This window comes from Watersipora subatra, chromosome 5 (assembly GCF_963576615.1).
Source record: "Watersipora subatra chromosome 5, tzWatSuba1.1, whole genome shotgun sequence".
Classification (NCBI taxonomy): Eukaryota; Metazoa; Bryozoa; class Gymnolaemata; order Cheilostomatida; family Watersiporidae; genus Watersipora; species Watersipora subatra.
Genome location: NC_088712.1, coordinates 40,466,183 through 40,538,271, shown reverse-complemented (window position 1 = coordinate 40,538,271; position 72,089 = coordinate 40,466,183). Strand labels below are relative to the sequence as shown.

Sequence of the window (72,089 nt, the reverse complement as noted above, 5' to 3'; positions counted from 1 at the left end):
GACCGAAATTCGTACGACGATAAAAGAAAAGACCGCTCTATAAGGCGGACAATCAATCAATCAATCTATCAGACAGACAACGATTGCCGTTTATATAGTAGATGTCAAGATTGCAATGCAGACCATGAAAACCTCCTTTACTACATAGAAGTGAGATGGCTTTCTAAAAGCAATGTCCTGAATCAATTTGTGGGACTGATTGATGAGATTGCAGCTTTCTTTGCTACACGGCTTCTGAGCACGCTGCTAGATTCAGTGAGAAGTTAAGGACTTCAGAATGGAAATGGAAAGCTGCATATCTGAGAGATATCTTCTTAAGATTAAACACTGTCAACACATCTCTTCAAGGGAACTCTACCACTATAATCGATTTTACAGACAAGCTTACAGCATTTATCATAAAGCTAGAGATGTGGAGAGAAAGTCAATGCTGGCTCATTTGATATGTTTGATAGCTTGTCAGAAGTATTGCCTTCACCAGATCCAACTTCATTCACGAATGATCTAGTTGCAGACCACCTCTCTCGACTGGCTTGCGAGTTTCAACAATATTTTCCTCACTTGAATGACACAGATTTGAAATTGATTAGAAACCCATTTAAGTTACCTGTAGCTGATATTGATAGTGCCATGCAAAAAGAGTTGATTGACCTTCTCAATGACTCTGGTGCAAGTGATAGATTTGAAGATTGCGTTCTTAGCAATTTCTGGTGCTCATTGATAACATCCTACCCAAAGCTTTCAGAGGTAGCTTTAAATTGTTGCTCATATTTTCTAGTAGTTATAAGTGTGAGCAAGGGTTTTCCTCACTTTTGTACATGAAAAGCAAATATCTCTCACTACTAAATGTTGATGACGACCTCAGAGTTTGATTATCTATTACTGAACTGAACACCAAACAGCTCACTGATGCAAAGCAGGTACAGCCTTCCCATTAGACTGGCCAAAATAAAGCCGAAAAGTAACAAAACACTGTGATGTATAAAAGTTGCACTGCATAGTTATCATTATTTTAATAAAAAGCAATATCATACCATACCACATTTCTTTACCTGTTTATGTGACACATTTTAATAATGCACACATTTCATATTAATGAAGTTAAACCAATAATACCCTTGATTGAACTGTGTTTTCGAAAGGGGTACATTTTTTGCCATATTACTCCCAAGGGATACCTAGGCCAAAAAGGGTTGGGAACCCCTGATGTATTTGAACCTTCATTAGTAACTCTCTAACTAATGTATACTCATGTTTCAATTGCAGTATGAAAATAAATACATACATCTGAGTTTAGCTTGATAAATTTTAATAAATTTGCTTTGCGGGATATTTATACAAATGTGTAAAGCTGATCTTTATCATAACTTTCATAAATACGTATATCAATAGTTTGCGGCATTAACTTTCTGTTTTTCTTGACAATGACTTGATTCTGATTGGTATCATGTAGATAAACACACCTAGCGATGGAACTTCTCTTTCTTATCTAGAATGACAAGATCAGATTCATAGTTATAAATTGGCAACAGAATACCACTTTCTACTATAATAAATAATACAATAATTTGAATTACAGGAGTATAAGTATACACAGTCACATGCGGGTACTTGAATGCACTTGCAATCATACACCAAAATAATAGCAAGAAATTCCCTACTCCATTCTTTAATAAAGCTGTCACTCAAGTTCAAGCCGATGGCTGTACATGTAATATCTTCCATTCTTTTATGAAATCTGCCTTTTGTCAAGCAGTTGTGTATAAAAAAGCTTCATAGAGCGTGTTAAAATGCAAAATATAATTTATAATGTGGCAAATGGCAGCATTACACCTACAGCTACATATGAGTATATATGACAAAGGTCTTCGAGGAGTTGATCACTCCTCATTGTCAGTTGTGTGTACCATCGGGATCTGAGACAAGAGTGATTTGGTTAAATATCTCGAGTGACTTTAAGGGTAACATGGCATCAGGACCAGTTGAGTTCCATTATTTGGAATAGATCATTTCTCCATAAGCTTTCTGTGTTGCTGTTTAGTCTTCTTGCGACAAACTGCAGAAGTTAGTAACATATAGATATATCCTAAACGATTATGTCAGAAAAGGCCTTCATTCTTCATACTCAAATAAAATCTGCATATTGAGTCTGCATTATAATGACATTGGATTATTATCATAATTGTAAAGAAAAAAGATAAGGAAATCATCCTTGCCATAAGCAAATGAGAAACCCTGATAATAGGGAATTGTCTTTTCATCTCACGCAAAGAGCAAACTTCTCTCGCAGGGTACTGTGAATTTCGATGATCGAAATCATAACATTATTTCTTCTCGAGGTGAGATAACTCTAAAATTTCAACAATCACAGACAAGGTTATCGACAATTCAGCAGAGAACGTGACTTCTGGAAAGTTTTGAACAAACATGCTAGTACAAAAACAAGTTCTTGTATTTTAACTCTTTTACTACCGCATCAAATTTTGACCGGATGATTATTCCGCCCAAATTATTCAAACAGATTTTTCGAAAAACCAATATACTGCTAATATTTAAGCAATATCTCGAGAATCAAAACAGATATCAATTTACTGTAAAATGCATCTTATTCAGACCAAAATTTTCTACAAGATAAGTATAAAATTAATTAGTGAATCTATCTCTTGCCAAATTTCTGACGCTTTCTTTGGGCTGAACAGATGAGGTGTGTTTCTTATTCTTATCTGGGTATCTGGTTTTCCCGTCTTGAAAAGTAGCTAGAAATGAAACTGCTAACAAAAATTTTTTATTGGTTGCACGTGACTGCCAACAAGGTTGTTTCATTTGAGACTTAATTTGATTGGTCTAGCTAATGTGTCAGCTTCGTAATTGTAAGGTTGTGCTGTCTCTGTTAAATTTCCTAAATTATTAGCGCACTTCACAATCGAGACACCCTGTATGATTCACTGCTCCTGCCCAGAATGAATGTCAGCTGATCTGTTGATCTTGGGTGGTCTATGGGTCTTGTGTGGTCTGTCTGACTTGCCATAGCGTTATACATTTGATTAAGTTTGCTTAAAGCCATTGTTCTGCCAGCCTTTGAGCCAACAACATGCAGCTTTTCAGCTCTGTTTCAAATGCTGACACTTTCTTTTATTTGTATTAAGTTTCATCATTACGCCAATATCTATCACATACATATATGATCAAAAATTAACCAGAAGGAGAATAACATGCTATTTAGCAATCTCCGGGATGTGCTATGAAGGTAAATATTATATCTTTTACTTTATGTGTTTTATTTTATGTTACCAAATAGAATACCAAATGTTACCCATAGAATATACACTATGCCTCCTCACCCGTATGTTAAAATATAACTATAAACCAGGGGATCCGCTACAGTAATGAAAAGAAAAATGAAACCTTATTAATAAGCCGATACTTTGGCTTACGATCTGTACTTCTAATACCGCGGAAGCCGATACATCGGCTTACGGCAGCGAAAGAGTCAAAACTTAGCTTTAAGTGTGTGTGTGTGTTTAGTAAACTAAACTTATTTGAAAATCTTATTCTAAACTTTGAATTCACCTCAAATAACACCTGCAAATACTCACCTCAAGTCTTGAAGAAAAGAACTCCTTGCGGTACATTATAAAGTTGCATTCTATTGCAGATTGTAACCACTAAGTACAATAATGTTACTGTAGGTAACTATAGTTAATAAGGTTAACATACTATTTTGGAACTAATTTTTAATATGTACATCATTTAACGCATTCGAAATTTTGACGATTTTTACCAAGAGATGTTTGCGTTATATAATTACTATCGTTTCTATACCCCTACATACGATTTTTTTCAGCATACAATGCCAACCCTGGAATGAATCAAAATCATATCCTGAGGGTACACTGTATGTTTTAGCCATGCCTCTAGCTTTTAAATATTTGAATTATGAATCCCCCAGACACAGGGCTGGGGCCACTAGCAAATATTAGACGCACTGCACTAACATGTACTGCCAGCCATGGTTTTGCACTCCGCGCTTGCACTATGCACTTTTAGGTGGAGATTTATGCACTTTGCACTATCCACTATTAGGACAGAATCATGCACTTGCATTTTACACTTTGCACTTTCTCCAAGCATGAAATCTACTTGCATTATATGCTTTGCACTTTATGTTGAAGTTACTCCACTTGTGTCATAATATGATGTCAGCTAACATTGTTTAGCTATGGTCATTTGGTGGGTTAACTATGGTCATTAGTTGTGGTGTATCACATCCTATTTCATCATGTTGTTTTTATCATCCTGTGTGAAATGTGTCCCCAGTTAATATCCGAGTGTTGTCAAGAACAGTCTACTTGTATTCATTCAATATAAACCGTACTCAAGCATATTACATTTGGTTTCTACATACACATCGATTTGACATGGTGTCGTAGGCAGGATACAGATACCACAGAAAAAATTGTTCAGAGAATAGTAAAATATCACAAAGGATATATTCAAGTCAAATATCTAGTATGACGACTGGAGTGAGACATCCTGACCCGCTGGATTTCACCAATGCTCAGGTAAGCGAGTGTTCCTATCTGGTCAGAAAGGGGATATGAGCATGTGGGACAGAGTATGCTACAGGAGAAATCGAAAAGATATTCGTAAAGCTAGTAAGGTAAGTGAGAGTGATGTGTCTAGTGATGCAAATATGGATGGTGAGGAGGTAAGTGCTAAGGAGATGCCAGCAGTTGTGCCACCAGAAGATGTAGCTGCCGAGATCTGCCTCGTTCTCCGCGACCAAAGCGTGAACATAGGCTGCCATCCAAATATAAAGATACAATTGTTTACTTTAAATTAGAGTTGCCCCGATTTTGGTATCGGAATCGGTATCGGTGCCGATATGAATGTCAAGTATCTGAATCGGTATCGGCTGATCTTTTCTTAAAAAATCTGATCCTGCCGATATTTTTTACAGATCAACCATTTAGCAGAAAACTGTATTTTAACCTGCTATACTAATAAAAATTCATCAGCTGTAAGCTTCTTACTTTTACTTAATGAATTTCAGGCCTGCCACACAATTTATTCCATGTCTGTAGCCTGATCAACACAGCGAAGGAAACTTTTTAGCCAGAACGTAAACAAAAAGTGTGGTATTTCCCAATTACAGCGATAGGTTTTATTGCAAGCAATCACGAACAAGATAACAGAAATGGGAAACAAGAACACAGTGTAATATATCTATTTACTAGCATTACGAAAGTAATTTAAACAGTCGACGCATAAAGTTATCTATCACTCTCTTGATCCTGACGATACAATGGATCGTTTGTATTGTACAAAGAACGGTAACCCCAGTGGCGTATCGGTATGTAGCCTGTCCTCCAACATCTGTTGCAAGGAAATCCCCCTTCAGGACGCTTGGCTACATTGATAATGATGGAAGAAAAGAGACGTCTTACTGAGATAATTGAATCACTAACGGTTTTTAAAGGAAACATTGATTTGCTATAAACTTGTACAGGCACAGCAGTTCATCTAACAATAGAAGAGGGACTTCGTTATCACAGATAGAACTGTACCACTAACAGTAATTACCTTTATTTACAAATTACAAGAAACATGGACTGTTTTGTTACTACATGCACGGTATGTCAGTATGTGAATATGTATATATTTTTTTCCATAAATGCAAACAAATAAATACAATAATATTCATGTTTTCTTTGCATTATGTTTGTATTTGCATAATAAAATGAGCTACTATCTATGCAACACAAAATATCTGAATCGGTATCCGAATCGGATTATTTTTCAATTAGGATCGGTATATCGGATCGGTATCTGAATCGGCTGGTGAATTTAGAATCGGGGCATCTCTGCTTTAAATAGCTGATAATTGCTCTGAAAAATGCTGTGAATTATGAAAAATCCTGCAGAATTTCATGTGACATTTTTGAATTATGATATTACTTGTCTAGCTACATATGCATGAAGTTTTCTGTCATATATATTATACTGTAGTATGCATGCAGCGTGAACCATTTTATGTTTTAGCTTAGCATATTTTATGGCTAATATGGCTTATTGCATCTATGCATGGAGTTTGCTATCATATATTATATCTGTAGTAGATCACAAGCAGCATGAATAGGTTTATGCTTTATTTTAGCTTCATTTTATCTTTAGCTTACAGACACCGTTGCTTAGATATTGTTTGGATTAGGTGAATATTGCTTTTGCATTTCCTCACAACGCAACCAACCACAAGTCTTATTTTGGAAAAAAAGGAGATGTCATATGTCAGCTAAGATTGTTTAGCTCTAGACCTTTGGTGGGTTAACTATGGTCATTAGTTGTGGTGTATCACATCTTACTTCATCATGTTGTTTTTATCATCCTGTGGGAAATGTGTCCTCAGCGAATATCCGAATGTTGTCAAGAACAGTCTACTTGTATTCATTCAATATAAACCGTACCCAAGCATAATACATTGGGTTTCTATATACGCATTGATTTAACAACTTGAACTGCACTTTGCACTATTTGTCAGTATTGAATCCACTTGCACTTTACACTTCCCCCTTTCAGTTAACACTAATTCCACTTGCACTAGACACTTTGTACATTATGATAGTGATGTTTATCCACTTGCATTAGCCACTTTGTACATTATGATAGAGGTGTTTATCCACTTGCACTAGACACTTTGTACATTATGATAGTGATGTTTATCCACGTACAGTAAACACTTTGTACATTATGATAGTGATGTTTATCCACTTACACTAGACACTTTGTACATTATGATAGTGATGTTTATCCACTTGCGCTAGACACTTTGTACATTATGAAAGTGATGTTTATCCACTTGCACTAGACACTTTGTACATTATGGTAGTGATGTTTATCCACTTACACTAGACACTTTGTACATTACGATAGTGATGTTTATCCACTTGCACTAGACACTTTGTACAGTATGGTAGTGATGTTTATCCACTTGCACTAGACACTTTGTACATTATGATAGTGATGTTTATCCACTTGCTATAAACACTTTATACATTATCATAGTGATGTTTATCCACTTGCACTAGACACTTTGTACATTATGATAGTGATGTTTATTCACTTGCACTAGACACTTTGTACATTATGATAGTGATGTTTATCCACTTGCACTAGACACTTTTTACATTATGATAGTGATGTTTATCCACTTGCACTAGACACTGCAATTTCAATAATAATAAATTCCACTTGCACTAACACTTTCATCTTTTTCGTTGACTTCATCCACTTGCACTGCACTTTGCACTTTATTAGTTTACATCAGACCCACTATACACTTAAAAGTGAAGCTGATACAAATATTCTGTGCGGATATCAAACCATTTGACACTTTTTTAAAAAGATATGGCTGCACAATTTGCCATTTTTGCACTATCTGTGTATTTTTGCACATCACTATTTGGCACTACGCACTTTTCATATAATTTTGCACTTCACTATTTTGCACTATGCACTAGCCAAACATACATGCATTCCACTTTGCATTACACTAGTGGAAGTGGAAATGCAGTGCGAAATCCACTTGCATTACAAGTGGCCCCAGCCCTGCCCAGACACACAGAAATAAACACACCTTTCATACAAAAATAAACTTTCTATGCAAAAACTTTTTTTAATACCCATGCAACAGCAAGTATTCAGTCAACTAATAATGAAAAGTACATACTTAGTTCCTATCCTGTAATTAAAGCTAGAATATATTTTTTAAAAGGAAATGATTTTTGCTTTACAAGAAGTGGTAATCTAAGACTGATACGCCGAACCAATATTTTAACAACCAAAGATTTATCGCAGTTATCCCATTTTAACGAACCGCTATTTCAATGGACATACGCACAAAAATAAAAATGCTTGACTTCATATATGAATAAGATGTCTGGTGTACCACTGGTAGAAAAATATTTTTTTAAAGAAAATTTATTTTTAACAACGTTTACCATTCCAAAGGAAGGTGTATGCTCATTTCTGTGTACTGTGATTATTTTTAAGTAATGTGTATATTTCTGTGCAATTTATCCTGTACCGGCTGCAGAACTTATTATAGCTCTACTCTTTACAATCGTCTTTTTGGCCATGCGAGTTTAAGCATTTTTGGGCACATATTTCTTTTGGCATGGTTTCACACTTAACAGTAGAAAAAGCTCGAAGCCATGAAAGATCGGCACGTATAATAAGTATGTGGGCGATTGATTCGACAATATGCCAAGGATGGCGTAGCGTATAGGATAGTACGTCTATCTACAGAACTGATGCTTCCTAGATTGTAATTGCTATAACTGAACACATGATCGGAAAACAGACCAACAGACAGATGCTGAGAGTTATATGAAGTTATATAAATATAGACTAGTTGTAAACCAAAATATAAGAATCATTCGCGCACCGTAAGCTATAAGCGAAAGGTAACCTCAGATCTTAGTATTGAGAAAACACACAGACATGATTTTAAGCTGTAACCTTGTCCTCCATTTTCAGGTTTCCAACACAACAAAATCATGGTGATCAAAAATCTATAACATGAGTCTGGCGCTTTCTTATATTATAAGTTGATTTCCAAATATAAAGACATCCTAAGATCACAGAGTGTAATTCTCTACCTCTGGGGATAATAATGAACTCCTAAATTATGGGGATTCGGAGAAGAGTTCATTGTGGTATAAAATTTAAAGCGGTGCTATAGTCTTCGAATATATAACTAAAATTTTGAGGTGCGGAAAGTTTTAAACTACCCTGTGTACTTTATATAGCATTCTATACCTCAGCTGTTGATAGAAGCTGGTAAGCTATGTTAGAATTAAAGCTAAAAAACCTTCCACGCTTTATAACGACATAGAACTGGATACTGAATAGTATCCTCGCTGAATACCCAAGTTCTATAGCTGAATTTTTATTTAACATGTACAAACTTTTACAAAAATTTGAAGGAAGATGTTTGTTTATTTCTGTGTTTGTCCTATAAAGATTTTACTGTTTCAATCCTCTCTCATTCATATTCCAGTCTTTGCTAACATTGCTGATCAGTTTATAGGGATATGCTTGCTGTAATCCTCTCTCGCTCAAGTGTCAGTCTTTGCTCACATTGTTCATCAGTCATTAAGGATCTTTTTGCTGATATTCTCTCTCGGTCACGTGTCAGTCTTTGCTCACGTTGCTCTTCAGTCTCTAGGAATTGTTTGCTGCTATCCTCTCTGGTTCACGTGCCAGCCTTTGCTCATGTAGCTTTTAATTCTCTAGGGTATTTTTGCTGCAATCCTTTCTCCCTCACTAGCCAGTCTTTGCTCACATTGCTCCTCAGTCTCTTGAGATCTTTTTGCTGCAATCCTCTCTGGTTCAAGTGTCAATCTTTGCTCATGTTGTTTTCAATTCTCTAGGGTCCTTTTGCTGTAATCCTCTCTCAGTCACAAGCAAGTCTTTGCTCACGTTGCTCCTCAGTTTCTAGGGACTTTTTTGCTGCCTTCCTCTCTCGGTCTTTTGCTCGTCTTAGTTGAAGTTCTTGATCAGTCAATGATGCTCTACCTCGTGCGGTGCGTTCTCTATTTTTTGCTAAGCGATCATTTCTTTGCTGCTCAGTCTCTAGGGATCTTTTTGCTGTAATTCTCTCTCGGTTACGTGCCAATCTTTGCTCACGTTGCTCCTCAGTCTCTTGGGATCTTTTTGCTGCTATTCTCTCTCGGTCACGTGCCAATCTTTGCTCACGTTGCTCATCAGTCTCTTGGGATCTTTTTGCTGTAATCCTCTCTCGGTCTTTTGCTCGTCTTAGTTGAAGTTTCTGATCAGTCAATGATGCTCTACCTCGTGCGGTGCTTTCCCTATTTTTTGCTAAGCGATCATTTCTTTGCTGCTCAGTCTCTAGGGATTTTTTTGCTGTAATTCTCTCTCGGTTACGTGCCAATCTTTGCTCACGTTGCTCATCAGTCTCTTGGGATCTCGTTGCTGTAATCCTTTCTCGGTCTTTTGCTCGTCTTAGTTGAAGTTTCTGATCAGTCAATGATGCTCTACCTCGTGCGGTGCTTTCCCTATTTTTTGCTAAGCGATCATTTCTTTGCTGTTCAGTTTCCAAAGCTCTAGCAGCGGATTTCCTCTCCCTGTCTTTTTTAAGTTTTATTTCTCTCTTCTGCAAAAAATCATTGCAAGTTCTTTATTTGGAAGTATTGAATCATGTCTAACTTTTCAGACTTTATATATTTAACAGATGAATTTGAAATAAAAACTTTAATTGAAAAGAGAACTCTTTTGTAATTAAAATTTTATTAGAACAAGTCTGAAACGATTGGTTATAAATTATGTTAATATCAATAAAAACTTTAAACTAGACTCTATCAAAAAAATGTAACTATTTATTTAATGAATAAAGAAAGCATAATATTTTTATGCTTTATTATTTATCTTGAGGTGTTGACTGATGTTCTAAAAAAAGAATCAAGGAGATTGACCAACCAGAAGCTGAGATATAGCCAGCCAAACACAAGTCTCCCAAAATACATAAGTGTTTTGGTAATCATCAATATATGACGTATGAAATCGACTTGTGTGCCATTGGTCAATTAAGCCAACTAATGCGCTCTCCTATAACAATCACAGCGTTTTAATTGGTTTAATTCCTGGAAGTATAGAACAATCAAATTGGGCCTAACAATCATTGCTCTGAGAATTCCGAACTAGTCCCTCTGACGTGTAGATTAGTTTTAGAATAAAATAATTACACGCATCTATTATTTTGCAACATTCTGCTATCACTTTCTACAAATTATATCAGTTACACCATTTATTCTATACGCAGTTATATTATTATTTTGTATCATATGCATCATGATTATTATATTAATCATAAAAAATAATCATAGATAAGATAATAGATCAATTGAAAAGTCAAATCAAAAGTTATCGTTTTCTTTTCTTACAGCAAGAGCAGCACGGTCAAGTTATTCTTTTTAAGATTATGGCTGTAGTGAACTTACAGTCTGTTAATAGTGACGATAATCATGAAAATCAACTAAATGCTGCAGTAGATACACAATAGAAAAATGATGAATGAATAAAAATTCACATTCTCATTTCTTATTCTAAACGAACTGCAATCGCGGATGTCGCATATAGACTATACATGCGCCGTTCATTGAACAGAGGATCTTCGGAGCATATCCGTGGAGATCGAGTTAAAATTTGAAGCACAATAGTCAAAATCTGCTCTTCTGTTTTGAAAAATCACGGCGAGAGGTTGTGGGCAAATGCCTTTACCACACAATGTTTGCTTGATTTTCCTGAGAAACCAGAGCTAGTCAGAAAATTATTTACTATCGCGAGAAGCGTTTCCCATCTCGTAGCCAAAACAATCAATATACGTAACGGCGGTAAGGGTGCACAACTCCGGCACATGAACATTAAGTTCAATTTTATAAGTCACAGTGTTCGGAATTTTCGAAGGGTTTTCCTCTGATTCTTTATTAGGTAGACCTGTGTTTGGCTGGCTATATCTCAGCTTCTAGCGGGTCAATCTTCTTGATTCTTTTTTTAGAGCATCAGTCAACACCTCAAGATAACTAATAAAGCATAATAATATTATGCTTTCTCTATTCTCTAACAGTGACAAATCAATGACTAATTATAATATCTACTTAACAATAAAGGGAGATTGAAAGTTTTCGGGATTTTCGAAGGGTTTTCCTTTGATTCTTTATTAGGTAGACCTGTGTTTGGCTGGCTATATCTCAGCTTCTAGCGGGTCAATCTTCTTGATTCTTTTTTTAGAGCATCAGTCAACACCTCAAGATAACTAATAAAGCATAATAATATTATGCTTTCTCTATTCTCTAACAGTGACAAATCAATGACTAATGATAATATCTACTTAACAATAAAGGGAGATTGAAAATTGACTAAAGGATAAAAAAAATGATTAAAAAATTAGCAATGTTTGAACTCGAAACGCTACATATAAATTTTGTTTACGAAAATTCAACTCTGTAAACAAAGTAGCAACTTTGTTTACAGTCGTAAACAGATTGTAAACTTTATTGACAACTTCGCAAAATGAACTAAAACTTGTAGAAATAGATGTAAGATATATTCATAATAAATATTTTATATTTCTAATAGATACCAGACGTATAGTGAATATAAAAGATTTATATAAGAGATGTATATCTTAAATATATTATAGATGAAAGATATATATCTTATATCTACATAAAAGTATTTGGGTAAAGTTTATTCAATTTATTACTACAACCATTGGTTTCATACAGCCAGCGATCTAGCTGCAATTGTCAGGTAGTGCGAATGTGTACAGAGCAGTTGTTTTCATCACTATATGTTAGGAGGATTAAAAGGATTAAAAAGCTAAAAGCTTGAAACTCAAAGTTGGAATTGCTCTCCACAGAGATATAATTGGCCATTATGTGTTCTTAAAGAATAGAGAAAGCATAATATTATTATGCTTTATTAGTTGTCTTGAGGTGTTGACTGATGTTCTAAAAAAAGAATCAAGGAGATTGACCAGCTAGAAGCTGAGATATAGCCAGCCAAACACAGGTCTACCTAATAAAGAATCAGAGGAGAACCCTTCGAAAATCACGAAAACTATGACGTTTGAAATCGACTTAATGTTCATGTGCCGGAGTTACGCACCCTTACCGCCGTTACGTATAATGATTGTTTTGGCTATGAGATGTGAAACGCTTCTCGCGATAGTAAATAATTTACAGACTAGCTCTGGTTTCTCAGGAAAATCAAGCAAACATTGTGTGGTAAAGGCATTTGCCCACAACCCCTCGCCATGATTTTTCAAAACAGAAGAGCAGATTTGGACTATTGTGCTTCAAATTTTAACTCGATCTCCACGGATATGCTCCGAAGATCCTCTGTTCAACGAACGGCGCGTGTATAGTCTATACGCGACATCCGTAATTGCAGTTCGTTTAGAATAAGAAATGGGAATGTGAATTTTTGTTCATTCATCATTTTTCTATTGTGTATCTACTGCAGCATTCAGTTGATTTTCACGATTATCGTCACTATTAACAGACTGTAAGTTCACTACAGCCATAATCTTAAAAAGAATAACTTGACCGTGCTGCTCTTGCTGTAAGAAAAGAAAACGATAACTTTTGATTTGATTTTTCTATTGATCTAATATCTTATCTATGATTATTTTTTATGATTAATATAATAATCATAATGCATATTATACAAAATAATAATATAACTGCGTATAGAATAAATAATGTAACTAACATAATTTGTAGAAAGTGATAGCAGAATGTTGCGAAATAATAGATGCGTGTAATTATTTTATTATAAAACTAGTCTACACCTCAAAGGGACTGGTTCGGAATTCTCAGAGCAATGATTGTTAGGCCCAATTTGATTGTTCTATACTTCCAGGGATTAAACCAATTAAAACGCCTTGATTGTTATAGGAGAGCGCATTAGTTGGCTTAATTGACCAATGGCACACAAGTCGATTTCATACGTCATATATTGATGATTACCAAAACACTTATGTTTTTTTGGTAGACCTGTGTTTGGCTGGCTATAGCTCAGCTTCTGGTTGGTCAATCTCCTTGATTCTTTTTTCGAACATCAGTCAACACCTCAAGATAAATAATAAAGCATAATAATATTACGCTTTCTCTATTCTTTAAGTAAATATTTGTTTTTGTGTCTACATGATGACATGAGTTCTGATCGTTTATTTAAAGTTGCCTGCTCGGGTCTAAATATAATGTACAGTTTCTCTGTCCGGCATAAGTTCTTATATCGAAAATATATACAAGATATATATCTTATAATTGTATATAGTTGTTCTCAAAGTATGTGTGTAATTCTGTGTGTCCAGCTATAGCTATTAAAATATTGGAATGAATAATTTAATACATCTAACTTGTCATAGATCAAGTTATATAAAATCTAATAACCATGCACGAGGAAGCTCATACCTATTTCTATCAGTTGATATCCATTGCTCCTAATTAGCCTTGGATGATATTATAGCCTGCATTGGAGTTTGTCGAAGCTTGTAAGTTTTTTATTTTATTTAAAATTTGAAGATGTATCCTATCCTAAAAGCGATCTATTAAAACTTTGAACCTCTCGATACTGGTACAGAAATAAAAAGGAAATATCGTACTGTCTTTGTCTGACCGAGCGGAGAGAAAATCTTGAGGCTCTTTCTACGGAGATAATACAACTGTACATATGGCCTTGACCGCGGATATGGCAATAGAACTTTATGACATACCGAAAATAGAAGCTCAAAAAATACGAAAAAAGAAGCGTGTTTCATAGAGTCAATGGAATTCATAAGCATATCAAATACAGTATATGATAACGTCTCTGATCGATACACCTTATATAGCTCAGTGGTAGAGCGGGTGGATTTATAACTTGCAGTTGCCATCTCCGTGAGTTCAAATAATCAAAATGCGAAATTTTAATAGCTATAGCTAGACATACACAGACAAACACATGAACTTTGAAAACTATATAGATATACTAGCTGTACTATCCGGCATTGCCGGGTAATAAAAGAGTCTTTGAACAGAAAATTGATTCGTATTTAACTAATAACAACATTTGCCATTCTAACTTTCGAATTACATATCATGAGTAAAGTGTTTTGTGTAGTTGAAATAAATTAACAGAGAACATAAAAACAACTGTAAAGGTTTTCAAACTTTATCAAAAAACTGTAACCTTTTAACTTCATATCACGAGAAAAAAGGTTTTGTGAAGTAACTCTGAATTAAAAATAAATATAACAACTGTGAAGGTTTTCAAAAACTATAACGTTAAAATTTCATAACGTGAAATAAGTGTTTTGTTGAAATAAATTAGAAAAAAAAATTTGTGAAGGTGTTTGAATGTAAATATAAAATCATTAGCAAGTAATGGCTAAATATAGTCTAATTCGCTATGATTACAATCAAAAATTATTTGGTATTCGATTATATGATTTCAGTTCGTTTCATTGTTGGCATGCAAAATTTGACATGTCAATTTTCGCATGCTAACGCTGGCATGGGAGAATATCGTAGGCTATAGATGTACATAGCCTACGATATTCTCCCATTTAACAATTCAGCATCACATGCACTGGACTACAGGATGTAATGCAATCACATCCTGTAGTCCAGTGCATGTGATGCTGAATTGTTAAATTTTTTTTAGTTTAGGAAACCAAAAGCAGAGCAGGATTTGACTGTTCCAAAAGATAGCTGTAATGTATGTCTTTAGAAATTCATTTTGTCGGAATGGCCAACCTTGCCAATACTCAATCAGCGTCAAATTTATTGGCAGCGGCATTTGCCATTTACACATGTACTGTGTGCGTGGCAGTCTAAGGTGACCTAAAAGCTTTTAAACAACTATTTAACTTTGTTTTATATATAAGGTGATTTTATCAATGTATTTCATACCTAGTCGCTGAACTATTACACAAGTGAATAGATGCATTATGCTATTAAATGTATCTTCTACAGACACAAGGGAGACAACTTCAACAAATAATTGTGGTTTTTATTGAGATTTGATAAATAACAATACATATATATTGATAACTTAATAATAGAATTTAGCTTTCATCTTCCTCATCATCATCCTCTTCCACACCTCAGTTAGTGCATTCTGTATTGGTGCAGCCACAAAGGTCGCAGCATGGTTCTTCAGAACTTGTGGTGGTATGACAGGTTTCTGATACCAAGTTATTTCTAGTGTGTCTTCTTTAGTCATGTGCCAGCCATTACCTTGAGGTGGAGGAATGTTGGGCTTAAAAGAAATAAAGTCTATATATGTGCGATGTTAATTCATACCATAAACAGCAATGGCATTATATCAAATTGTTAGTCAAGCTTGTGAAAGCTCTTTATTAGCAGTCATAGGGTGTGTAGATGTTAGCAGGATAATAATGAAGCCATGTTGAAGAAGAATTATTTAACACAAATCAACTGTTTTTTCTACTAAGATTACATTGCACGTATAGGTTTATGTTTGAGTTGAGTTATTTCCCCCTGCCGAAAAATTATGATCCTTAACCATATTAAAGAGTCTCAAGTTGAGATTTATTAATAATCTAGTTCAGCGCCACTATGTTTGGGGTTGTTGTTTCGCCTCAAACTACAACTGAAATAGATTGTCAATCTCTATAGCGGAAGGCCACACAAATCACAACATATACCATACACCTTTTATACCTATTATTCTACACACTCTATACATGCCACATCATCTTTCCTGCGTAATCTGTTAAATAAAATCATGCTTTGCAGTGTTGAGGTTTCACATGACAAACAAATATCAAAGATAGCACTAACAACAATAATATTCTTAAAAAGAAATAGAATAGGAAATTTACCTCTCGGCGTCATATACATATTATTTATCATAGCAGGATTTATGGTATTTCAGCTCTCGAGCGACAGCACCACTCCAGCTAAACTCCCGCAAAATACGTTCATCTCCAAGAATCTCTGCACAGTCCTGGAGTTTACTTTTGAAAAATAGCACAACCAATAGCACAACTCAAACATATACCATAAATCACATGTTACCTTTAGTAGGTCAAAATCGGATGATATCGCCATAATAATACTATGCTATCAAACCAACTAGATCAAATCAGCAATCACAGGTTATTTAAACATTCTTCACTGACTTACCTGCAGTTTTGGACTAGGTTTTTTTCGAAGTTTATCAATAGTAGTGGTTACACATCCAGTCTTGCTCTTGCGTTCCTTCTGACACAGAATACATATTGGAGGTAAGATTGGTCGGTGGTTTGCCACTCGTTTTCTCTTAGCAGGCCTAGGTGTCTCCCCTATACTCTCATTTTCCAATTGAGATTCATTAATATTGACAGCTGGGCCTGTCTCTGGCTGTGGTGATATTACGCAAAATGTGCAAGCTTACTTTCATTTTTGCAAAGAATATGTTTATATTATGATGGAATGAAAGGCTAATCTGGGGTGGCGGGTTCTTAACCAGGTAACTTAATAACACACAGTCAGTGTGTTATTAAGTTATTAAGTACACAGAGTGTGTACTCTGCGTAAAATAGTTGCATCTCATATCTACATAAGCCTTAACCCTTTTGCGATACTGACGCTGGTTGGCAGAGCGACTATTATGTCACCACGCGAACGTTTTTTATAAACTGATTTCTGGTTAGCGTATTGTCATTTTTTTATTTAATTTTTTTACCAATAGTAAACTACGATAGATTGGTTTCTGCTAGCAACAAAAATAAGCCGTTTTGAGAAACAAAAACGATCGTTTTTGTAATAGTGAATGAACGAAAAATCCGAAATAAAAATGTATTTAAATAAAATTGGGAATTCTGTTTGTAGCTTGTTTGTGCTTTTGCTTCTGCTTTCTGAATGTTTTCCCAGAGTGACACAACTTTATTTACTCTCATGGCGTCTTCCAAAGGCTATAAGCAAAGGAGATTGTTGTTTGAGATAGTATTACTCAACTCACTTCAGTTCTCCTTTGAGCTGATTGTAATGTTTTCTTGTGAGTGAAATGGCTGTAGCATTTCTCATGGCAGCTGATGGTGATATCTTGAGAGGTGTTGGTTGTGGTAGAAGATGATGATGCTCCTAGTCCCTTAGAAGATCGTTTCAAATATAGAGTCTGGATAAACTCCTTTGTGGCTCAAGATAATAGTTAATATATTGCTGAGCATATGAGTCAGCAGTGCCGAGCCGCTTTGATGATAAAACAATCACGTTACAGTTGTAATTTTCTGATTTCAGACAGTGAAAAGCACATGAGGTAGCAGCCTTTTTCTCTATTTCAACTTGCAAACATGCATGCGGCTTACGCACTACTTTCTTTAATAATAACAAACCGGATTACTCATAGTAAAGCGCATTGTTTAGCATGGCGTAGTAATTATAAAATCATGACTGTGCGTTGTGAAATAGTGCAACTGTATTTTGTAACATTTTTACTAGAAATGGCAAGTTTTCAAATTCCAAGAACTTTATTTTAGTTAATTTATGTTACATTAATTATTTTAAAATAATCAAAAAAACTTCTGCCGAGTGTTTTCTGATATTTTACAATTCAGCATCACATGCAGTGGACTACTGGTAAAAATCATCATCACTAAAAATTGTATCAAAATACTATGTTAACCTTCGTAACTATAGAAACCTATAATGACTTTAGTGCATTTTGTTGTTATGATCTGCAAGATTATATAACATTGCAATGTACTATGTGGACAGTTCTTACCTTCGAGACAGACATGTAACATAAATACTGAATCGAACTCGAATGAATTTAGTTTACTAAACACATACTTGGTGGAAGTTTTAACAAATTTCAAACTTTTGATACAAATTTTATCATTTATTCATTTGCGAATAATTTTTATTATAAAGGATACCGGATATACTGGAAACGGATAACTCGCCATGGCGATTTCAGCAACGTATATATTTTAATAATGTATGTAATCAGTACACAAATCGCCAAACTTTAAGTTCAAAATAAATTATTGTCGATATCGGTCCGGAACAAATTAGTCCTAACGAAAAAAAGACGAAGAAGCATCGTATTGCAAATACTTACGTCCCAAAATAATTATTAACAGAGGCACAATAACGTGTGGGCGCAATGCTAAAATATTAGCTATAGCTGGACAATCACAATCACAGATACACGAATACACACACAAAATTTGAGAAATATACATAGATGGAGTGGCGGTCAAATAGAAATGGTGCTCAATTAGAAGCTTCATGGCATGCATGCATATATACATGTATATATATGTATATATATATATGTATATATACATACATGTATATATATATGTGTATATATACATACATGTATATATACAGGACAGATAGCGCAGTTGGTAAGGTATCGGGACAGTGATCATTAGGTCCTCGGTTCAAAACCCCAACAACTGCACTTTTCCTTAGACAAGACCCTTGCTTGTATAATGTCTACAACCTCTATGATGAGAGCAATAACCAAAGCCATACCGGCTCGGACGTCGCCCAGTCAAACAAGGTGAAATAAGTGTGTCTGTAGCCCCACTTTTGAGTAAACCTCAAAAGTGGGGCTACATGGGAAGGATGCGTCAACTATGGATAAACATGCGCCCTGAATTGCCACTAACCGCTAAGCAACTTGTAGCTCAGAGGAGTAGCATAATCAAGCGGCACCTCATATCAGAACTTGAGGTAGATGAAATTAGGGAACACTTCACCCAGGTAACCTCGACCAACGAGGAGTGCATATCAACACACACCGTCACACATACACAATCTTGTGTTGACTCACAAGTTGAAGACATGCACTTTGACCATGACACAAGGGTGAAAGAGCTTGCTGAAAATATCATCAACAAGATGCCAGCTGCTAATGATTATGGAAGCAGGGTACCACCACGAAGAGTTAGCAAGACCATACCCAATAAGCTGTTAGAGGACATTAACATGGCACTGGAGTCGATCTCAACTAGATCGATCAGTGAGACTAATGCCTTAATCTGCAATACGGCAGCCGTCAGCTTGGAGGAGATGGGTATTAAGGCACTGTCAACAAGGCTTCAAGCCATTCCATCTTGGCAGCTGAGGCAGCAAAATAAGATCAAGGACTTGCGCAAGAGAGTTAGTAGGCTCAGTGAGAGATCTAACCACAATTTGGAGCGTTCAAAAAGGGAAGCCACAATAGAAGCTCTAGAATCTGCCAAACAGCAGCTAGTATCACTCTTGGCACGACTGAAGCGGTACACCAAAGAGCGGAATAACAAAAGAATGAACAAACTGTCATCAATAATCCATCTAGAGTGTATTCTCAGTTCAAAGGTGAACTGCAAAGGCCAATGTCAGAACCTCCCCGATCTAGCACTTAAAAGTTCTGGAAGGACATCTGGGAGAAAGAGACTACTCATAACACCACTGCAAATTGGCTGAAGAGGCTTAAAGAGAGCCATCAACACGCTGTGGCTCAGTAAGGACTCACCATCAGCGAAGTGGACATCAAGTGAAGAGTGCAGCGTATGAAGAACTGGGCAGTACCTGGTCATGACATGATTCAAGCCTTCTGGTTAAAGAAATTGACATCACTTCACACTAGAATGGCTAAGCAGATGGAATGCCTAATAGAACAAGGTGACCATCCGGAATGGCTGACCAAAGGACGAACTGTACTTCTGATAAAAGATCCAAAGCAGGGGCCGATTCCCAAAAACTATCAACCAATAACATGCTTGCCCACCACCTGGAAACTGCTCTCAGGAATAGTTGCAGACAAACTGGAAGAGCACATGAGTCACTATATGACCAGTGCTCAGAAAGGAATTGGGCGCAACACCCGAGGAGCCAAACAACAGTTTCTGGTGGATCGGACGGTCTGTCAAGACAGCAGGAGAAAGCAAACCAATCTTGCCATGGCTTGGATTGACTACAAAAAGGCCTATGACTCAATTCCCCATAGTTGGATACTTGAGTGCCTCAGTATGTACAATGTTCACCTTGCTCTTATGGCATTCATCAAGATGTCAATGACCAAATGGAAGACGGAACTGGAGGCTGATGGCAAAAAGCTGGCGAGTGTAAAAATTAAGCGAGGCATCTATCAAGGTAACTCCTTATCACCGCTGCTCTTCTACATATGTCTAAACCCTCTAAGCAATATGCTGGAGGAGACTCAATATGGGTTTCAGTTTAGGAGTGGCACCAAGATAAACCACCTCTTCTACATGGATGACGTCAAGCTGTACGCTAACAAAGAAAGGGACATTGATTCGCTAATACACCTCACTCAGGTATACAACAAGAACATCGGAATGACCTTTGGTATTGAGAAATGTGGAAGGCTAATTCTTAAGAAAAACCATTCTATGCTCACAGATGGCCTAAGAATGCCAACTGGTAGCATCAAAGATATTGAAGAAGGGTACAAGTACTTGAGGATTATGCAAAGCAACATCAACCATGATGTCGAAGTACGTCACAAAGCCATTACCGAACACAAGAAACGCCTTCGGCAGGTCCTACGGAGCCAGCTCAATGCCAAGAACTAAGTCATGGCAATAAATACCTACGCACTGCCAGTAATAAGATATCCATCAGGCATAATAAAGTGGACTGAGGAAGCCATCAAGGAAACAGATATAGCAACTCGTAAACTGCTGACCATGCATGGAGCGCTCCACCCAAAATCTGATACTACTAGATTGTATCTCGATAGGAAAGATGGCGGTAGGGGACTCAAGTGTACAGCAGACAGTGAAAGAGGAGGAGCAAAGCATCAAAGCATATGCAGCCTCCATGGCCACTTCAGATAAGTTGCTAGCTGAATTTCAATCGGCTGCTCTTACAATGGACCTGCGCCCTCATGATGAGGAAATTGACTGGCCCACGTAACCTCTTCATGGTGCTTACCACCGACAAATATCTAAGGTTGGCGATCTTCACCAGACATATATGTGGCTGAACAAAGGAAACTTAACGGCCAATACAGCGTCGCTAATCATGGCAGCCCAGGAGCAAGTGCTCCCAACAAGGCAACTCCAAACAAAAATCCAACAACCTAGAGACGATCCTAGATGCAGACTGTGCAAAAAAGCACATGAGACCATCCAACACATCATCAGTGGATGCAAGCAGCTAGCAGGAAACGCATACACTGAGTGGCATAATCATGTCCGCGGGTGTTGTGTATAGAAGTCTATGTGACGAGTATGGCCTTAACAAATCACAACACTGGTGGGAAGCTCCTACTAAGGTGAATGAAAATGACAGCGCTAAAATCCTCTGGGACTTCTACATCCGGACTGACAAGCATATCCTAGCAAACCAACCAGATATAGTGGTGGTGGACAAAGAGAACAAGAGGGCTACTATAATAGACATAGCAGTACCCAATGACTACAACATAGCCAGCAAAGAAAAAGAACAGGTAGAGAAATATCTCCCTCTTGGAGAAGAGATTGAAAAATGCTGGAATGTAAGAACAACTGTAATCCCACTAGTCATTGGAGCACTGGGAGCAATAACACCGGCGCATAAAATGTGGCTTGCCCAAATACCAACAGCAATCAACTCAGGTGAGTTGCAGAAAAGTGCGCTATTGGGAACGGCTAAGATCTTGAGACGAGTGCTCAAACTCCCAGGTCTCTGGTAGGAGACCCGAGTTAGAGCAGAAATTACCACCCATACGGGGTATCCGGGGTGAGGAAACAATTTTTATATATATATTGAAATTTATCTTACTTAGAACTAAAGCCAGAGTGCTCAACATAAGATGGAGGAGTATAAATTCGAAAATTAATTAGTTCACTTATCTTTTCAGCTACTGACAGTTTCCTGCTAGTGCATTCTTCAGGCTGTAAACTTCAACGAAGTTTACAGCCTGCGTTCTTCAGGCTGTAAACTTCAACGAAGTTTACAGCCTGAAGAACGCAGGCTGTAAACTTCGTTGAAGTTTACAGCCTGAAGAACGGGTGTCAAAAAGAGTAGAATATCCTTCATTTTTCCTGACGTCATTATATCGTTGTCCGCCATCTTTATGGAGAACTTTTATCGTTAAAACACGAAGCTTTTGCAATTAATTATTGCAAACAATGCTTTTGTTTGCAAAATGTTTTATTTTAGTATCAAAACAACATCGAAAAATACTATTAATCATGTAAACATCAACGATACTTACACAGTTAGATCGTACAGACCATATTATACTCATCAAATTATTAATAACAATCAATCTTGCTCCAATCAATACTCATAGAAGATCTATTGTTCAGACCTGAACTCTTGTATATAGTATCAATCAATTTATTTTGGTAAAAGTTATTCTGCATTACTTATTTGAATTCATCATCTTATGTAAATCTTCTTTTAATTTTCACACCAATAATCTCAAACTAAACAAGAATTGCTCACTACTATCTTGCATTCAGGATACTTTCACAGTTCCCATTTTATTTGATGATATGCCTGCAAATAGAGGCTTTTTGTTATTTTGTTATCAGCACAATTAAATATTACTAACTAACATACTATTAATCAAGATAATGACGATAGTTTTCTACAGATGGCGGCTTTTTCGTAGACGAGCGAAAATTCAAACAGGGCGATGACGTCAAAAAACGGATGGATCTATATTATCGTCGATATCGTCAAATATCGACGATATCCGATATTTCGGTATGGGCAGAAAGCACTCGGTACGGTCGGTATCAGAAAGTAATATCGACGATATACTGAAATATCGTAATATCGTCCCAGCACTAGTCTCAACTAAACAGCCAACCCAAATTCCACTTCACCAAGTAATTACAAAAGGAAAGACAACTACTAATAGCATATTACTAAATGACTAAGAAACATTAAGGCCAGTAACTGTTGGTAGTAAAACTTTTATGAGTTTTTATGCACAGATCTGAGTAAATGAATTGTCTACCAGCCAACTCTATAACATCTCTCAGATCCAGGTATAAAATCAAGGATCTATAAAGCTACTCACCTCAGACATAGAGTCTGCTTGATGTGCATGGGTAGGTCGTGGAACCGTTGGCTCATTTATAGCGTTCCATTTCGTTGTGAGAAAGTTCTCATGAAGCTGATTGGTTGTGAGATCGCCCTCATGACGCTGATTGGTTGTAAGAAATTCCTCATGAAGCTGATTGGTTGACACTTGAACTAACTGAGATCCTTCTCTCTTTTCTTTTTTTAAAGCTGTCAAAATTAATTCATTTAAAGCATTACGGTTGATCTTCTTAGTAAACTATTATTTTTAATTTGCATGCAGAACATGACACGTACATGTAACTATGGCTTTAGACAGACTAGGATCCTAGACATTCCACAACCCTGGATACTAGACTGTCAGGTGTACTGATAAGGCGCAGAGAACAAGTATCTTCAGAACATTTCTCTAACACAATAAAGGTGGTCAGTTGGTGCAGGGGTTAGAGTGTTGGTCTACCAGTCTGAATATTATGAGTTCAATCCCTGTATAATGTATATCTTTTATTCCATATATTTTGCCTCAACCTACAATTCTGGAGTAACCAGACAAAATTATTATAGTAAAAGCTATTAGCATTACTCATTACGATGTTGTCAAAGGTTTTATGGAATGAATAAACCAGAGGCAACTGAGATACATCCTCAAATGGCAACTTTCTGGAACATGCGATACCCTAGGACACTTATGTATTCGCGTCATCTAACTTTCGCATTTTCGTGGTGTCATCCTCTCGCGAAAATTTCATGAGCGAAACTAAACTATCATAACGAACGAGCAAAAACGCGAAATTAAATAGCTTTGTTCATTGATATCCACAATAAAATCGTCATATTAGAAATGCAGGCAATTTTCGTCTGTGGTTGGGCTCAATGGAAAATTTCTGGTAAACTCATTATAGCTAATACACTGACTGAGCAGCATAGCAAAGCAAATTAAGACGATATCAGCTTAGTCACAGAATTTGTAACTGATGAGGATGAAAGTCTGGTAGGTGAAGTAATAAAATTGAAGAATAATTATTGTAGTGATGAATTTTATTACCAGCCAAAAACAATATCAACCCTCATCAGGTCCAACCATATTATCTCTTTCACTGCCAACCATGTACAAATTCACTACCGGCCTAGTGCCAGCCATTTTACCGAAATTGCCGATATTGCTTCATGATTATGTATACAGTATTTTTTCAAGTTCAATCTTCATCTAGAACATTTTTGTTACATATTTCATTTTGCCAACATTTTAACCAATATTGCTATGCAAAAATTCAATGTAACTCTACTTGTGCGCGATGATAAAGCTATGTGAAGCTACGATCGATCCGAAGCTAAAACGATCCTCCACAATGTTCCTTACTTTTACAAAACTATTACTCTCACCACTGTCAGAGACAGTGCTGCTACTTTAATTATCTGTATAATCACGAAAATCTAAATCTTAATTGGCTATAATGTCATCAACAACTAATTACCTGTTTTATGACTCGCGCGGGGTAGTTAATGAACTCACAGAACAATGTTCGTTTTTAGATTAGAAACTCTCAAACAAAAGTTTAAAATTGCTTCGTTGTTTTAGGCTGATTTGATAGAGAAATCTTCGGACAACACAGTCAATTTCATAAAACTCTTAAAGACCGTGGGTTATGTGGTCAACGAATAATAAAATCGGGTTACCACGCAATTGCTGAGAACGTCCAAAAATGCGTTTTATGGCATTGGCCCCTAGAAAATGCATAAATGGCAGCGAAAGGGTTATACAGTTTTGGTTGTGAAGTTGGTTGCTACCTATCTATTTTCTTCTTCTTGGAATACGGGTCTGAAATTCACGGCGGAAGGACCTAGATGTCATTGATAGTCCAAGAAACAAATGGCAACAAGTGATCAAATTGAATTGTCGATTTCACCCACACATTTCAACCTGCGGTTTACAAATACGAACTAGTCCCAAATTGAATTTTTTTTCTTATTAGCGAACTGGACCTGAGGAATGTAATCTGTTTTACCACTGCATTTATTTTCATATCCCTATATTTTCGCACTCATCAGAACCGCGAAATTATGTTGCAGCGAAATTTTACTCTATGGGCTACTCACGAAACTAAATACTAGCGAAATATAAGTGTCCTAGGGAAGTTTTAGGATGCAAAGCAGATCTTCAAGCAATTAACTATATGTATAGAGATTTGACAGTAAAATGTATCATTGCTTTTATCAAATCCGTTAAGTCAATATGTTGGTACATGCTAATATATAAAAAGCTGTTATGTACAAAACATTCTAGAAGAATCTGCAATGCCCTTCTGGAATAAACCAGACACAAAAATAAAATGATAAAAAACTTCCATTCTCTCATGAGGAAGCAGAGTAAAATGGCAATCAAATAGAATTGCTAAAGTATTAAAAACATACCGAGACCATATGACTGCTCATCATCGATATAACATGTGATTGCTTCAAGCATGGAATCTATCAAGTCAGCTATGATATGTCTTTTATCTTCACCAGCCATGCATTTAGCATTCTGTAAATAGATAATTCTTACACAACATCGGATGGAACACCGCTATCACTCAGCATATACATGAACCTGAGGACGAGCCATTCAAGCCAGCCTATGTTACTTTACTGCAACTAAAATTTTATTTTTGAATGCCTGTGACTGATTACAGAAAGTGATTTTGAGAATGTGTGGCGACAGCAGACAGGCGGGCTTCGAGCCGAGAAAAGCCAACATAAAAGGACCACCGAGCCAAAAATAAGAGACCAGCGCGGACCCTTCAAGATGGAAGAGACGTTGCACCAAGGAGAGACTGAGCCGGACCATGTCTCAACCGGAAGTACGACCCTCGGTTGAGCCACCAGATCGGCCACAGAAGAGCGACCTGTCAATGAGTCAGGAAAATAAACTGAGTGAAAATGATAAAAAAGAAGAAAAGTTGTTGACGTAAATCAGTAATACTGCAGTTAGGGTGCAGTCAACATATTAAATAGTTATGTCTAGTTTTTGTATGCCTAAAAGTATGAGTTTGGAAAGATCTTGGAACAGCTTACGCAATTTACATGTATTTTACTGTTCGTATAGCGTAAATCCCTATAGCGTAGATGTTCTTGGAAGGGAATATTTATGTTATAGTAGTGTTTATTGTATACAATAAGGTAACATTTTATTACAAATGATAAAAACAAGATCTGTGTAGGCACTGTTCCCTCTAAGCATGGTTTGTGAGAAAATGCGCACTGCTCCCTGCGTGTCTGCGCACAAAATATCTGAGCTGCGCACCAACTAAAAATCCATCCAGTATTGCAAATACAGTAAAAGAAAGGCATAGTTTATTCGGCATTATGCAACATGTGATTGGCTGTTCCGGGTTGTTATCTGACGCAATTCGCTCACGCATTTATGTCACGACGTTGTTTCCTGGCCACTGCGCCTGTGGGTTCTGGACCATTAATGCTGCAAGCAAAAGTGCGGTTTCCTTGTGGACGTTGCGCGACCTGAAGCAAGGTATTCTTTATCCATCGTAATAATGGCACAACGAACAGGCAGTAGCACATCCAGCCACCAAGTATAGGAGAAATGTGGTTAATTTAACCCTTTCACTGTTGTAGACGCATTTATGCGTTTTCTATAGTCGACTGCCGTAGACGCACTTTGCGACTTTCCCAGCAATGACCTATTAACTTAATTTATTTTTCTTTGACAACATGACCAACGATCTTTAGGACTTTTATGGTATTGACACTGTTGTCTGAAGATTTATCTATAAAATTAGCAAAAAATAACGAAGCAATTTTAGTTTTTTGTTTGGGAATTTCCAACTTGAAAACGAACATTTTTTGTTTAAGTTTTGTAAATACCTCCCGAGTTAGAAAACAGATTACTTATGCTGATGCCATGATAGCCTGTTCGGATTTAGGTTTTTTGTGATTACACAGATCCTTAAAGTATCAGCACTGACTATGATGGGGATGAAAGTTATAGTTTAGTAAGAGAAGGAACATTGTTGACTTTACAATGTAGAGGATCGTTTTAGCTTCGTAACGATCGTAGCTTCACATGGCTTTAGCAATGCACAAAGTATGGATACTTTGAATTTTTGTCATAACACTATTTGTTAAGGCGTTAGCAAAATAAAATATATAACAAAAGTGTTCTAGATAGTTGTTCTTTTAGTTTGAAGTTATAAAAATTGTATACATAACATGAAACAGAATCGGCAATTATCGGTAAAATGGCTAGCAGTAGGCCGACAGCTAAATTTGTACATGAATGGCATTAAAAAGGGTTAAGATGGAATGGCTGTCGGAGTATGTGCAAGCAGAAGACAAATCAGTGAAACTTGGTAAAATTTGGCAAACCAGTGAAGCTTGGTAAAACTTTTTCCTTTTCAAGTGAGAAAGATCTGTAAAATGTGGTGCAAAGCTAAAGTAGCCAGTGAGTTTTCAGAGGGCAAGGTGAGGAGTGAATGGAAACTGGACTACCTCGAGCGTCACATTCAGCACAAAAGCCATTTGAATGCAGTAGAAATAGTACAATGATGCAAGGGATGGAATGGGGAATCAGCGTGTTACTGGTAGAGAAAACAAGGAAAAATTTAAGTTCTCAATCAGTTTCGAGCACAATTTTAATTTATTAAGAATAATAATTGTTAAAAACATCATTCGTGTAGATGCTAATAAAACAGTGTAGTTCAATATTTTGCAGATATAGTCCATAGATATATACATACACGTAGCTTTATGAATTACAACACGTGTCATTGTGCAGCATGTTAATGTTTCAACTTTTTTCTGAAATACTTACAGGTCTAAATCCTTCCAGAGCAAGAGCTACTCAGAATGAGGATCCTTATACTGCTGATAAGCAAACAGATGCATCTACTTAGACAAAGTGTCAACCTATTGGAGAGGTCACAAAGACACACAAGAAGAATAAGGTGAAATTTCAGCATTCAGTCACAGCTGTGATTATCTGGTGTTGTTTACCAAAACATTTGTATGTATTGATCAGTAACTTCTGTATTATCAGTTAATGTAATAGAGCAAATAGTAATTAAAATTGTGCATGTATTTCTTCTACAGGCAGCATTACAAGAGGAGACTTCCAGACTACAGTTAGTCCATCAAACCCAGTGAACAGCAGCACTCTCTCCAAGATGTCAGTAGGACACTGTCACATTGTAGTTCATGCTTTGCCATAATTTATACAAACCATTGTTAAAACAGCTATGTTAATATAGCTGTCGGTTAACACTTTTGGTTACATGGCTTTTGAGCTTTGAGTAATTTGATAGAAATTATGGTTGTAATGTTATTATTTTGTTTAAAACATGCAACTTAATGTATATGACGAATATGATACTGCGTGACCACAATTTGCATGGCCCATGTTGCTCACAGTGGTCCATGGGACTGCTCGGGGTGTTTGTGTACTTGCTCAAACAGAAAATAATTAGAGGGAACAATGTGTGTAGGTATTTGTTACTCTGTCAGTGTAAGTGGTGAATCAGATCGATTTAAAAGATGTTTCTCTACTATAATGTCCTGTTTTAAGATTTTTACAGGAGGTTCGGAACGCATTAATTTATACTTATCAAATTGTTTTAGGAAAATTGATTTGAAATACGAAGGAATTGACATGAGCGCTCAGTCCAGAAAAACAAAGCTCGTATGTCAAGGTATTACTGTATCGAGTGACTGTAGCATGAAAACTTCAACTTCCTGTTTGCTTACCATTTTAATCTGTTGGGACAAGGATCCATCAGATGTAATTTCATTGGTCTCTGTACTGGCATTCATATTGGCTGGATCAAAAGTCTCCCCGACAGCGTTGAGATCGGATAATGATTGCACACCGGTGATGCATGTCCTAGCATCATCACTAGTAGGAGCAATGACTGTCGTTTTAACAGCTTGCCTTCCACGCGGATGCGAGTTATCCAGGTCAGAGAAACGAGGTTCAGGAATGTTTTCATTTGGCTTTGGGCTTGACACTTGATTGTAGCAGTCAAGTGCAGAACTGTATTTCTTCTAAAGACAACAAAAACTGAGTGATATAAGAGTTGGTCATCTAGTTGAAAGATAAAAAAAGGATGAGGTAAAATAACATTCTGACAAGAATAACCCATTAAAAACCTTATAAGGTGAAAATCCACAATGCTACAGTAATGCCAAACACATCACAGCCATGAATCACAACTTTCATACTAGTTTCAAAACCCTTTTATAAATTTGCAACGCAGATTGGGACTCAGTAAATTGTAGGAGATGTGGGGGGAACTCGCACGATGAAGTTGAGATATCAAGTGATGACTAAATTGATCTTATTTCCAGGTGAACATGTACTGTCTTAAAGATAATATAAATAAGGAATAGACATTCTAACTTCATGTATATTGACTCATTAAATTTTACTTTCACACTTTGCCTATTGGTTTCAGCTTTTTGCAAACGAACTGAAACATTTTTCTCAATTTTTAACAAATCAAGAAAATCAGGACCACTACAAATGCTAGAAATATTCTATCTACCATATAAATGTATTTCGTAGTATAAGTCGACCATCATATAAGACGAGATATGCAAATGGAGCAAAGTTTTATAAATTTATTATATATCATATGTTGGCCTTAAAACAACAGACAACGGTAAAGTCTTCCACTGATTCTTCACTTCACTGGTCGCGATTATTGGATTATCAACTACTTAAAAAGAGAAAATTTGAGAGAATAAATGTGAACATTACCGACCTGAACAGACGGAGTAGGAGGGTGATGTTTGACTGGTACCTCTGAGGGCTGTAACACTTGATCATTCTTTATAAATATCTTGACTCCTGCAATAATATTTAATTTCAGCTTCAACAATGCCTGTCTCTACTAGCCATGACTAACTACAACGGATGTGGTTTCCTACCAATAATTATAATGAGCTGACACACCTGACAATCACTACCAATCTGCTGTCAGGATACTGAGTACACTCACTATGTTTCCATGACACGATTAATCTGCAAGTTTGCATCAACTGCAAGATGGAAACGACAAAAGCCCACAAGTCAAGTGAGTTTTATTAATCGCAAACTTCCATCGAGTGTTTGATGCTTGTGAATGATGGGATGATGTCAATTGTGAATGATGAGTAAGAAAATACTGAGCAAGCTATTCAATTTAATTATGCTGTAGTTGTCTGCCCGGTGTCGCTTAGCCGTGTCGCTCGGTGTCTTTTGTCAAATCAAGTTGAAAAAGGTTTTAATACGGTCGGCTAAAGGTTATATTGTGAAAACGAGGCAAAGAAATGATAAAAAATCAAAAAACCAAAATTCAAGTAATTTTAGCCCATTATAAAACTTACCGTAAATGTGTATTAAGTAAGCTAAATTCTTTTAAGCTAAATTTAATGTTTCTTTACGTAGCGTCACACAAGTTTAGTATACCGAGTTCATTGTTGTCAAGTCACTGTCACTCCCTACAATACTGTACATAGTAATGCTACATTATATTGCAGACCATGGGAACCAGATATCAGAACCAGATACCAGAACCAGATATCAGAACCAGATATCAGAACCAGATATCAGAACCAGATATCAGAACCAGATATCAGAACCAGATATCAGAACCAGATATCCACACTTAATAAGCTACTAGAGTTACTAGAGAGAAAATATCCGGTTATTGCAAAAACAATTGAAAAGCCATCGATCTAAGCACACATGGCTCAAAATACTACAACTTTTCTTTTATTCTAGTCTGAATTCCTGTAGTCTTTTGTTGTCTCACAAAAGCCAATAGTGTAGGTTGACAAACTAACAGCTGATTGTTCCATAGACATATCAGTGCATGTTAAGAGTTTCCCTTACATTGGTGTAATATTCTAAAGCCACACTCATACATAGACTTTCGACGATTATATGCCTGATCAATCACCTACCAGTCTTTGTATAGATGAGACAGGATGGATCAACCATGAATGTCTCCCTGTTGATCTTGAGAGCAAAGGGAGTTGAAAAGCCAATCTTCTCAAGAACATGATAAGGAATGGTAACAGGACGGCCCATACTCTCTTTAAATACAGCTGGTGCTGCCGTCTGCCGTCTCACATAATAAAACTTACCGCTAAGTGTGTGTTTAGTAAGCTAAATTCATTTAGGTTAAATTTAATGTTTCTTTACGTAGTGCCACAAAGGTTTAGTATACCGAGTTCATTGTTGTCAAGTCACTGTCACTCCTACAGCAGTGTACATAGTAATGCTACATTATATTGCAGACCATGGGAACCAGATATCAGAACCAGATATCAGAACCAGATATCAGAACCAGATATCAGAACCAGATATCCACACTTAATAAGCTACTAGAGTTACTAGAGAGAAAATATCCGGTTATTGCAAAAACAATTTAAAAGCCATCGATCTAAGCACACATGGCTCAAAATACTACAACTTTTCTTTTATTCTAGTCTGAATTCCTGTAGTCTTTTGTTGTCTCACAAAAGCCAATAGTGTAGGTTGACAAACTACATTGTAACAGCTGATTGTTCCATAGAAATATCAGTGCATGTTAAGAGTATCTCTTACATTGGTGTGATATTCTAAAGCCACACTCATACATAGACTTTCGACGATTATATGCCTGATCAATCACCTACCAGCCTTTGTATAGATGAGACAGGATGGATCAACCATGAATGTCTCATTGTTGATCTTGAGAGCAAAGGGAGTTGAAAAGCCAATCTTCTCAAGAACATGATAAGGAATGGTAACAGGACGGCCCATACTCTCTTTAAGTAGAGCTGGTGCTGCTGTCTGACTCAATGTTTGATTTATCAAGGATGCAGTGATCTCGCTGGTTGAAGGCAGTTTCTAGAAAAAGACCCAACTGTGCCATTATTAAATCAGTTAAGCACTTTACTGAGTCGTTTGGACAAAAAAGATAATTTAAGACAAATAATATGAAGTTTTCAAAAAAGAGGCCGTAATATTTCCGACTTTTACAGTTTCAGTTTCTTTTAACAAAACCTGATAACTAGGAAGATGCTATTCATGAGTGTTTGGATTTGTAATGTTATATTGTAGTGTTACATTTTAATGCGGTTCATAAAATAACCAATAAATACATTAAATAAACTAACATTACTGTAGGTAACTATAGTTACTAAGGTTGGCATATTATTTCGTTACTAATTTCAAGTATGTAACGCACAAAATATAAACAATTTTGATGAATTTTACCAAGGGGTGTTTACATTAGATAACTATTATGGGCTTCCAAACCCCTCTATACGACATTTTCAACTTACGATGCTAACATGAAAATGAATTAAAACTGTATGGCATATAACTGTGTAGCATAAAAACCTCAACTACCTGTTTGCTTACCTTTTCTTTCTGTTTGGGTAAGGACCCATCAGAGGTAATTTCATTGGTCTTTGTACTGGCATCCATATTGGCTGCATCAAAAGTCTCTTCGACAGCGTTGGGATCATCACTAGTAGGAGCAATGACTTCCGTTTTAACAGCTTGGCTTCTATCCAGATGCGAGTTATCCAGATCAGAGGAACGAGGTTTAGGAATGTTTTCGTCGGGCTTTGGGCTTGACACTTGATTGCAGCAGTCAAGTGCAGAACTGTATTTCTTCTGAAGACAACAAAAACTGAGTGATGAAAGAGTTGGTCATCTAGTTGAAAGATAAAAAAAGGATGAGTTAAAGTGACATACTAATAAAAATAACACATTAAAAACTTTATAAAGTGAAAGTCCTCAATGCAACATTATAGCTAAACATATTACAATTCTGAGTCACAACTTTAATACTATTTTCAAAACCATTTACCAATTTGTAATGCAGATTGGGATTCAGAAAGTTGTAGGAGTTGGGAGGACAACTCTCATGACGAAGTTAATATATGAAGTGATAACTAAATTGATTTTATTTCCGGGTGAACATGAAGCACTATTGTACTGTCTTAAAGATAATAATATTACTGTAGGATCTGTAAGCTTGCCGTATTAATTCGTTACTAATTTTAAATATGTAGCGCACAAAATATACCCAATTTTGATGAATTTTACCAAGGGGTGCTTCTATTAGATAAATATTATGGGTTTCTAAACCCCTCTATACGACATTTTCAACTTACGATGCAAACAGTGAAACGAATTAAAACCGTATGGCGAGAGTCCACTGTATATATACACTAGTTGTAAAAAAATCTAAAACCATTTACATACTGTAAGCTATCGTAAAACATGTACTTGAATGCCACCTTTAGTTCAACGCCACATTTATTTGAACGCTACCACTATTTGAGCGCCATGCAAAGAGTAAGGGTTGAAAAATAGAGTGCCACCCTTGAATTGAACGTCACTTTTATTTGAATGCCCCTTCTACTTACCACCACTATTTGAAACTCTTTATCTGTACGAACCAATGATAGCAAGTGATCAGTAGAAAAGTGTTCATAAAATGAGGTAACAATGACTTGATAACATCAATAACGATTAATTCGTTCGTTGTTTCTGTTAACATCGAAGTACGCTTTTCAACTCCAACTGTTAAAGGTTGACTTGCAAGAAAATTCACATTACAGTTATTTGATATCAAAAGATTCACCATGTTTTACTCTGTTGTGTTGTAGGTACAAAATATGTGGAAATGTGATTACAAGCTCTTAAAAGCTCAAAAATGAACAGTTAATCACAGCCATCACGAAACTGTCGTAGATTAGAATCTTTTTCCAAAATGGCTCAAATGGGACGTACTTGAACAAGATGGCTTCTGTTTACACTTTTATGCAACCTCATTTGTCGAAATATTTTCACAAATATACTTCACGCATTCAATAAAACCATGTCTATTGTTCTTACGCATCTATTTCATCATCATTGTAATGTTGTCATTTTGAGCACTAATATCTCAAAACCTACCAAATAAAAATTTGGTTTAACTTTTTAACCTTAGCTCGAAGGAGTGCGTATCATCCTCTGATAAGCATGAAGAGCCTGTTGGTCACCTGTGATAGTAGAACAATGCTGCAAAAATTATTCGCACTGTTGGGCAGAAAGTATGGGTCACATGATCAAACTCCAACTAGATGTCTAGACCAAGCCGAAACAAAACTGTAAACTAGCGAGCATCTATATTTAGTGAGGGCTCTTCGGTAAAACCCGAAGTGTTTGTCATAAACTAGTGCTACGAAAAGTTTTATATTGAGCCTTTTATTGGCCTTTCAATTCGCGTGAAAACATCACGTGTCAAAACAATAACCAAATGGATTGACTACGTCAGAGAAATAAATGGATTTCGATCTACGGCAGTTTCGTGATGGCGGCGATTAACTGTTCTTTTTTGAGCTTTTAAGAGCTTGTAATCACATTTCCACTTATTTTGCACCCAAAATACAGCAAAGTAAGACATGGTAAATCTTTTGATACCAAATAACTGTAATGTGAGTTTTGTTGTAAATCAAACTTTAAGCTTTTTTCGTTAAAAACTTTGATGGCAACACCATTGAAATAATTAGTAACTGTATCAGGCTCCAAGTAGTTTCTTGTTGAATGCGAACTTGATATGTCGACATATGTGAAAAACATTTTAGCAGTTACGATGTTTTGGACGATTTGTGCTACGCGCGCATCCGGCTTATCATTATGTTATCAAAATTTTTAGATAATTTTGTTCTTCTAAAAAATTGTTTGGATGCTGATATCAACTAGTTCAGCAGTGCAAAGAAAGAGCTCAGGTCAGCATACACTGTGGAAAATATTGAACAGCTGGAAGATGAGGAAATGGTTTCGTACAAAAGCAACAATCACAACGAAACCTGCGGAACAAATGATGCAAAGATTGTTTCAAAAAATGTTAATTTTTGTTTCGGCATGTATTATCAATATGGCTTGTTATGTCACTTGTTTTTAAATATATATTTGTAGCACTTGATAGATTATTATTATAATAAAACTTATACATTTGCAGATTTATAGCATATTATTTGATAGCATGATTGCAGTAATCTGAACTCAACTTACAAAGAAACATTCGTAATTCCTATTCTATTGCACATAAAAAGCCAGTTTTGGCTGCAAACCGTTCAAGCATGTTGATTAGTGAAAATATATTTTATGCAATCTGGTTAAATATAGCTATGATATGAAAATTTGTCAGCAAATTTAAACCATAACTGTCGCGTATAACTGTTATCGTATTTTCTAGGTAAATCAGACACGCTGATTCCAATTTAGTACTCAACATAAAGATTGGTCCACTAACCTTCAAAGTCTTAAAGGCTTTTTTAAAGCGTTTCAATATCCGTCTCGAAAACAACACAATTGGCTTAACAAGCTCCGCCCATAAATATGTGACGAAACCTAGCTTTTTCAGGAACGGAAGTTAAGGATGTTTAGTCCGATTTAAAATAATAGAGATAGGTGCCTTAAAACCCATGATTATCTGAATCCAGCCTGAAAAATAATTTCAGTCTTTTATGAAAGGTATATAAACTATTTAAAATTGCATATAGTTTGTTACATGATGTTTAAATAGGCTGAATGCCGAGAGAAATGAGCTCAAAAAGTGAAGTTTTATCATAAGCTAGCGTAGTTATCGATCTATTTTTTAGCTCAATTTTAAATATGCAATGGTAAATAACTTATCTACCTTTCATAAAGGACCGAGATTATTTTCAAGGCTGAATTTAGATAATGATGGATTTTAACACACTCATCTCTATTATTCAAAATCGGTCTAAACATCCTTAACTTCCTTTCCTAAAAGGCTAGGTTGCGTCATGTATTTATGGGCGGAGCTTGTTGTGCCGAACGCGTTCTTTTCGAGACAGATATTAAACCGCTGTAAAAAAGCCTTCATTACTATGAAAGTTAGTGGACCAATCTTTATTTTGAGTACAAAATTGAAATCAGCGTGTCTGATTTACCTAGAAAATACGATACAAGTTATACGCGACAGTTATGGTTTAACCCTTTCACTGCTGAGCATGTACAAATTTGGGTATCTGCTAAGTGCCAGCCATTTTACTGAAAATTGTCGATATAGCTTCATGATATGTAAACAGTATTTTTTCCAATTTCAATCTCTATTTAGAACAATTTGGTTACATATTTTAATTTGCTAACATTTTAGCCATCATTGCTATGCAAAAATTCAATGGATCTATACTTTGTGCGATGATAAAGCTGTGTGATATTATGATCGATGCGAAGCTAAAATGATCTTCCATGTTTCTGACTCTTACAAAATTATTACTTTTACCACTCTCAGAGACAGTGCTGCTGCTTTAATTATCTGTATAATCACGAAAATCTGAATCTGAAATGGCTATAATGTCATCAACATTACTAATTACCTGTTTTCTGACTCGCGCGCGGTAATCAATGAACTCACACAAAAAAAATGTTCGTTATTAAATTAGGAATTCTCTAACAAAAGTTTAAAATTGCTTCGTTATTTTAGGCTAATTTTATAGACAAACATTCGGACAACACTGTCAATTTCATAAAAGTCCTAAAGACCGTGGGTTATGATGTCAACAAATAATAAAATGAGGTAACTACGCAATTGCAGGGAAAGTCGCAATAATGCGTCCACGGCAGTCGTCCCACAAAAACACATTTATGCGTCTACGACAGTGAAAGGGTTAAGATCATGTAAAGATAAAAGTTGTCGGAGCCTAATGCTGACATACAACTCGATACTGAAAAATAGCCTTGCTGAATACCCGGTGTTGCAGGGCTAATAAGAAGTTGCCGTATAAAAAATTTATTTTATACAACGTATAAAACATTTACCATTCTATATTTTAAAAGAAGATGTATATTTCTGTGTGCCTCCTGTAAAGATCTTACTGTTTTAAACCAAAGTATCTCGGGTATATGCCAGTGTTTGCTCACGTTGCTCCTAAGTATCTAGGGATCTTTTTGCTGCTACCCTCTCTCACTCATATGCCAGTATTTATTTATGTTGCTGATCGGTCTGTAAGAATACCTTCGCAACCATCCTTTTTCAGTCAATCGCTAGTCTTTTTTGATGTTCCTGATCAGTCTATGATGCTCGAAGTCATGCTGTACTTGCTCTCATTCTTGCTAAGCATTCTTTTCTTTGCTGTTCAGTTTACAAAGCTGGCCAACTCAGAGTAGATTTTAACCGCTTTGTGCGGGACAAAATTGAGATGCGAAGATACGAGACAGTTCTTGATGCAGCCTTTAGGAAGGAGAGTATGCGAGAGTCTTCTATCATAAGTAAAGCCGAGTTCGCTTTATCTCTTTCCTCAAACCATTTTGAAAAAGTTTTAAAAAAGGCTAGCCAAAGTTGAGAGTGAGTCAAAAAATGATTCGAAAAATGTCAAGTCGGAAAAGCAAAGTATGAAAACTAGAATTAAACTCATCGTAATGCGATATTGAAACTTATTTTTAGGTGTGTATATATATAGTAGTGTTGGACCGGTATATAATTTAGTGCCGGAAAGGATATCTGTGCACTTTTTTATCGGTTTTCCAAGTGTCGGTATCCTCGGTACTTACCGTTTTCGGTATCCTTTGCCAATTAAGAAAGTTCGGTATTGTAGTTCGGTAAATGGTTTTCAGTGTGTGTTTAACTTCAGCTTACTTACTGCCCATTTTTATATAATGCGGGTGGGGGATAAATCAAATATTAAACGTATAAATATATCAAATGTATCAAATATCAAACGGGGGTTTTATATAAAATATAAAACGTAATATACGTTTTATATTTGGTAAAAGATACAACGCATATTACGTTTTACATTTTATCAATGTAAGACGTAATATAATACTAGATACCTATAGGTAAGCGTGGTAATGTTCGTTGAAGAAAGAATTATAAAACGAGGTCTGATTCAAAAGTTCCCGGAGTGGAGTTATATACTCGTGCATATTCGCACGATGAAAAAACCCATTGCAGCGTTGGCTGGGAAACACCTCTGGAGTGTTGTCACAAAATTTCAAGCTGCTATGGCAATGCGTTCTCATGTGAGCCGACAATATGTCAAGGTTTGTCATATGCTTCCATCGATTTAAAATTTTTTTTTTATCGTCATGTCTAATAAACCAGAAGAGCGCATTTGCATTAAATTTTGGGTGAAATTAGGGAAACAAGAATATTACGACCTTTAAAATAAAGTTTTGATCATTCCTGAAAGCTTCCTTAAAATCGTTGCAAGCGTGCATCCTGAGCTTGTTTAGGTCATCAGTTAGCAAGCTTGGCACGAACTTTGCTGCGGCTCGTCTAAACTGTTAAAAAATCGTTCAAAATGTTTAAATTGTCAGTTAAATTTTTTTGAACTGTTCCAAAACTAAGTCCAGTCTCTCCAGATATCTCTAACGGTTAAATATTGATCTGGCATGACTAGTGACCTCACACTGTCAATTTACGAGCAGGTTCTTGCCGACGCTGGTCTGCCAGACCTGACATCTTCAGTGCTATCTCTACCTTCACAAAAACGTTTGTACCACTCAAAAATTTGTGTTTTCTTTAGACCAGCATCTCCAAAAGCAATAGATAAGATTTCAACTGTCTGAGTACTTGTTTTCCTAAAATTTGCACAAAACCTAATGCAAATATGCTGTTCCGATGATTAGCCATGACGATAAATTTGTTAAAAAAATGACGGAAGCACCGGACAAACCTTGACATATTGTCGGCTCGCATTGTCATAGCAACCTGAAATTTTGTGACAACACTCCAAGGTGTTTCCCAGCCAACCCTGCAATGGGTTTTTTCATCGTGCAAATATGCACGAGTATACAACTCCATTCCGGAAACTTTTGGATCAGACCTCGTATAATTTGCATGTGTTGTGTTTTCAGCATGTCTGAGAAAAAAGTTGTGATTGCCAATGTGAGCTGAGCGATTCTTTTTGATTAGCGTGTTCTTCAAAGATGCGTTTTTTGCATATTTGAACATCAATTGACGCGCGATTTTTCTTTTTCATTTTTCTCATTTCTTTCTCATTCCGTTACATAGCAATTGTGGGCGAGACATCAAATGAGCTCTTTCATAGGCAGCTCATTGTGCAGGAGATTCTCCCGCGAACACGTCGCTGGTAATGGTGTAGCCTGTCAAATACAAAAATCTTTCCAGATCACCAATCACCGATAGGCTTTCACGGATAAATACCGATCATATCAAACCGGCTGTGGATAAGCAGCTGTCATCGAAAATGATTGGTTTTCCGGATACCGATAATCATTCGGTGTCGGTAAAAGTGGATAACTCCTTACATGCCCAACACTAGTGTATAGCATGCTAAGTTCATTTAAAGATGTGGTTGCGTCAACAAGGCCGATTTAATGAAATTAAGACCAATGGAAGGCTAAAACATCAGCTAAAATTTGATGTCATTTTTGTCTTTGTAGACCAATCCTGTCCAGAGAAATATGCGTTTGAATGAGGCCATCTTTTAAAAAGCTCACATTCCCGCGGGTGCTTCATTCGTGACGTAACTAGTGATACATCTGAAAAAAGTCAACGAGCGATAAATATAAGGGCGCTTCATTAGCCAATCATAACCACGAAATTTTAATATAGGTCATAATAAATGTTATCACTCGTAAAACGTGCTGTCTGTGATCTCAAATTTAGGGATTTTACTCTATTATTAAATCGCACGGACATCGATATTTACTAAATTAATTAACATTGTTACTTCAATGAATTACTCGATCAAAACGTTTTATTGATGAACAGAATTGTAAAAATTGCTGTTAAGTTACAGCGAAGGTGACTCCGAGTTTTTTGGGCATCAGGTGGTTAATGTGCTACAAAGGAAGATAGGAGAATGGAGCTAACTTTATCTTTTACTTTGAGTCTCCTATAGATATTCTGTTGAGTTTACATTAAGATTATATTTCCCTGTTTGAGGCTATAATGTAATTTCCTGCGTGTGCGACATACGTATGTACAGTGAGTTCTTGACGGCTTCTTTTTAATCCATAGCATCTAGCAATACAATGGCTTAGATTGATTAATGGCCATGAATATACTAAAGGTAATATTTTTAGCATTCATTAATACATGTACTAATTAATAAAATTACAACTTTTTGCTATCACTAATCATCGTTTTATAATTTTGCTATCGGTTCACCTAGCTATATTTGCTTCAAATTTTCTGTGGCAGTTTAGTAAATTAGACTTATGATTTGACTTTAGATGTTCACTTCTCATTTGTAGAAAGTGAAGAAAATCGATTGATCAATGCAAATCTTTAACTTCCAGAACCAAAGCTTAGAATCGTTGGCTGGGCGTACTTATTCTTTTGTTAAACATTTATTCATTTTTAAAATTACGCTCGCAATCTATCTAACTCCCAATTTGAAGGCTTTCAGTAGATACGCGTTAGAATGACATATCTATGAATGACATATATTTATTGCATTTGTTTTACTGATTACAGGATGTTTATGTAGTCCCACCAGCCGAAGAAGCTTTGTCAGTGTGGAAACTGCCATAAATGGGAAAGAGAGACTTGAATGTGTGCTGCATAAACCATGATGTTTTGTTTGAGTTTGCTGCAGTAGATGAATTTGTCTAATTGTATGAGCTAAAACTATGTGAGTGGCCATGACTTGATGAATATTTTTAATAAAAGCTTCATGCCGAATAGAAAAAATTTTTGCTGGTAAAAATTATATAATTAAATAATATATTTGAAGATAATGCACACATGATTTGCATAACATTGTAGTGAATTGGATACGGTATAAGGATGTCCGCAAAACTGGAGAATGTGAGTTCAAATCCAGTTTGCACCATATTTCTCATCCTTAAAACTCTATCCCTATATATATTCTTTCCAAAGACGCAGCGTGCTTATTTTACTTACGATAGTAAGAAACTAGTTTTCGGTGTGGGCAATGATATACAGCCCCACCCTAGGATAGGCAACAGGCATAATGTGGGTGGGGCTTTTGGGAGGCTGTATATCGTTAGTGTGGGTAGCGACGGAACTGTGCCGATACAAAGACCTTATTCTACATAGTTTGCTTGACAGAATTACCGTAGAGCGGTAGAATCGGTAGTTGGTACTAGGATGTTTACAAAGCATTTACAAGCTAAGATGACAAGTTTTTAATTTTCCTTGTTTGAGACCTTTGACACATTGGTACTAATGTATCTGGATTAAAAATTCTATTCTAGCCAACACGAGCAAATACAAGATAAAATATATGCCAATAGAGCCACATAGGACTAGACCTTTATCGCAATAGCCGATGTGAATACGAGAGATGGAGACAGGTTGTATCACGCGTTACATCATTCTGGGAAAGTCTTGGCATGTTTTTTGGCCTGAGCGTTTTCACCGCGATCGAATTTTTTCGATTTTAATTTTCAAATACTGTATCTTCGTAATGAGACCGCCTAGCGCAACAAACAACATATCAACTGATGGACAAAAAAAAATACTTTCTTTAAAAATCAACTCAAATTTGACGCAACCACATCTTTAAGTCTATTTAAAGTTCATCTTATGTTACGTAGTGTCACAAAAGTGTAACGCAACGAACGTATTGCCATTGAGTCTCTCTCACACTGTTGTTTGCCGCTACCGTCCGTCTCAAAGGTAAGAATTCTATACAGTATTACACACCATAATATTACTTTTTATTGCAGATGGTAAACACGAGATTCATGTAGGTATTTGTTATTCTGTGTGTGCTGGGTGAATCATATCAATTACAAGGATGTTTTACCATGGTAATATCCTGTTTTAGTTGCTCTTTCTGAAGGTGGGAACAGATCAATTTTGTTAATTCATATAAGAAAGATTGATTTGAGATACGAAGGAATTGACATAAAATCTCATTCCAGAAAAACAAAGCTTGTATGTCAAAGTATTACTGTATAGAGTGACTGTAGCATGAACACCTCAACTTCCTGTTTGCTTACCATGTTTTTCTGTTGGGGAAAGGATCCATCAGATGCAATTTCGTTGGTCTCCGTACCGGCATCTATAGTGGCTGCATCACAAGTCTCTCCGTCAGCATTGAGATTGGCTAATGATTGCACACTAGTGATGCATGGCCCCGCATCATCACGAGTAGGAGTAATGACTTTTGTTTTAACAGCTTGCCTTTCACCCAGATGCGAGTTATCCAGATCAGAGACACCAGGTTCAGGAATGTTTTCATTTGGCTTTGGGCTTGACACTCGGTTGCAGCAGTCAAGTGCAGAACTGTATTTCTTCTGAAGACAACAAAAACTGACTGATGTAAGAGTTGGTCATCTAGTTGAAAGATAAAAAAGGAATAAGTGAAAGTTAGATTCTAACAAGAATAACACATTAAAAACCTTGTAGGGTAAAAATCTTCGATGCTACATTAATGCCAAACATATCACAGCGATGAATCACAACATTCATACTATTTTCAAAACCCTTTTATTAATTTGCAATGCAGATTGGGCTCAGCAAATTGTAAGAGATGTGGGGACAACTCTCATGATGAAGTTGAGGATAACAAATGATAACTAAATCGATCTTATTTCCGGGTGAACATGAAGCACAACAGGACTGTCTTGAAGAAAATGTAAATAAGACATAGGCATTCTAACTTCGTGTAAATGACTCATTAAACTGTACTTTCACACTTTGGCCATTGGTTTCAGCTTTTTGCAAAATAACTAAAACATTTTTCTCCAATTTCAACAACGCAAGAAAATCAGGAATACTACAAATGTTAGAAATACTCTACTCTACCAAATATTTTGTAGAATAAGTCGACCATCAGATAAGACGAGATATTCAACTGGAGCAAAGTTTCATAAATTTATCATATATCAGGTTGGCTTTAAAAAGCAGAAAACGATGCAACCTATAACTGATTCTTCACTTCACAGGCTGTGACTATTCAATTATCAACTACTTGACAAGAGATGACTTGAGAGTCATCAACTCTGAGTCACAACTTTAATACTATTTTCAAAACCATTTACCAATTTGCAATGCAGATTGAGATTGAGAAAGTTGTAGGAGTTGAGAGGACAACTCTTTAATGATGAAGTTAAGATATCAAGTAATGACTAAATTGATTTAACCTCCAGGTGAACATGAAGCACTGGACTGTCTTGAAGATAATATAAATAAGGCATAAGCATTCTAGCTTTGATAAATTTATTATATATCATATGTTCACAGTAAAAAAGCAGAAAACGATGCAACCTCTAACTGATTCTTCACTTCACAGACTGTGATTATTCAATTATCAACTACTTGACAAGAGATAATTTGAGAGAATAAATGTGAACATTACTGACCTGAACAGATGGAGCAGAAGAGTGATGTTTGACTGGTACCTCTGAGGCCTGTAACACTTGATCATTCTTTATAAACATCGTAACTCCTGCAATAATATTTAACTTCAGCCTTAAAGGTTGACTTGCAACAAAATTCACATTACATTCTCTAGCGCATATAGGCAGTTGCATCGTATATATCAAGTCATATCGCGGTGATACTTTTATTGTGTGTCGTCGTACGTGTCTTGGACTATATCACTTGTCAAAGCTAATAGAATCGTGCTCGCTAAAAAAATTGGTTAGCCAATTAAACGCGTTTCGGTAACGAATTCGGTGTGCATGCACAGCTCAGACGAATCTATGATATTCGGCAGAATAGATCTGTGAATTCTGTGAAATTCGTGGATTCGGTCAGATTGAACGAATAATTGAAGAGCCTAGCGCTAAAAGTGCCTAAGTCACATAATGTCCAATTCCATCAGCAGCTCATTAAAGATTTAAAGTTTATGGTAAATCATACTAATAGCTTTTTTGAAACATCTTTCACACCTTTCTTGACTACTGTGTTAACTTGACATTTGACATGAGTTACAAGGTTTTTTTAAAAACGGTAGGCGGGTAAGCAAAAAAATTAATTATGGACTTAGGTACTTTTGACTCAAATTCCGGACTTGAGTACTTCTTGCACCGCGACATATCGCTGTGGCCTAATACAATCCGCTAAAATGCTAGTATCCAACATAATATGAGACTTTGCAATATAATGTATGATCAGAATATATATATATATAATGTATGATCAGAATATATAATGAGGTTATATTATGATAATATGATACATGACTGGACTATGAGACTAAAATATTGAGATAAATTAATACTAAAAGGGGCGACCTGGAGAGTATAATGTGACTAAAATAATACAATGAAACTATGTAATAAAGTAAAAGTTCTGCGCTGTACTCCCTATCATCATCATCTAGATCTGCAATGGCAGCACTGTATGGTTTAAGTTTGTCTTGAAAAGTGACTCTCGCATCTAGATGTACGTGGGAGAGAAGCGCCTTCACATCGTTGTATTTAGCCTCTTTGATCGCGAGGAAGTTTCCTGGTGGATAGGCCTGGCAAAGATTGGTAGGGTTGGTAAGATTCACCATCTTCATTCCTCTTTTCAAGATAATAACTGGAGTGGTACAGTCAGCTGTCATGGCAGTTCGGCTTGTCACCGTCTTTCCAAGTTGGAATCGAACCCCCCGAAATGCCACAATACCAGTTACTGCTTTTACAACGGGCTCGTAAGCATTTTTATAGTTCATGACAGTTATAACTGGTGTGTCATCTGGTAGCATATCATCTGTCAACGGGTGTTCAACAAAGGCTATCCGGAATGGTTTCTGTTGGTCTGTCGTCTTTATTAGGTTGACCCACTCCGACGGTAAAGTCACACGGTCCTTTTTTTTTCTTCTTTTCTCGATGCGTCCAAAGTCTCTGTATAATAAACACCTCACGTTGGTGAACGTGTAAGATTACAAGATTGCAATATACTTTTTCTCGTAATAACGTGAACTTAGAATCACATAACCAGTAATAACATCTACTCACCAGTCACAAGGCATACGACTATGTCCTGGTAGAGGGTACTTTACTTCGATTTCCTTGAGTGTGCATCCAGTGTAACTAGTGCGCTTCTTGGCGTCATTTTTGCGTGGTCCTCTTCTAATCTGGGCATCAGGTGTCACTGATATGCAGCCACGTAGATATATATTTTGTCCATTGTGATCTGGTAAAGCATTGAAGTCTTCAAGGATTTTAGACAGTTCAGCTGGCGAAAACTTAGTGTTACACTTGCAGCGACACTGCACCAGCACCTAGACTCTTTCAGCCACCGCTCTGCCTCCATAAGATACATGCTGCTTCCCTAGAACAGATATAAGAAAATTAATATTAATATAAACAACATGAACTTGACACAAAAATCACAAAACAGACACTGCACTCAACTAGGTGCACTGACAGTTACAGTGACACAGGAAGCTGCAGGATTGATAGGAAAATTTATCCAGAATTATATAATAATATTAGTAGTAAAGGTTTTATTCTAGGGCTCATTATCATAGCCTCCATATATTTCATCCTTCTATTTACTGAGATAAAGCTGTAATGAATGATTGATGAACAAGAGTCAGCTTGTTTGCTTGCCCATGAGTGAATCACACTCACAGTCACATCACACTGACAAGGCAGATTGCTAGTTTCAAAAAGGTTGGTAAAAGCTTTGAAATAGCCATTGGATGTATCGTTATCAAATTACCTGCAATCTTGGCTGTTTTTATTTCATTTCTCTTCCACTTGCTTGGGGTATATCGTCTCTTCTTAGCTGAATTTGGCTGCTCATTCTCTCTATTCTCATTTATATCAACATTGTCAGCCATTTTGAGAATCAACAATAAGTCACATGACTTCAACAATACACATGATTGGCCAACTATGGACCTATGAACTTATAGCATACAATCCTTGGACTTAAGTACTTTTAACTAGGAGTAGGATCCGCCCCTCATAATCTCACTGCTTTAAACAGGGAGGGACTTAGACACATTTTTTATACAAAACAAGTGAGGACTATGTTGATTACACCCAGAAAAGTTTACAAAAGATGACAACTCAATTTTTTTGAATTTGTGACTTAAGCACTTTTAGCACTAGCCTCTTCAATTCGTTACGTGTGGCCGGACCTTAAGACATGGTGAATCTTTTGATACCAGATAACTGTAATGTGAATTTTGTTGCAAGTCAACCTTTAACAATGCCTGCCTCCACTAACCATGACTAACTAACTAACCAATAACTGTAATGAACTGACACGCAAGACAGACATATCAGTGCATATTGAGGAGCATCCCTTAAATTGGTGTGATATTGCAAAGCCACACTCATACATAGATTTTCGACAGCTATATGCCTGACCAATTACCTACCAGCCTTTGTATAGATGAGACAGGAAGGATCAACTCCGAATGTCTTATTGTTGATCTTGAGAGAAAAGGGAGTTGAAAGGTCAATCTCCTCAAGGAGATAATAGGGAATGGTAAGATGAGGTCCCTCACTCTCTTTAGTTAGAGCTGGTGCAGTAACCTTGCATGTTGGAGGCCGTTTCTAGAATAAGACCCACAAGTGGCATATTTAAATCAGCTTAGCGCTTTACTGAGTCGTTCGGACAAAAAAGATAATTCAGGACAAATAATGGGAATTTTTCAAAAAAAGAGACGGTAATATTCTCGACTTTTTAGAGTTTTAGTTTATGATAGCAAAACCTGCCAACTACAAAAAAGATGCATGAATGTTGGGAACTCTATAGAAATTCATAGAAACCAGACAATACGTTTGTACTATTGTATACACAGGTGCAGGTTAGACTTAAACTTAGTTGACAAAAAATTAAAATAAATGCTATTAAAATTAAAAAAGGGTTATTAAATATCACAAAAAACTGTTACATGTCATTTAAAAGCCCTAATGAATGACGTTCAAGTGGACCAAACTGTTAGACAATGCTTTGAGACAGCCTTTTACATGTATTTCTCAAAGTTTCGACCAAATCAGGCTGTTATAATCTTAAGTTGAAAAAAATTGGTAATAAAATATTTTGTAGACATTGCAACACCAAACCTTATAATTCTGATCACAAAAATTCAGGTGATTTGAAGCTTTATATTTGATTCATTTTACATTTAAAGCTATTTTACAGCGTGCCCTCGAATTACATCATCCCTGCTATACGATTTTTCCGCTTTACGGTGACGAACATATAAGACAAAAAATGTCATATGGCTAGGAGGTTTCTTCAACCTAGCTGCATGACATTTTTTTCGACATACAATACCAACCAAAACTCTTCTCAAAATACAAATAGGGCCATTGGTATGGTGAATACGTCCCAACAATAAAGTTGTCGATATGCTATTCGCCAAAATCCCTCCCACAACGCCTGAAAGAGATACGATGTTCGCTTTATCTCAGTTCAGACTGATTCGTTATTAATTATAGTGAAAATTAAACCGGAAACATAGTGGATAAAATTTTACTTGATGACAAATTTGAAGTTTGATAAAGTACCTACTAAAACTTACCTTTATGTATGTGTTTAGTAAGCTAAATTTATTTTAAGTTAAATTAAACATTCACATTATACGACTGTCTCGAAGGTAAGAATGCCCGGTACATACTGCACATATCACATAGCGATATTACATTTAAATGCAGATCATATCAAAACCAACAAATACTTTAAATAAACTAACCTTGATGTCGGTAACTATAGTTACCAAGGTAGATTAACATATTAGTTTGTTACTAATTTTTAATATGTACAACACAAATTGTACACAATTTTGATGAATCTTAACAAGAGGTGTTCACATTAAATAATTTCTATGGTTTCTAAACCACTCTATATGACATTTTTGCCTCATGATACCAACACTGGAATGGAGTACAATTATATGGCTAAGGTCCACTGTATGTATACACTAGTTGTAAGCCAAAATCTAAGAGCTATTTAGATATTGTAAACTACAGTAAAACCTGTACTTGAATGCCACCTCTATTTGAACGTGACCTTTATTGGAACGCCACCTCTATTTGAACGTGACCTTTATTTGAACGCCACCTCTATTTGAACGTGACCTTTATTTGAACGCCACCTCTATTTGAATGTGACCTTTATTTGAATGTGACCTTTATTTGAATGTGACCTTTATTTGAATGCCACCTTTATTTCATCGTGACCTTTATTTGAAAGGCACCTTTATTTGAATGGCACATCTATATGAGCGCCATACGAAGAGATGATTTGAAAAATAGAGCGCCACACTTCTATTAGAACGCCACTACTATTTACCACCACTATTTAAATTTCTTTATCTGTATAAACCCATGATATCAAGTGATCAGTAGAAAAGTGTTCATAAAATGTGGTAATAATGACTTGATAACATCAATAACAATTAATTTGTTTGTTGTTTCTGTTCGTATTGAAGTCCGTTTTTCAACTTCAACCATTATTCGTTTTTCTCTAAAAATTCTGATGGCAACACCATTGAAACAATTAGTAACTGTAAAGGGCTAAAAGTAGTGGCTTGTTTAATGCAAAACTGATACGTCAAAATTTGTGAAAAAACCTTTAGCAATTATGATGTTTTGGACGACTTGTGCTATACGCGCACCCGCCTTATCCTTATTTTCGTAAAAAGTATTTTTAGATAGCAATGTGTAAGTTTTGTTCTGCTAAAAAATTGTTTGGACGCTAATATCAACTAGATCAGCAGTGCAAAAAAGAGCTCAGGTCAGCAGACACTGTGAAAGGTATTGAACAGCTGGAAGATGATGAAATGGTTCTGTCCGTAAGCGACAATCAGAACGAAACCTACCAAACAAATGGTGCAAAGATTGTCGTTTCAAAAACTTTAATTTTTGTTTCAGCATGTATTATAAATATGGCTTTTTATGTCACTTGTTCTTAAATATATATTTACACAAGTAATGCTTCATAGATAATTACTATGATAAAACGTATAATTTTTCAGATTAATAGCATATTATTTGATAGCATGATTGCGGTAATCTAAACTCAACTAACAAAAAAACAACATTCGTAATTCCTGTTATATTGCACATAAAAAGCCATTTTGGCTGCAAACTGTAGCAAATGTGTCGATTAGTGAAATGAAACTTTATGCAATCTTGTTAAATATAGAAAAAGTATGAAATCTTGCCTGCAAATTTAAGATCATATAAAACACTCTTACTCTCCAACAAATTGCAACGCAGGCTCCAAGATCAATACACATATATCAATAGGGTAGTATGCTAAACTTATTTTCACGTGTGCGTATAGTATGCTAAGTTCATTTAAGTCTATTTAAAGTTCATGTTATATTACGCAGTGTCACAAAAATGTAACATATGGAACGTATTGCCATTGAGTCTCTCTCACACTGTTGTTTACCACTACCGTCTGTGTCAAAGGTAAGAATTCTATACAGTATTATACACCATAATGTTACTTTTTATTGCAGATTGTAAACACGAGATTCATGTAGGAGTTTATTACTCTGTGTGCGCAGGTGGCGAATCAGATCAATTAAAAATATCCTTTTTCATTGTAATATCCTGTTTTAGGTGTTCTATCAGAAGGTGGTAAACGGGCCATTTGTATTTTGCTAATTCAAATAGGCAAGACTGATTTGAGATACAAAGGAACTGACATGTGAGCTCAGTCAAGAAACACATAAACTGATATGTCAGTGTTACTGTATAGATTCACCGTGGTGTGAACACTTTAACTTCCTGTTTGCTTACCATTTTTATCTGTTGGGATAAGGATCCATCAGATGTAATTTTATTGGTCTCCGTACTGGCATCCATAATGACGGTATCAGAAGTCTTTTTGGCAGCATTGAGATCGGCTAACGATCGTACACTGATGATGCGTGGCCCAGCATCATCACTAGTAGGAGATATGACTTCCCTTTTAACAGCTTGGCTTTCACCGACACGTGAGTTATCCAGATCAGAAGAACGAGATTCAGAAATATTTTCGTCAGGCTTTGGACTTGACACTAGATTGTAGCAGTCAAATGTAGAACTGTTTTTCTTCTAAAGACAACAAAAACTGAGTGATATATGAGTTGGTCATCTAGTTGAAAAATAAAACAGGAATAAGTTAAAGTAACATTCTAACAAGAATAATACATTAAAAACTTTATAAAGTGAAAGTCCTCAATGCTAAATTAAAGCCAAACATACCACAACCCTGAGATACAACTTTTATACTATTTTCTATTTTCAAAACCCTTTTACCAATTTGCAATGCAGATTGGGACTCAGAAAGTTGTAGGAGTTGTGAGGACAACTTTCACTATGAAGTTAAGATATCAAGTGATGACTAAATTGATCTTAATTCCAGGTGAACGAAAATCACTACCAGACTGTCTTAAAGATAAAATAAATAAGGCATAGGCATTTTAACTTCACGTAAATGACTCATTAAATTTTACTTTCACACTTTGCCCATGGGGTGCAGCTTTTTGCAAAAAACCGAAACATCTTTCTGCATTTTCAACAACACTATTAATCAACACGGCTATGAATGTTGGAAATATATGGTTCATCAATGTATGGTTTATAATGTATGGAAACATGATTATCATCCATATAATAAAGGGAAATTTATCAGAATAATTGTGAACATCACGAACCTGAATAGACTGAGCATAAGGGTGATGTTTGAGTGGTACCTCTGAGGGCTGTAACACTCGATTATTCTTCATAAATATCTTAACTCCTGCAATAATATAAAATTTCAGCCTTAACAATGCCTGCCTCTACTAGCCATGACTAACTGCAACTGATGTAGTTTCTTGCCAGCAATAATAATGAACTGACACGCCTGACATTCGCAACCAATGTGAAGTCAGGGTGCTAATAACCTTCACTAGGCCGCCATGAAACGGTTATTCTGCAAGTTTGCATCACAAGCAAGAATGAAACAGCAAAAACTCGCAAGGCAAGCGTTGTTAATCGAAGATTTTTATCAAGTGTTGCATGCTTAAGAAAAATGAGAACGGCAATCGCGAATGATGCGCAAGAAAATATCAGGAAAGCTATTTAATTTTAATCATTCTCCACACTCGAGTTATTCTTTTTCCAAAAAGGTGATGTTAAGAGAAAAAGGAGTGCGCCGCTATGAACCTCAGGTGTCAAATTCCTCATCTTTTTTAACTAAGCGGCCATGTTAGTATGTTACACGCGAATAACCTTTGAAACATTATCACATGGCAACTCAACGTGCGTACAACTCCATATCCACATCATGGCAGCATAGTGATAGGGACAAGTTAACTCTTGCTCAAGATTTTAAAGATAACTTTGACATTTTGAAGACTTTTAATGAGTACTTTGGTATTCCAGCTGATGCCAAAAGCTGTGAAAGTAAAGGGAATGATGATGATATTTTCCTAACAATTCTTATAAGATTATTATAATATTTAAATATAAGAATAATTATTTGATTTTATATGGTTATTATGAAATTTAATAATAAGAATAACTATTCGAATTTACAAGATCAGAGTATATAGTGTCCGATGGTGTGCAATATGTTACTGTTATTATTTTTTTAAAGGTTTTGTTGGTGATACTACGGCTGTGCCCAAAATCGCAATACTGTCAAGCCGTTTTTAATATCTGCAAGATTAAAAATAAGTAATATATTTTCTGACAGATATACAGCTATTTCTATAACAGCCAGCTAAAAAGTGTTTAAATTTTTAAGTTCAGCATAATGTTTTGTATATAAATACAGAAATGTAGATAAATATCACATTTTCTTGATATTGGTTGCTATGACGTATGAAAATGTAAACAAAATTGTGCATTGTTTTCATTTCTCAAACTTTAACACCAGTTTTTTCAAAACGATGTGTTCGCATTGATGGTGAACGTGCATTCAGTTTATTGACCATTACATCTGCTGTAATTGAGCTAGAATCAAAATTTATTTGCAAAATAACTGAGAATTTTCCCTTCCGCTAGTGTATATAACGCCGAATCTAACACACCCGACTTAACCATGGTTTCTCAGATCAGTACCCAATTACTCGCGGAATTAAATTTCGCGAAAGTCGTCTTTTCATGCATATTCGCGAACGAAATTATTCGCGGATGAACGCATTCACAAATAAATTAATCTGTAAAAGCAGCTAGCAATAGAGTAAAACCTTCCCATGCGTATACCACGTGTTTAAGTTTCCATTTAGCTACGAAATTTATGTCGACCATGCTAAGCTATAAATGTTTGGCTGCAATGAGAGGTCTTCATAAATATTCATCGATTTGGAGGCCTTTGGTGAACCAATAATCTGCAGTAGGTTATGAGTTTTTTCAACGTAAAGAACTGCAGGAGAGATTTTTGCGACGATGCCTTGCTGAATTCTGAATAACTTGTGCCAACTTGGAATAATTTAGTAAAGAAGTGTGATGCATTAGCAACGAGCTTAACTCAAAGCCTTGGCGATGAATTTAAAAGGGTTTGGAACTCAGCAACGTTTACTAACTTTGCCTAGCGGCAAGTATTTAATTTGAGTTAGTAGTTATTCTTCCTTGTGCTAAAAATCAAACTACCTCTTCGGTAAATATTTGCGAACTTAATAATTCACAAAACTGACTGTACGAGAACTCGCGAATTATTAAATCCATCGAACAATTTCATCCTGTAGGGTAACTGCAATGTGAATTTTGTTGCAAGTAAACATTTAAGGTTCATTCTGAAATTTCCATGTTTTCTTTCCTTTTACCCATAATGACTCCCTTAAGATCATCTTCAACAGATGATTCCACAGATGTATGTTCAATACTCCATGACGCAGCTATATTAAGTGATGTTAATTAGACTTGAAATTGCAAATACCTTGGTCAAATAACATAAACCATAAAACGCCGCTTTAAACCACACAACTTAGTTTATTCCAGTTTTTTTTATAAAAAATGTGGTTTTGTCCAACCCTGACAGATGTGATATCCTGAAATACTGGTTACCACAAATGAAAAAGTAGAGCGGCCAAAATAAAGTGCACAATCGGATACTGAGAGCTTAAGAACGAATGGTGACTTGCAAAGACAGTTAAACTACAGCAATTTGCTAGCACAAATGACACAAAAGGGTTCTACTCAAGCATCATAACCATCAGATTCCTGCATGTGAGCCATCCTGACCAGTTGTTGGCCAGTGACAGTGTAATGCTCTTAACAGAAAAAAAGACCGACTAGTCAAAAATGATGTTAAGACCCGAGACGAGCAACAAGTCAAAATGGGATAAACTAATGCTCTGAAATAGATGAGATCATCGAAGTAACCGAGATGCTGAGCGAAGAGAAGTCACTTAGCTCTGAAGGAATCTACCCCAAAATGATCAAACAAGGATGGCTCAAACTGATGAGCGCCTTCCATGAAATAATAGAAGAGGTATAAAAAACCGCTGTAGTCCCTCAAGATTGAAAATATGTCCAGCTCGTAACTATCTTCAAAAAGAGTGACAGCAAGGTGTGCATGGCAACCACAAAGGAATTTCATTATTATTTATTCCCATCAAAATCTTTGCATGCGTACTTTTTATTAGCATATATAGCGTAGCTGTTTCCATACGCAGAAAGCTTGATATCCGACACTCAGTGAATATTCCGCAGCAGAAAGGGTACAGCAGATATAATACCTGCATTAAAGCAAATGCAGAATGAATGCATTGAACAAAACATGCCTTTGTACATGATCGTCACTGACTTCACAAAAGCTTCCGATACAGTAGATCGACGAGCCCTGTGAAAAATTCCACGATACTTGGTGTTCCCAGTCACTTTATCAACCTGATAAATACTTGATACACCGGCATGTAGGCCTCAAATAGGCTGAAAGAAAAATTATCAACCCCATTCCCGGTCAACAATGGTGGTAAACAGAGATGTACATGTATGTTGGCTTCAACGCTATTCTCCGTCTTTATCTCACATGTTTCTCAACATGTTATTAAAAACTACGACAAAGGCGTCTGGACACAAAGTAGGGCTGGAGCAGATCGGTTCACTGTAAACCAATGCAAGTCTGCAAAAAACATGGACAATCCCTGTAAAGGAATTCAAGTTTGCTGATGACACTGCCTTTGTTGCACACACTCATTACCAGGAATCATCAAAAAACGGAAATAGAGTTCCAGCCCACCCCTGGAATACATGACATTAGTAGGAGTATTTACAATTACAAAATGAATGATAAGATAAACACTAGGGTGTTCTATCGCAGACGCTGTTTTGAATGGCTAATGACAAAAGTGTGGTATAACAAAGATTTTATATTCAAAACCAATTGCTCCGCATACCGTGCAACAATTCTATCATCTCTGTTGTATGTAGCGAATGCCTGGTCAGCATCAAGCTCAGGTCAGGTCTAGCTCAAGTCAACCTACCTGAAATGTATGAAATCCTCATCCTAAAGATGCTAAGATGGACTGACCATGTACACAGAATAGAGGACCACAGACTACCCTAACAGATCCTTTATTCACCACTCAAGCTAACACTTATTTGATATATAATGAAGAATACTTCTATAGACCAGGATCCTGAGGTGATATTAATCAACTAGTAGTGCTTTAAAGAAGGAGTTCCTGGTAAGCTGCAATTGAGGTTCAAAGACACAATAAAACGCAACTTGAAGGAAAAGAAGATACCAATTGGAAGTTAGCAATCCCTCAGCAAATTCGAAATCAATAGAAAAGTGTGGTTCATCAGAAGACATCATCGAATGCGGAGGAGAACTGATTTAAGTGCTATACCTCTACTAGCCTACATTTAGATGTTGTCTTTTATGTACATCTACTTATCAGCTGATACGAAAAATCTTTAATGTTTGACCGCGTCTATTGAATGCATCATGATAGTTCCATACCCATTGATAGAAATTGTAAATGACAAAGCATTAATAAATACCTTAATTTTAAATAACACTGGATTGGCTACTTTCAAAGTATCAAAACAAGTACCCTTCGTACATTGTAGAAATCATGTAGATAATTATTGTACTGAAAATGTTCTAATATGACATAAAAATACAATGTATGGACAGACCCAGATTACTGTAAATATCAAGGAATGTATAGATGCTAAAACATCAATGAAGTAATATCCGATCCAGGCAGTAAATTAGTGACACTTATCTGGTAATCGACTTTGAAATTAATTGCAAAAGTGTGAAAACCCCAGAAAATCCCTAAAAAAATCCTAATGATACTATGGAGCTCTATCCGGTGCAGTAAAAGGCTGTAGTTTTCTGCCCAACTTTGGCCAAATAACAACAGCACAAAGAAAAGAAACCTTAAGTCATGGTGAAAATAATATAAAAGCAACCGATCTAAGCAAACATAACTTGAAATACTGCGACATATTGACCTGCTAAATAACAACCAATTATTCTCCAGACTTATCAGTGTATATAGAAGTTGATTTCCTAAATTGGTCTGATATTGTAATACCACATGATACCTAGACTTTCGACCATCTTGTTATGCACCTGAGCAACCACCTACCAGTCTTTGTAAAGATAAGATGGGAAGGATCGACTCGGTATGTTTCATTGTGTAGATCAAGAACAAAAGGAGCCGAAATGTCAATCTTCTGAAGAGCATCATAGCAAAGGGTGACACGGCAGACCTTGCTCTCTTTAGGGGCAGCTGGTGCTACGTTACAGCTCAACGCTTGATTGATCAGAGGTGCCGTGCTCTTGCTCATTAGAGGAACTTTCTAGAATAAGATCAGAAATTGTCATGTTTAAATCAGCTAAACACTTTACTTAGACCAGAAAATAATTTAGGACAGACTATGGGCAGCTTTCATACAAAGAGGCTGGAAGAGCTCTGACAAAGACTTAAAATGGTATATACGGGTGCGGGCTGATCTAAACTTAGTCGACACGAAATGAAATATGAATAACAAAATAGATGTTACTTAAAATTATAAAATCTGTCATATGCCATTCAAAGGTCCTATTGTACCATGTTGACGTTTAAGCCAAACACATGAACACTTCACTTACTGTAAAACTTGTATTTGAACGTCATGGAAACGTCTATTTATCCACCCTTTCCTTAGTGTGGGTGTTATTAACGGTGGCGTGCAAATACGGGGCAGCACTGTGTTTTTTGTAGCTCAACAGAGTTTTAGGAAGATAATTTTAACTCTTTCACGGGCGCAGCAATGCTAATGTCAACTATATATTGCACTATCCTTAGGGCAAAATGATGTTAATGCAGGCACCATCAGCATTTTCGCTGAACCATTTTTTATGTACACCAAAGTAATAGACTGAGTTGAAAAAGGAACTACTTTAAAAGATGTTAACAAGATACAGTTATTGATTACTTCTATGGTGTCGCTTTCAAAGTTTTAAAGTTAGAAAACGGACAACAATTTAAATTTAAAAATCCATTTTAACGTTTTAAATTTAGAATACGCCATAGCAATGGCTACTATTACACCGTACGGTGTTCCTGAAGTCTCATCGCTCATCAAAACGCTTTTAAGTCTTCAAATAAGATTGTAAACCACATAAGGAATGAATCTGAAAATAATGGATAGGATTCAGACCTTCGTATCTTCGAAGCAACACTGTATTTCTGATGACTGTGACGATCATATTTTCAACGCCATTAAAATCATGGCAACCAAAATAGCAACAACGAAAAAATTAATTGTTATTGATGTAACTGAGTCATTATTAGTACTACTTGTGGATCACTTTCTATCATGGGTTCATAATGATGAAAGCACATCGAAGTGGCGGGCAAATAGAGGTGGCGTTTAATTGAAGGATGGCGCTGTATTTTTCTTTTACCTTTTTTCCTTGAACCATTCTTCTATAGTGGCATTATATTAGAGGTGGCATTCAAATAAAGGGGCATTTTATTAGAACTGGCATTCAAAAAAATGTATCATTCAAACAAAAATGGCACTCAGATAAAAGGTTTACGGTAATCTCGATATGGTTTTGGAATGATAACAGCCTCAAAAACGAAGAGGTGGCTTGAGTAAGATAGAGGTAAGATTTGATTGTGAATAATAAACTTCGCCCATTTATGGTATGTACATCTTACTTCTTTCCAGTCTACAAACCCATTGAATAAGCGATATTATTAAAAATCATCAAAGGCCGGTATGTCGTCATGTCCCATATATCGCTCGTGATAACTTGGGATTATACAACAGTATAACTGTGAAATCTAGTTCAAGTTTTTAGTATTAACTCTGATGGCTGACATGTCATCACGTCATTGGTCACCAAAACATGCTCCTGTAGTAATTAGTGCCCTAAGATTACAAAAACTGCGTCCAAAGATTAATAATGACAACAGACTTTTTATGTACTCAATCATTACATCGTATATAGAAAAGGAAATCTGTGATAACATACCATGATATTTTTCTTTTTCCTTGAAGCACTCAACCTCGAGTTCATGATGCATCCCTGCAAAAGACAGGAGGAAATGCACAGAAAAAACAGAAAGATTTATTTGCTTGCAGCAAACAGTAAGTTGTTTTATTTTCAAAATATATCAGAAGCTTGAAGGCCGGATTAAAATTCTGGAGCTCAGTCTACCCTGAGCACTGAATAAAAGAATAATTATTTAATAGCTTAATATCTTTACTACATTAAGAGCCGTGTTTTAGAGGTGGAACGAGACAGGTTTTTTAAGTTCGAAACGAGACAGTCTTGTAAAAATTCGAGACTCGAGACAGTAAAATAATGAGCATTTGGTGATGATTTCACTACACAAGGACTAGCGCACTTGATATATGAAATTGATAAACCTTTTAAATTGAATTTTCTCCTAGTGTAAACGATTTAAATACAACATTTTAATAGCAATATGAATGTATTTTTTGTAAACAAAAGTGACACAAACTGCTCCAAAATAGCGAAGTTATATATTTCTAAGAATTTGGAGCTTGATATATATAAATATTATTATAAACATATTGCTTTATACATGTATATTTTTATCATCTATTGAATAGGTCGTACTTTATTTCCTGTAACTTTATTTTCCTTTTTTTGCAGCCATGCTTTAACAGCCGTGCGCAGGCGCTTTAGTTGTATTTCCTGTCTCGAGTTTGGCAATAGTTAGGTCGAGACGAGATCGATCCGGGACGAGACAGGTCGATGCTCGAAATTTCTCGTTCCACCTCTACCATGTTCATCTCACAAAATCCCATGAGGGTCGAAAAAAGATTGCTTTCAAATGAATACGAACTCTTGAATTTCAGCTGGGTACGCTGACAATTCATCAACTGCATAATTACGCACTATTATTTCCTGTGCTCTATCGAGTCAGCTGCATTGGGCCTAGCGAATAACTGTGCACTATTATTTCCTGCGCTCTATCAGCTCACCTGACCATCCCCCATAGTACATGAAACTGCTAGAGTACTAGTAACTGATAATTTCAAGGCTTTCAATGACAAGTTAGCATATTCAATTCTAACTGTTTGAGAAGATAACTATGCACTCTTACACCCAACAACAGCTATGGCATGTTTTTGAGAAATACCGCCAACATATCGGTCAAAGATTCTACAGACTAAAGTCATCATTGGGCTATAAAGGAATGGTAATAATTTGACCAATGCCGCAAAAACATCTGCTCACTGACATTTCAGATTTTAACAAAGAAGAATTTCTAAAACTACATGACCAAAGTATGAAAGTTGTGCTAGTTTTCCTCTGAATTTGAATGTTTTATTTCTCAATTTAAACATAGAAAGCTTTAGTGCAGGTTCTGTGTAAATGGCCAGCTTTTCTGACGCAAAAGCATCATTGTCAGAGGCCTTCCTTTAGACAGCCATTACTGCATACGCAGAAAGCAGCACCAAACAGTGAAAGTTGTGTTTTGCGTAAAGCCAGGTACCTAACTAGCTTTTAACTAGCCCATTTAACAATAACACTTACAGAGCATTGTCCACCAGTGGTCCAGTCGATGCACTCTGAGTGGAATAGAGAAAGACAGGCTCTGCATTGGGCATAGGGAACTGTGTTAACCACCCCTTTACAAAAAGGAGAGCAGGGTTGAGGTCTCTGTAACAGATGTGGATGTGTTGACAGTTATACCTGGAGCCTAAACTCATATCAGAGTTCGTCTCCTCAATTACATCAACTTTATTTAAAATTTAAAATGCCATGCGGGTTTGTTCTGCACATCTCTGTCACATAATTATTCTAACACTCTACATTCCAGCACTGCAAACTGTGCAGTAAGTAATACCGTCACTGCACCAATACTGCTTATTAGGCAAAATAATTGTTGTAATGCATATACACTGCGTACTGTGTAGTAGCAAAAGTATGCAATGCAATTACATTGCATACTGCTACTGCACTTCTAATGCAAATACAAGGATATCCAAGCAAATTCACTGCAACTGTAATGCATTATACATTTGAACATCATGACGCATACCTTATCAATGCGTCATTATTTTTCCTGATAGTCACAACATCACTACTTAGAGTAAAGTTGTAGATACATTAGTTGATAATTATATTGAAAACTATATTGATGGCACACACTCATAGCAAAGAGAAAAGATCTATATACATTGTATATATATTTCTCAATGTTGGTCTGTCCGTGTTTTGTTCAGGTATAATTATTGAAATCTTGGAATAATGAATCCGTATTGCAAAAGATTTAATCTCGGACCCTCCCGTTTACCAGTCCGATGCTCTAGCAAGTTAGCTACACGAGCTTGATAGATCCGCTAAGCGATATATGTTGATATATGCGAGCAAATACTCTACCGCTTTAGGTCACGATGCAAGGTGATTGCTAAACGTCACGAAAAGCTGGTAGATCTTATTAGTACGCTTGCTCAAATCCTCCATTGGCAATGTGCCAGGCTAAAAGCAAGTGGCAGGCAACTCTCATTACCTTTCATTGTTCATAAGCTGATTTTTAATACTCGGGCAACGCCGGGTAGCACAGCTAGTGAAGTATATATATATATATATATATATATATATATATATATATATATATATATATATACTTATGACAGTTATGACGGGCTGTATGACAGTGGAATTGTCATATAGCCCACGACCAAAGTGATATTGGAAAAAAGAAAGGGTACTGATGGTTGAGAAATGCAATATTAGCAGTCAAATAGGATAACTGCAATGGTAGCTGTAATGTACTGGGTGTGGGTGTTATTATATACAACAAATACCAATAATGAAAGGAAAATATTATATGTTTATATCTCTCCTCCAGCAAAAAGAGAAATGCAATATTGGCCAATATTAGAAGTAAAATGCACTGATATTATTAGAATAACCAATATTATTAATATAGTAATAATATGAAACCAATGCACAATTTTGTTTACATCTAAAACGTCATAGTTAGCGATATCAATAAGTTGTGATATTTATATAGATTTTTAGAAAATCTGTATTACGCATTCATTGTTCTGTAGTCATCCAAACTTATAATTAAATATCGTAATAATCTCATTAGAACCGTTAGAAAAAATTTCATCGTCATTTTCTTTACCTACACTGTGTTAGATTTTTAGAAAATCTGTACTATGTAGTCATTGTTCTGTAGTCATCTAAACTTATAATTATTGTAATAATCTCATTAGAACCGTTAGAAAAAATAGCATCGTCATTTTCTTTACCTACACTGTGTTAGATTTTTAGAAAATCTGTACTGCGTAGTCATTGTTCTGTAGTCATCCAAACTTATAATTAATTATTGTAATAATCTCATAAGAACCGTTACTTTCCATTACTTTCCATATTACCATTTCCTTTACTTACACTGCGTTGGACATCAGTTAGAATACGAAAGTACTCAAATGTGTCAGCAAATGAAAATGAAAAAATTGAAATCGGCAAAAATGAAACGATTTCTGTACTCCTATGTTAATTGCCGAAACCTTCGGCAATTCGACAATGCTATAAACTGGTGAAAAGTGCACGTTATTTTTTCGTGAAATGCGCAAGACTTAATCGTTCTATTCTCTGTCGCTCGGCGTTTCAATTTCCGGTCTTAACTTTTATAAAAGTGAGGCTTAGCAAGTTTTAATAACGATTTTCGGCCAAATTAATCTGTCTATTTGTGTATAATCCGATCAGATAGGTAAGTTTTAAGAGAATTTCGATAATATACAAATACTTGGTAACATATTTAAATAGGCCTATATGTGTTTTGCATCGTTATTATACTTAAATTATTTACAAAACGATGGTTAAATTTGTTGATGAAATTTTATCACGAGGGTTCGTCTCATTGTTGATGAATAATTTTCGTAAGTTGTGTGCACATGCATTTATCATAAAAATTCCCAAACTTCACATCAGTTTGTTTGGTCGTGGGATAATTATAAATATATAATTATATATATATATAATCATGAGAGACACAAACGTATGTAGGCCTCACTGAAACAACTTTTAAACCAAGATTAGCCAACCACAAAACATCTTTTAAATATCCTACCAAAAGGCTACAAACAGAATTGAGTAAATACATATGGGACTTAAAAGACAAGAACATTCGCTATAATATAACCTGAAAGATCATCAAAAGAGCACGGACATATAACACATCAACAAAATCTTGCCAGTTATGTCTATGAGAAAAGTACTTCATCATATTCGAACCGAAGTTATCCAGGCTTAACACTAGAAGTGAGCTGATATCCACATGCCGGCATGCTAGAAAACACCTAATTAGCTCAATAACATAATTTGACTACATCTTTGGTGTATACTGTATATATATATATATATATATATATATATATATATATATAATACAACAGTATTGAGCTATCAGCTTTACAAAGTAAATTTATAGCTTGTACATTATACATTTTAGTCATTCTACCTGAAGATTGCAACGCGATTGCATGAAACTGTTAGTAGTAATGATTTTAAAAAACTTCATATACACAGCTCTAATTGACTCGATTATTAAGCACTTTACTTTACAGTGTAAACTGCATATACTAATTATATATATATATATATATATATACATTTATATATATACAGTCAAACATGGATAACTCGCCCTCGGATAGCTTGAACACATGGTTAACTCGAACGGTTTCTTTGGTCCGTCCCCACGTAATGATAAATTGCTTTAGATAACTCGACCTCAACTCTCTTAACTCGAACAGTTTTTTTGCCCAATGGCTACCGAAACGGTTGTTATCGCTTTAGAAAATCACTTCATTCCAAGCCATAGAGGTAAACCTCAACTTTTCGTAATTTATAGGCATCGTTATTACCACAATCGGAAAAAAATTTTGTCAACGACTTTTCTAAAGGTTTGGTGAAATTTGATTTTTTCCAAACATCCACTTAGCGATAGCCTTTCGGAAGCAAGAAAAAGTAAGGTAACCTTCGCATAAACTTCAAGAAAAATCGGCAAATTTGATCTTGGTTAAAATGCTCATAAGAAAATGATGTCTTTTCTTCTGAGCATTTCAACAACAATCAAGTTTTGCCAATTTTAATCTAAAAAAACGTATTGACAATAACATCACCTCAAACAACAAACCAATCTCAAGTAATAGAAAACTATACTTTTTGATAAAAAAGTTTTAAACTTTACATTCGAAGTATTTAATTTGAAACAAGCCATTTATGCCTTTGATTTATATTATAGTTTGTATATGTACATGTATCTACTAATAAATAAATACATGGACTTGTGACAGTGCTCTGATAACTTGAACGCTCTGATAACTTAAACACTTTCGCTAGGTCCCGTGAAGTTCGAGTTATCCATGTTTGACTATATATATATATATATATATATATATATATATATATATATAAACCTAATCTTTATGAAAGCAGGCATCTGCCGGGGTGAGTTGACAACCTGAGCAGTGTGTGTGTGAGTGGGACTGACAGCTGGGAGTTGGTCATCAGGAACTTCATTATCGGTCGATCCGAATGGTGAGTGCCAGGACGTTTTGACAGAAAGGACTTGAGCCATGCATGTTTAAAATAAAACAATCACCAGTATGACCAAAGAAGGCTGATGTCAAAAAGGATCAACTTATGCAAACTTTTGTATATTAGCTGATATTTCCATTGACAACCTTCCTGAGTTCCTGATGGCATTAAAATACCACAAATCTACATGTATATATATATATATATTCCATATATATATATTTCTCAAAGTATGTTCGTCTGTCGCATGTAAGCATTCCGGCTATAGATATAGCTTTAGCGCTCGCTGATTATTTTATAGGCGCATTACAACGCCCTGCTAAAAATATTTTTGTAAGGTTCAATTACTATATTCTTCCGGCGCAGACAAGTATACTGTATTCATGAGAAGAGTCTCGACATTCTCTTACCTTTCAGTCAGACAAAGTACGATATCCCATTTTTACAAATATACCAGTATCAAGAGATAATAGTATCGTCTTACTCAAAGTTTTGATACATATCTTCTGGTGGAACAGTAGTAACCTTTTTCAAATGCACACACTTCTAAGAAAGAATTTCAATTACAAAAAATGATCATTTTTTCTGTAAGTTTTATGTAAGTGCCTCTCAAGTTAGAAAACAGATAATTACTTATGTTGATGGCATTATAGCCGATTCAGATTTTCGTGATTACACAGTTAAGTAAAATAGCAGCACTCACTCTGATGGTGGTGAAAATTAGTTTTGTAAGAATAAGGAACGTTGTAGAAGATCGTTTTAGCCTCGTAGCGATCGTAGCTTCACATCGCTTTATCAATACACAAAGTAATAGATACATTGAATTTATTGCATGGCAGTGTTCTTTAACAGATTGGAAAAATAAAATATGTAACAAAACTGTGCAAGATAAAGTTTGAAATTGAAAAAATTTTGTTTACATATCATGAAGCAATATCAGCATTTTTTGGTATAATTGCTGGCCATAGGCCGATAGCTAAATTTGTACATGGATATTATACAAGAATTGTTATTATTAATGCAACATATTCAGGATTTTTATTTTGTTTTCGCAGTTCATAATAATTGTATCATTACCGAACCATCATTTACCGTAATCGTAATAAAACCGACTTAATTTAGCTATTATTGGCTAATTATTTCACATTCATATCTAAACCCTTTTATAGTTGTTTCATTTTTTGTAATTTATTTGACCTGCACAAAACTTTATAGTCATGATATGAAGTTTGAAAGTTACAGTTTGATAAAGTGTGAAAACCTTTACAGTTGTTTTTATTTCTTTCAACTTATTTCAACTACACAAAACACTTCTCTCATGGTATGTAGTTTGAAAGTTAGAATGGAAGATGTTGTTATATGTTAAATAAAAATCAAATTTTCTGACCAAAGACTTTTTTATTATCCGGGCAACGCCGGGTAGCACAGCTAGTTAATTGTAAAGAAAGAAGAGAAATATCAAATCCTTACCTTGATGAAGGCTGGTGGCTTCCCTGGTCCGACCATTCTGACCGTGTTCTTAGGAGAAGACGTGGGTGAGACCGTCGGCTGTGAATTGGTTATCAGGAACTGTTTAGTCCGAACCACAGCATCTTTGCCACCCTTTATTTTCTTAATTATTGGTCGATCTAAAGTGCGGGTACCAGAACGTTTTAACAGAATGGACTTAACCCTAATCCCTGAAAATCCACCTAATCCTCACATAAACTACTAAAATCATTCAACAACTCTCAAGGCTTGCTGATTGTAGGCACCATATGTATACCAGTATACATAGCGAGTCCAAGTTCCCTCTACAAGGGACTATGCTTATGCTAACTGTCTTCATCATATTTCCAAAAACTGCTTGAATAGCCTTGAATATTACTTTGAATATATTACATAATATTACATAATACTGCGTTTTCCATTTTACAACTTCTAAATTACAACACGTAAAAAATAGGATAAGATCAAATGGTTGTACAAGAAGACAAATTCATGTATGACATGAGACATTCATACAAAAAGCAGCTGAGCAGAAATAACCATTAGGATTGTAGGTAACCACTTATAACCAACATAGGTAGGATTTTCTTAGAAACAGCGTCGCTGTAACAGAGGACAATTACAAATTAAACATAGCCGACTCACTACTGTGCTTGCCGCTTGACGTGAGAACTGGAGGTGTTCTTCGCTTGAAAGAGTCAGCATTGGACCTCAACGGCTTGCCGGGTCTTTCCGGTGTCCATTCTTCCTTAGTTTCCGTTATAGCATGATCTGTATACGCATCAGCCCATGAAGGCTTCTTAATGACTCTCCCTAAAGACATTAGGAATTAGTGAATGGTTTGCTAAGAACAATAGCTAAAAAGCCAGCAAACTAGGCTTGCTAACCAGTTCTGAAAAGGTAACTTGCAAAGCAGGGCATGAACTTTTGGTCATCTCTTGAGAAAGCAAAAATACATTTACAAAAATGATAGAATTTTGGAAATTCTGACTGATAGCTTGAAGCTAGTTTTCCAGATAACTAGTTTTAAAAACTGCCAAAGAATTGGACAGAATATCTCCAATGCCCAAAATAGAAATGTCGAAATATTACGCATTAATGTTTTAACAAAGAGTAACGATTAAAAAGCTTATATTATTCTGTTTGTACTGATCTTACATTAGCGCCATCAGTTAAACATATAAATTACAACAAATAATGAATAACAAATAATACAAAATTCAGTTATAGTGATACTCGTGAAAAATTTACACAATTTCACATTAAACATGAAACATTAAAAGCGATACTAATAAGGGACCAAGGATAACCTGCTACTTAGTAATGTGACTTTTATACTCTTTCAATTAAATATATTCATTTGCAACTCTCATCATGCGAAATTAACCAGAAACCATTTTGGTGAAACCAGTTATTTCGCAAATAGTTAAAATTCATTGCTATCCGATATGCCTAAGCAATGTTCAACTGTTTGAAACTTTGGTAAATTATGAAAGTCCTAACAAATGCAGCAGGAAATAAAAATTGCAACGACTAAGACTATGTACTGATGCATTTTCAGCTTATCAATCGGTTTTTTTTTTACGTCATCAAGTCGTTGGCACATGCGCTCGTTCATGAAAAAGCCACCATAATTGTAGAAAACGATCGGTTTTCTTATATTTATAAGTAGTCTTTGGTGTTGTTTTGATACTATAATAAAAAAATTGCAAACAAAAGCATTGTTTTCAAAAGATCATTGAAAAAGCTTCGTTTTTCTAATGATAAAATTGTCTATAAAGATGGCCGACAACGATAAAATGACGTCAGAAAAAAAACGAAGTATAATTGAGCCCAACTATTGAAACACATAATGACGATCAATACAATCTGTGCATATTGATACCTAGCACTGATAACTCACCTTTGCTGCTCATCAGCATTGGTCTGAACTCATCATCTGTCTTATTGCTTTTCATCTCTATTGTAGGAACCTCGACAGATGTGGCTACCCTCCAGTCAATGAAGACAGTATTGACATCTAGAGGAAAGAAGTAATTAGCGCTGTAAAAATGAAGAAAAACTTCTAAATGTATACGCAAAAATAAAATAATTAGCACTGTAAAACACCTAAATGTATACACAAAACTGTGTCACTGCGTTACATGGAAAATACCCATTGGTTTTTAATAGTACTATTTGTTAACAACAGGCAATAACATTAAAGTCAAACGCCCATATTTAGTTGTTTCATTTGTCAAATACAAACATATACAACTTGGTTATAAAGGTGTTGGGAATAGGACGAAGACCGTATCACCATTTGCTTCACAGTGCATCTTGCTCTTGTTTTGTTGTCATATGCTGCGGCTCAAGTAGACATAGAAATTCTTTGACTATGGTTAGTAGAATTGGGGAAGACTATCTAATAGCTTGCTAAAATGCTTTCAGTGCTCTTAGTTTCAGTAGAAATAGCTGAGTTAGACTGTAGAGAGACAGCAACAAGCATGATAATTTGAATTTATTGCTCTATTTCAACTTTTGAAACTTTCTTTCATTTATCCCAGGGCCTTTAGGTATTTACCACCCTGGCAAAATCCATGCAACCCTGATTTGTGATCATAAAACAACTGCAATAGCCTGTTGGAACATGTTAGCAACAAATACTCATAATCAGCAAAATAATCTACACACAGAACTTTGATAACAAACCGTAAACAATGATTAGAAATCAAACCTGGCACTTTTATAGAATGGCCATCTTTGGTTACACTTTCTCCAAAATTATTATTCGCCGTTCCTGGAGTTGCTTGTTCATGTCTCTGCTTAAATGGTTCCGAACTGACTTGAGAAGATTTAGGAGAGCTGACAGGTGGTACAAACTTATGAAGAGGTGGAGGAGTAGCTAAAGTTGGGTCACCATCTGTAAATCTTGCATCAGAGATTAAAGGAGTTGTAGCGATGGAAAAGTCAGGGTTCCCATCCTTTGCTTGCTTGTTGACTAGCAGTTTTCCAACAACAGAGTCTAGATTTGGTGACTTACTTTTGCTAGCATATAATGAGTCAGAATCTGAGTGATCCGCATTAACTGGTTCATCTTCACTATCTGATGAGAGACACTCTACATTACGGGTGCTATGACTTTTAGACATTCTTTTTAATAGAAGTGGAGCCTTTGACATATCTCGCTGTAAATCTGGTCTCAACTGCATTGGAGGAGGTGGAGGCGATGACAACTCATTATCTTCACCAAAACTGTCTGCACTTGCAGTTGAGATGCTAAAGATAGTTCCAACTGCTTCTTTTCTTCTTTCTGCCATCGAATCCATAATCATCCTTTTCGATCAAAGCTATCAACCTGATATAAAAAAACAACAATAAGTATTCCAGTATTCACGGAGAGTGATATGTGATATTTTTGCTCTCGCAATTCGTAAACATAGCAGACGACCTTTTTTAATTTCGACGATGCTCAAGCAAATATGGTACAACTACCGCTGACTAGGAAATTTAGATTTAGTCATATAGATACAACACCATTAGAACTGTATTCTGAACAACGAAATTAATGCTTTTGCATTAAAGCCACAATTCGAAAACTGACCGATGTCAAATTTAGCAACAAATGAACTATCAGCGAATAGTTTATGTTGAGCAGCATAGCAGTGCACTATACAGTGCATACATACGGGTTGGCAACGTATGGTGAAAAAATCGAATGTTAAGGTATAGAAACCATTGCAATTGTACAATGCTAACATCTCCAGACAAAAATCGTCATAATTTCATAAAAATGTTGTACATATTGAAAACTAGTAACAGAATAGTATGTTAACTTTAGTAACTATAGTTACCTACAGTAACTGCATTGTGTTAAGTGCACCTAGTGATTATAATCTATTTAGTATTTAATGGTTAAGATCTGCAATAAAATGCAACATTATGATGCGCATACCAAATGCAGTACATAAGGTGGGGAGTATGTTACCTTCAAGACATACATATAACATAAACTTTGAATTCACTTAAAATAAATTTAGCTTACTAAACACATACTTAAAGCTAAGTTTTAGTATGTATTTTTAATTATTTTACTGAATTTTACCTGTCTTTTATTTTTATGTCTCTAAAATTTTATCACAAATCAGTTTCTGTTTTCGCTTGCACTATAACTTTTAGCGTGTCTTATTAGAACATTGTGAAACCTACTTTGATGAGAAAAGCCAAGCGATGCAGTTCTTGAAAGCAGCCTCTCGCACGCTTGACCATTTAATGGCCATCGAAAAGGGAAATTTTATTTACTATACAGTATGTGGGCCTACACACCTTTGAGTAACGTGACTTGAGCTGGTACATGTAGCAACTAGAGTAAAAGCAAAAATGTACTCAATACTCATTATATTACGGTATACTTAAGACAAATTTAATATGTAATGAGATGGAATATGTTGTCTAAAAGAAGTTGTCTAGTTCTGTCAAAGGGATCGCAACTCCAATTTCTCTATTGGTTTTAAAAGAAAAGGTTTACTACTTCTGGGTCCTGAAAAGCAGCAATGGCCAGGAAAACACAGCTTTCCTGCTGGTGCTGAGTGCTAAAAAACAAGCTAATTTGGTGCACTGCAGAAGATCACCTACTTAGTCACTTATTGAGGATGTTTGCTGGTGCACTGTAAATGCTGGTGCACTGTAAATGCTGATGCAATGCAGACATTTGCTAGCTAGCTAACAGTTATAAAAATATCCGGGAAGGTTGTAGTTTGTCTTGTATGAAATGCGCACAAGAATCAATGTAACCATACAAACAGAGGTTTGTACGGATTTTTATTCTATAGGGCAGGGCTTGAGCAAGTTCAAGAAGGTAATGTGTATGTGTCTCGACTATCTTGAGTAGCTAGTTATATATGAGCTACATACATATGACGATTTGTATTTACGTTGTAGAAAACAGGCTGTTGTAAAAAATTTACGTTGTAGAAAAATTTTTGGTGTTATTTTGATATTATAATAAAAAATTGCAAACAAAAGCATCGTTTTCAAAAGATCATTGCAAAAGCTTCATGTTTTTAACGATAAAATTGTCAATAAAGATGGCCGACAACGATAAAATGGCGTCACGAAAAAACGAAGGATAGCTCATGCGCCTTTCATTAACATTATCCATAAGATGGCCTGTGAAAACCTTTTCTGGATGTTTATTTTCAATGAACCTAGTAAAGTTTTCATACCAACTTATAGCTTACTTGATTTCTGTCGATATCGTATCTGATTTCTTCGTATCTATTTATAATCCCCAACTTTGTTGTCATAGAAATCATTCTTTTTTTGCTTCTTGTAACGTTGGTATTGGTCTCTTCCATAGCTAACGAATTAAATATACATGTAGATACTTGTAGTGATATATGTCGAATAAAAGTTTATAGTAAATATGAGTATAGCGATAAAAAAGAATATTTGCTCTCGCTTATGTACTTTTTTCACAAAATTTCCCATGTGAAATGCTGACCTGAGAGAAATCGGTCATCAAGTCTTTTCCAAACGTTGTGAAAATGTTTTCTGTGAGCAGCATTTCGGCATCTTTGTTACTTCGAAGTACGTAATAAGCACACCGACAGCCAAAGTTGAACTCGGACATTTTTTTTCATGAATTCATGTGGTGAAACAAAATTTGTATGGTGAGGTGAAAAAATCATCATGTTCAACTACGAAAGGTAAAAAAATCGTGTATCAGGATAATGGTATCCTGAGGGTGCACTGTAGTACTGAAACATCAATGCAGTTGACGTTGAAGTCCAATAATTAGAAAATGTCGAAAGCAAATTAGAAACTTCAAAATAGAACGAATCAATCAGAAAATGAATCAATAGCCTTGGCAGAAAACCACCAAAAAATGGAAACAAATCAGATGAACACACATATAAAGATCTGCCATCTTTTGCCAGATATGACCTAGATACCAGGAGCAAGTCACGAGCTCTATCCTACATGTTTACATCACATAGGCTGCACGAACTGGAGACTTATGCAAACAACATAACAACAACCTCACGTAAAGCACTGAACTTTAACGCGCAACTTACGCCAACAGGCTAGTTTTCCCACATGCTAAACAACTATAAAAGAGAACAGCTCCAATGACTCCGTTTTTTCCCAAGGACCTGCAGAGCTCTCTCATCCTTTTTCTCAAGGGCCTGCTTAGGCACTTTCCTCTCCGCCTGCTGAGAAGCCTCTCGCTCTATTCTCCCTGTAAAATCTCTTTTCTCCCACCATCTCAGGCGGTTCATTATTTTTTATTCATCCCCAAAGGCTCGACAGAAATAAACCCGTTTTAGCGGTGTTTTTGGTGGCCCGACTATTTAGGGTGTTTTCGTGAAAAGAGTGTGTTTTTTTGTATGGTACATGAATACCCCTGTTTGCACATTGGAAAAGGGTATTCATGAGCAAAAAAGGGGCAATTAGTCTGTGATGATGAAGTGAGAGGGGGTAGTTTTTTTATTAATGTATGTCAGTGGAAAGGGTGCATTTTATAGCAACTCAGACTACCTTTTGGAGATGAATAGAAGAAAATGAACCCCATGGGCCCACCACCCACTAAAACTTTCTACCTATGGATTGTCATGACTCTTGTTTGACTGTCGAGACGCGAAGCCGTACGACATCGAGCAAACGAGTAAGGACGACTGTTTAAGTAACGGTATAGCATTCATCAGCTATTTTATTTTCTTGTCATTAATATTAATGTTTAAAGTTTTGTTATTTGTGTATTTTAATTGTTGAATTTATAAACTAAATAAGTAACTTTCACTGTTAAATATCAGACTTAGTAATGCATACGGCTATTTCACAATCAAGTGTGCATTTTGTGTTTCACCTTAGCTAAAAAACCAAACTGCTTCAAATAATTTGAAATCTAAATCATTGTATGCGCAAGAGGCTGGCCTTTCAGAAACCTAATGATAAAGCACACCATTCCAGTGGATCTGATTTTAACTAACATTTTATCAGGGTATGTCTGAAGGGGTACGGACATTACAAAATTAGAATATGACATCCAATGCAGCTCTCATATTAACATTAAAAGCTATGCCAGCCATTTCAATGTGCAGGAATATATTAATTCAAGTATAAACCTTCACTAAGAGCACAAAATGGAACTGATAGTGTTCTAGCAGAGGAACTTAGAGTTCAATATTTACCATCTGATTAACCAATTTTGTAAAGC

At 35.8% G+C, this 72,089-nt stretch overlaps 1 protein-coding gene across 1 annotated transcript; it reads right to left on the bottom strand.

Annotated features, from left to right (window-relative positions):
• Positions 1-22,457: 22,457 nt before the first annotated feature.
• LOC137397361 (uncharacterized) lies at positions 22,458-45,523 on the bottom strand. Its single transcript, XM_068083650.1, has 11 exons — positions 45,471-45,523; positions 44,825-45,312; positions 43,843-43,928; positions 42,478-42,774; positions 32,932-33,189; positions 32,202-32,415; positions 30,302-30,387; positions 29,286-29,582; positions 25,962-26,073; positions 23,548-23,759; positions 22,458-22,514 (listed from the first exon to the last, which is right to left on the bottom strand). Exons 1-11 carry the CDS (start codon positions 45,521-45,523, stop codon positions 22,458-22,460), a joined length of 2,160 nt encoding a protein of 719 aa, XP_067939751.1.
• Between the last annotated feature and the right edge of the window lie 26,566 nt (positions 45,524-72,089).

What these genes read in the sequence shown, in the direction of transcription:
- LOC137397361 (XM_068083650.1), bottom strand. Translation starts at nt 45,523, where the DNA reads ATGACGCCAAGAAGCGCACTAGTTACACTGGATGCACACTCAAGGAAA. An exon ending in TTCCCCAACAGAAAAACATG is followed by an intron (nt 33,190 to 42,477) that starts GTAAGCAAACAG and finishes TGTTGTCTTCAG; the next exon opens with AAGAAATACAGTTCTGCACT. An exon ending in TGAGCAGTCATATGGTCTCG is followed by an intron (nt 23,760 to 25,961) that starts GTATGTTTTTAA and finishes TAATTTTGACAG; the next exon opens with CTTTAAAAAAAGAAAAGAGA.